The sequence below is a fragment of the Chelonoidis abingdonii genome, chromosome 5 (assembly GCF_003597395.2).
Source record: "Chelonoidis abingdonii isolate Lonesome George chromosome 5, CheloAbing_2.0, whole genome shotgun sequence".
Lineage (NCBI taxonomy): Eukaryota > Metazoa > Chordata > Testudines > Testudinidae > Chelonoidis > Chelonoidis abingdonii.
The window spans coordinates 97,611,015-97,683,103 of record NC_133773.1 but is presented as its reverse complement, the minus strand read 5'-3'; the positions used below and the strand labels follow the sequence as shown (position 1 = coordinate 97,683,103).

Below are 72,089 nucleotides of genomic sequence, written 5' to 3'. Positions count from 1 at the left end.
TGTTGCATACTTACTCTGATGCTTTTCTATATATGGTTTTGACCAATAGCATTGTGTTTACTTGGTGATGAAATGCTGACTTTAATTTACCTTTTTAGTAGGATCTTTTAGGATTAATACTCTTCTGCACAGCGGTTTTTCTGTTGCAATTAGATGGGAAATAATAAGGAGCCAAAAAGGGTTGGAGAACAAAAATAATGTGATCTGTATCACAAGTAATATTCAGTTTCTAAAGCGTGAATTAATTGTAGCTTGTTTGCTTTTAGATATTGGAAGTAACAGTTGCAGTTAATAGTAGTAATTCATTACTACTAAAATTTATTGTTGTTAGTAACAGTACAAGTACAAGCAATAATTCTGCATCAGCCAGCTGCTATAAAGCCATTAATTAGTACAGAGGAAACATAGCCCTAGTAAGAGATGTCAATATGTATAGTCAACATCATTAATAAATACAGTAAAAGTATTGAGTATGTCTCAGATTTTCTAAATTAACTTGAGACACTTTAATGGGGATTGATGTTCAAAAAGTGATGTTCAGCACCTTCTGCAAATCAGACCCCTTTGAAGTGTCTCCAGGTGTACCCCTGTCAAGGTTTTTTCCCCCACTTTGAACTTTAGCGTCCAAAAAGTGGGGACCTGCATGATCACTTTTAAGCTTAATTACCAGCTTAAATTTGGTACGCTGCCACCAGCCAGAGGTCTGTGTCTGGCACACTTCTGTTCCCCCAAAACCTTCCCTGGGGAACGCAAGACCCAAACCCCTTGGGTCTTAAAACAAGGAGAAATTAACCATCCCCCCTCCTTTCCCCCCCGACTCTCCCCTCCGTGGGTGCCCTGAGAGGCTAAACAGATCCAAACTCCTTGGATCTTAAAACAAAGAGGAATTAACCATCCCCCTTTCCTTTCCCCCACCAATCCCTGGTGACTTTAGACTCAATCCCTTGGATTCTAAACAAGGAAAAATCAATCAGGTTCTTAAAAAGAAAGCTTTAATTAAAGAAAGAAAAGGTAAAATTATCTCTGTAAAATCAGGATGGAAAATGCTTTACAGCTACTCAGATTCATATAGACTAGAAGGACTTCCCCGCTCCCAGCCTGAGATTCAAAGTTACAGCAACAGAGGTAAAATCCTTCCAGCAAAAGAAAACATTCACAAGTTGAAAGAAACAAACATAAGACTAATCCGCTTGCCTGGCTATACTTACAATTTTGAAACATGAAAGACGGATTCAGAAGATTTGGAGAGCCTGGTTGTACATCTGGTCCCTCTTTGTCCAAGAGCGAACAACAAACAAACAAACAACACACAAAGACTTCCCTCCACCAAGATTTGAAAGTATCTTGTCCTCCCATTGGTCCTCTGGTCAGATGTCAGCCAGGTTCACTGAGCTTCTTAACACTTTACAGGTAAAGAGACACATTAACCCTTAACCATCTGTTTATGATAACCCCAAATCACTAGTCAATTTGAAAGTCGTGGCCTATTAGTGTAGATCAGCCTTCCTCTGTAGAATTATTTGCGGTGAAACTTTCCATAATCTCACAGCAGAAGGTCTCCTCTATGAAAAGATATAGATGCATTGCAGAGATGACACAACATAAAACAGATCTGATCAATTCTTCTCACTACATCAATAAAACAGCAATTAGATTGCAAGCTCTTTAGAGCAGTATCTTTGTATAGTGCATAGCACAGAGGGTTGATTAGGGCTTTGGGCATTACGCCATACAAATAATAGGACACCAAGGAGTGTTACCTACTGGTGTTGAGTTTTCAAATTATGCTGCTCTTCCACCCTAAAACGAACAGGAGTACTTGTGGGACCTTAGAGACTAACACATTTATTTCAGCATGAGCTTTCGTGAGCTACAGCTCACTTCTTCAGATGCATAGAGTGGAACACACAGACAGGAGATATTTATACATACAGAGAACATGAAAAGGTAGAAGTATGCATACCAACAGGAAGAGTCCAATCAATTGAGATGAGCTGTCATCAGCAGGAGAAATCCTGTTGTAGGAGCTGTGTGTTCTCTGAAGGGAGTGCCAGAATCACCACAAGCAATACACATGTAGATTCACTGACTGACTGGTTCAGAACGTTCCACATCACGGTTATAAAAGCTTTGCTCCTCTGACCATTCTCAATTCTTCTTTGCCTCAGTGAAGTCTACTTAAAGTTTCTAAAGGAGTGTCATTGTGATGCTAACAACTTCATTTACTGCTAACTAGCCATTCTTTCTCCCTCAAGAAATTGCCTCTTCAGATCTCCACTCTCTGATTCTAGCAAGCAATAGCAATTCCCAGGAGGAGGTTTTAGGAGTACTCATTAAAAAAAGGCTGAAGGACTGTCCCCAACAAACATCAAATCTGACTCCAGAGTTGAGGGGAGTAATATTTTTTACATGTATGATCTGAACTCCAAGAGTGCATCTACTCTAGAAAAAAGTACTCTCTGTGTCAGAGCAACAGCCAGCAAAAGTTACACTGATGCTCGCCTAAGCCATTATGGAAAAGAGGATTCAGAGCAGATTCTTACAACAGATTCTTGAGAGAAGGCCAAGCCCTGCGAATATTAGCCCTTACATCATGGTTACCACTAGCATAGCTCAGCCATGGCTGAAAGTGCCTGTAATATGGATACTATTTTTGTAATATAGACTAGGCCTTTGTGGCATAGGCATAATACTGAGACAATCTTTACCCTGAAGCAATATGACTTTTATTATCTGCAAAAGCCACAAACAGTTGAGATGACAAACAGAAAGGCTTAGTCCTGTACATATGACAACTTATGGCTCTTTTCACATCCATCCTATACAACTTGACGTCTCTCGGCAAGTCATGCCTGTGGAAGAAGGCAGTTATAGACTGGTATATATGGCATGGCATCATCACCTTAGGAAAAAATATTAGAGGGTCTTGCAAAACTACTTGCTCAAAATGGCATATAGCACAAGTTGGGTCAGCCATAAGAACTTTTATCTCACTCACTACCTCTTCTTGCTGTGAGAAAGCAATCTTTAGCCAGAGATAATGGCTTGAACACTATCCGATGGCTTTAAGGAAGAGACCATCAGCTGGCAGTATACCAGATTTAAATCTCATGCATTTGTGTTTTAAATTGTTGGGAATACATACAACAGCCCTTTAAGAAATCAATTAATTGATGGGTGAAAAAACACCAAAGATCTTTGCAAAGTAAATTAAATAAAATAACTAACCAATTTCCTCTGAATACCGGTACGGTACTCCTGCTAAAGTCCCAGAAACATCTATCATGAGCTGCAAAGACTGCAATCTGGCAGCAGGGATTTCTTTGTGCCTTGCTCATATAGCCTCATTTCCCTAAATTTTTCCCACTATTTCCACTTTTGGTGCAGCTTCACTTGTAGTAGAATCAGTGGGAGCTCTAGTTTAGAGAAGTACTAACAGCATTTTAAATATTTCCTTGTTTGACCCTGCCTGGAACAAGTCAAGACAAGACAACACAGCGGTTAAACCTCTAGTGGCCATTGCAACGTTGTTCATGCTAATGTTCCCATTGCAACTAATGGGAAGAAGAATGGAGTCCTGACAGAGGGAAGGTGCTCATGTTGTTCCCTATCTACTACATTGACAGACTAGGTGTTAAAAATCTAGGTAAACAGACAGACAGATAGATGTGAGGGAACAGGTTGAGCCCACATTAGACCAGAGCGAAGGTCTTAAGTCCTGTTCTACTGTATTTCTGCAACATCTGTGGGGAAAGAGGAAACAAAGGCAAAGCATACAGGAGACTTTTCCCACACTGTAGACTGAAAACATCCAATATCTATCCTGTGCCTCTGCTCAGAGGGTGCCCTCTCAGGGGCACCGTCTGTCCTAGTGAAAATAATATTTATTAAGAAAAATATATGAGAGTTCTGCTAACTGATTTTATCCTTGTCAATATTTTCTATTCTAGAAAACATACAAATATCTTGTTTGTGTGGAGATCTTTAATACCTCATGACAGTGAAATCATAGGTCAAAATCAAGATCTTATCCCAAAGTTAGAGTAAATTACCTTAGTTGTGACATGTGGCATGATCTTTAATTCCTAACATGGAGAAGTTACATTTCAATAGTTCACATATTCCATTCAGGATGCCCAAATTATATTTGCTAAAAATAGATGCTGTTCTGCACAAGTATTAGATTGGTTCTTGCTATGCCACTTCTTTAGTAGAAAAAAAAAAGAAAAAGCAATTTTGATTTGTGTTCTGCTTTGCTAATATCCAAAAAATAATTTGTTAAATTTTATAGTCCCAATAATTCATGACTTGAAACAACACACACTAAACCATAAGGTTTTACACAGTAGCTGACAGTTACCACATCAGGACACAAAAGTGTCATCAGTTGTGTGGTAATACAAACATACAACTCTTGTGATAGATATATCACAACAGAATTGTATGTGTGTGTATATACACACACACACACACACACACAGAGTGTAAGATTTTGCAATAATTCTATTTTGTTCTATTGAACAAAATTAAATGCTGTAGAAATACTGCATTTTTAAATAATTTTTGTTAGCCCCCCTCAGGTTAAGTGCGTGCCTTCATGTGCATTGCATGAAAACACATATTGTGAAAGCTACCAAAGGCAGAAAAGAATTTGATATGGAGATTCTTTCGAAAGAAAGACAATAGATAGAAAACATAACTGTTTTTATAGTTCAAAATGAATTTTATGTAAAATATAATCCATGATAAAAAATGTGCCTATTTAAGCTGTTTTGTCCAGCCTGAAATAGTATCTTTCTGTGCCACCTTTTCGTGTCGTTCATATGATTACTGCAATCATTTCAACAAAATTGTCTAGATATTTAAAGTGGTAAAACTAAAATCAATCTAATTATCCACAGCAAATCTACCTTCCATCAATTTGCATTATAAAGGCAGAAGAATTGGCCATTATTTACCACTTCTGACTGCAGTTTCAAAGAGGCATACTTATGTACACACACCGTTTGTTAGAATTCTGAAAGCAATTGTTTCATCTTAGTGTGCATTTTGATAGTAGAAAATGGAGAGTGATTACTAATAAGAGATCCATCATAAAAATACCTCTGTAAACTACATAGGCATTATAACAACAGGGTTTATTTTTCTTGAGACACACTCACTGAAAAATTAGCCCCACAATATGTATAAATTTCTAAATGTGGAGCTTGACCTGAAAGGCATTGCGTGTCAATGACTGATATTAATGAAGTGGCAACTACACAGTAACCTTCAGAATCAAGTCTTTTGGGTGGAGAAAGATGTGAAGATGCTGGTTTTCTAATGCACACATAGCTTGATGTCAAGTATCAGAGGGGTAGCCGTGTTGGTCTGATGAGTGGGTATCCACCCACGGAAGCTTATGCTCCAATACATCTATAGTCTATAAGGTGCCACAGACACATAGCTTGATGTTGATTTGTAGAGCTCATGTTTTAAAAGTTGGGTAAACGGCAATATGTTTAAGTGGCTACCTCCAGAAAAACACTAATGTCATATGCATGCATGAGATAGTGAACCTCTGATGTGTATGTGTGTCAAAACCCTGATTTTTCTTTGACAAATTGCACGTTTTCCACAAAACTGTCCATTGTCAAAAATAAAAAGCCATTTTCCTTAAAAAACCCATTTCAATGGAATTTTTTTCACCAGATATAATTGAAATCCTACCATAAACTACAATATCCCAAAATCAGCCAAACAAAAATCTCTCTATTCCTTCATTCCCTAACCTTTGAAAGACTGCCTCTCTCCTCACATCATACTGCCCCATTTGGGACCAGAATACAGCACTCGAACTGAAGCCTTGATTCATCAGTCCACAACTACTGAAAGTACTCAAACACATTATTAACTTCTATGGAACTTAATCAAAGGCTTATATGCATTGCTGAAGAGGGATGGACTTATGCACATGCTGAAGGGCTTTGCTGAAGTCGGACATATAAATGAGAGAGACACTGTTGGCAGGGTATTCTCTGCAAGGCACAGCTGACTCTAGTACTTGCTTCTCCCCTTAGTTCACCAGTGCACGGAGTTGTTAGCCTTCCAAAAAAATGCTACAGACCTATCCTTTCTAACAAGCATTTGGGGGAAATGCTACCTGATGGGAACTTTTTAAATGGTTGTTTAGATCATTGGTGCGTGGAGGAAATAGCTTTTTAGCTATTTATGGTTGAATAAGCAGTTCATTATTTTTTGTTATTGGATAGCAATGGCCAACTTGATGCAGACATTACTGGGTGAGATTCTTTGGCCTATTGCAGGAGGTCAGACTGAATAGTCCCTTCTGTCCTTAAAATCTATGAATCCATGAACTTTAACTGTTGAAAGGATACTCAGAACACAGGATGGGGATCTATTACACAAACATCTTTCATAAATGGAGGCTCCAATTCAGGAAAGCATTTAAGCACATGCTGAAGTTTGACTGACTTTGACAGGATTCATACACATGCTTAAAGTTAAGCATGTGCTGAAGTGCCCTTCTTTCCTGACTCAGAGCCTGAAAGAGGGAGACTAAAGAAAGACGAAAATTTATATTATAATGTTTGGACATTATCAAAACAAAACATTTTGATAAAGTCATTTCAATGTTTCCAAACTGAAATATTTCAGAATTTCTGTTCACAAAATATTTTGAGATTTCGACTTTTTGTCCCTGTTTGAGATGAAAAGAAACAGGTGGATAGAAATTCTGTTTTCTAACTAGCTCCACCATATATAGCCTTCATGGTGGGTTTTAACTAGTGATCTCACAGACCTCAAGCTCTAATATGTGCTGCCAAGGAAAGAGGGTCTTTGTAGATGTCCACCACACATACCTCACAATCTTCTTCCTGCTGTCCCACTGTAACTATGCTGTGCTAGCTGGGCTACCATTAGGCCCCAGTTGAACAAAGTTTCACACATACTGGTGTGTTTTGCAGTATTGGAGCCTATATAAAAGTAAAAGAGGGTTATTAATAAAATAAATTCTTTTAGAGTCTATTCTTTTATAGGATGTACTGTTTGCTAAACTTTATTTACATCTCTAATTAAACATATGTTAATATGTGGTACAAAAACATGGAAAAATATTTATAATGAATTTAAGTTGGTATTCTATTATTAACAATGTGATTAAAATTGCAATTAATCATGACTTTTTTTAAATCTCACAATTAATTGCTATTTTAATAGTTTGACAGCCCTAATATACATATAATTAAATATAATAAATGTGATGTTTATGAATGGACTATCTAAGTTGGCTGAAATCCTATACAGTATTTAACTATAGAACAGGTACAGCATGGGATACCTCTCCCCCTCGCTGCCTACCAGTATACCTCTACCAGGAACTTCTGGGTCTGCTGGCTAGGGAAATCAATGCAAGAAAACTGATTTAACTGAACAAAAGCAATTAGTAATAACTACTGTTTATATGAGATTGCATTAGTGTTTGTTCCATTTAATGAGGATGCATTTAACTAAATAATGGTTAATAAGCAGTTAATTGGTATTTAACTAGGTATTAAATACACATGAAATACACAAATTACAAAATAAAGATCCAGGGGGTTATTTTCCTGGCTATTCAGCAGGCCTTGGTAATGGTGGCAAGTTTTCATAGGCATCAGTCCATCAACACAGTGGTGCTTCTTTTGGGACAGACACAATTCCACTAGGAACTGCACCAAGACAAACAAATTCATTTCAACTTGGTCCCCAAGCAGCTATTTGGGTGTTAAAAACCTTTGGGCTTAAACTGGCCTTTGATGGGAAATAATCTTTATCAGTTCGGTCAGCTTCCAAATCCACTCCAAAACTCAAGTTTTAAACTACGGATTACAATACAACAAAACTGTTCAGAAACATTTGTTTGACTTCTGAACCACTGTCTTCTTTGATTATGTGTTTGTACCTTTTACTGTTTACTAGAATTCACATTAACAAGATTTTTTTCACAAAAATATTTGGAGAATAGCTGTTCAAATGAATATCTATATTCATATACAAAAAGGGCATTTATACACCATCAGAAGTATTTGCTACTCTTTAAATATTGGGAATTTATCTTTCATCATTCATTCATTCATTCTGTGCTTAGGGGACTGGTCACACACTATGAATAATAAATAACAATCAAATAAAGGCCCTGATTCAGCAAGGTTATTAAGCATATGTCTAACTTTAAGCATGTGAGTAGTCTCATTAAAATCACATACTTAAATATATGCCTGTGCCTTGCTGAATCATGGGTCAAAGGAAACAATTTGCAAACTCTTCATAAACAGACATTTATTCTCAAATATAATTCACAAATGCTTGCAAATAAATACTTTCTCAAAAAATCAGTTTTTGTTTGTGAACTATTCATGAGAGAGGTAAAAATGGGTAAGCAAACAAATTGACCATGTCAACACATGCCTTAGTGCATTCAATATACTGTACAATATACTGTACTCTAAATACAGAGCACCTTCTTTACAAAAAAGACAAAAGGCCTCTAAGTGGTACTTAGATACCACAGTGATATCACTGGAAATACTATAGATAGAAAGACAGGCTGGTTAACAGCACTTTGCACAGTCATACACTTTTAAAGTAATGTTTTTGAAGAGTGACATTTGCTGTTAATTGCACAAGCAATTTCTTTTGTTCCAGCTTATCTTTGTTTTCCTTTCTGAAACATTGAGCATGATCCAGTACCCCTGGGAATCAGGGGAAAGATTCCAAATGACTTCAGTGGGCTTTGGATCAGGCCCATTAGTAAGTTTCTATTACAACCAAAAGAAAGTGAAAGTTTTCCCTGTTGTGCTATCTTGGTCAACACTGGTAGGGTTACTGGGACTGAACTGAGGCACCTCCAGACGTAGAAAACATGAGTCTCTGCAGCTAGAGTGCTGTGTCTTTTGCTCTTTACACATGTGACGTTACTGACATAATGTATGACTGCATAGATCATTGTTGCAACCACTGTTGCAGCAAATATTGTACAAAGGTTGTTGTGTAAGGTGTCTATGGAAAGGTTATGATTTGCTGATTATGATTATGCTATCTGTGTGGGTGTATCATTTTTGCAATTGAAGTTATAAATATTGGCTATGGACTTGTATATCAATGTGTTTTGATTTTAAGTAGCCCCAGTGAAGCATTTGGTCAGCTTCTTGAGAAAGGACTATTCTCAGTAAGTGCCCAATCAAGAAAGACTTAACTGACAGTGAACTTTCAGAGACACCAATCCACATCTGAGCTTTCCTGGGAACATTCAAACTAACATGTAAACAGTGGCCTTGGCCTGTAAAGAACTGAGTCATGCATGGACATGTGACTTGCTCATATGACTCCATCTTGCTACTGTGAATTCCACAGTAAGAACAAAGGGTGTACTTCCACCTGGAAGAGACTATAAAAAGGCAGTTGCATCTCCTCCATCTTGTCTTCAATCTTGCTTCTTACTTCTGGAGGAACTTTGCTACAAACTGAAGCTCTGAACAAAGAACTGAATGACCAATCCCAGCTGTGGATGCACTCCAGAGACTTAATTTGAACCTGCAGTTCATTCCATCACTGCTACAAGCCTGAACCAAGAACTTTGCCATTACTGTAAGTAATTGATTCCATTTAACCAATTCTAGCTGTCATCTATATTTTTTTCCTTTTATGAATAAACCTTTAGATTTTAGATTCTAAAGGATTGGCAACAGCATGATTTATGGGTAAGATCTGACTTGTATATTGACCTAGGTCTGGGGCTTGGTCCTTTGGGATCAGGAGAACCTTTTTTCCTTTACTGAGGTATTGGTTTTCATAACCATTCGTCCCCATAATGAGTGGCATTGGTGTTGATACTGGGAAACTGGAGTGTCTAAGGGAATTGCTTGTGTGACTTATGGTTAGCCAATGGGGTAAAACCAAAGTCCTCTCTGTTTGGCTGGTTTAGTTTGCCTTAACAGTAAAGGAACTCCAGCTTTGGGCTGTAACTGCCCTGCTTTAAGCAATTTGTCCTAAATTGGTAGTCTCAGTTAGGTCCCACCAAAGCCAGCATCATTACAACACAATAAAAGTAATAGGAAGGAACCACATGGGCATAGATGAGTCCAAATAACTATGCTATACACAACTATACACAACATTCAAGGCCTCGTTACATAAACACATTGCTGTTCTGGCAAGTTTCTTAACACAGAACACAGAGGAAGCTTAAAAGCTTACAAACTTTTTAGAGGAATGCTACTCAATTCCTAAACACAACATACTCTTCCCACTTTAATGTAAAAGGACATTTTAGAAGTTGCAAATACATTACTATCACTAAATATATGACCTGCTACAAGTTAAGTTTGAGAGGTGGATTATGAGTTTTCTGCATAATGTCATTTAGGCATCATAATAATATCTGGAGCAGTGTCTGTACTTTCTTGTGTAGCTGTATCAGCAACAACTTCCTGCTCTGTAGTGTTAAGGTCACTTGTGGCAGAACCAAAGATATGAGGCTCTCTGGTACCATCACAAGTCACTATCTGGTCTGTACTGTAGGCTCAGAATTTTGAACAGGCATCAGTGATGTAGAACATCCTGCTGATTTTATGCTCAAAAAATGCTTTATCTGTCTTCTCCATGACATGTGTGGTGCCACCTCTGCCTAATGAGACAGAGGACCAATCTGTGACACAATCACTTGAGGTTTCCATGAATTATCTTAGCAGGTATCTTGAAACTCTTAGAAGGTGTATTGAGTTCAGTTGTCACTTACAATCTGTTCAGGAACTCCTGTCCTTGAAAACAAGAGTCTTAATGCTTCTGCCATCTGCACTGAATTAGTTGAATTCATACAGAATATTTCTGTCCATTTAGAATAGGCATCTACTGCAATCAAAACCATATGTCCCATACATGGCCCAGAGTACTCCATGTGGATTCCTTGTGAGGGCATAGTTGGCCACTCCCAAGGAGGCAAAGGAGCCAGGTTATGCATTATGTTGTATTTGCTGATAATCTTGATGTTATTTTGCCACATTCTCTATTTGTGTATATATTTCTGGCCACCATACAAAGCTCATAGCAAGGACTTTCATTTTTACGGTTCCCAAGTGATTCAGATGTAATTCTTGGAGAACGCAAAATCTGAGCTTCAAAAGAATAACCATGCTGGTGCCACACATTGGATAACTTTGTTACATACATAACAGTCCTTTCTGAGCAAAGAAAGCTAGAAACAGTTGTTTGTGCCTCCACCCATTCACTGTGATGCCATCCACTTTAGCCAGCACTGGATCATTTTTAATTTCACGTTATACCATGGCATTTGTCATCAGAGAAGTTGGGGGCAGGAGTCAATTTGTATCACATAGGGTCTATCAATGGTCTGATTCCCTTCAGTATGTTACCTGCCACTTCTAACGGCAAGCAATCGACATTTCCATGTTGGTTGGTACTTTTGAACTCAATACTGTAATAGTGAGTACCCAATAATATTACCCAGCTCTGTCACCATGCTGCAGCCATTCCCAGAACTCCTTTTTTGGGGGAAAAATTGAAAATAGAGGTTGATGATCTGTAACCAGAGTAAAATGTTTCCTATACACACATTGGTGACACTTTTTTAACTCCCCAAACTCAATTCAAAGCTTGGTCTATCAATCGGAGCATAGTTAACATCTGCCAAGGTAAGAGATTTAGGAACAAAGGCAATCATCCTGCACTTCAGGATTACTATGCTGCATGGTGATAGGGGTTGGGGTGGAGTGCATAGGGTAAGGGTCATAGTTCTCTAGGCTGGTAGGTGAACGTACAGGTGTGGGGGCAGCTGGTGGTGGTAAGAACCAGGATGCTGGAGAAGGGGATTTTGAGCAAACAGTGGGGCACAAGGGAGAGAGCTTTGGGATGGGGGTGGGTTAGCACGGTATTGATCTGCCTGCATGGCTACCAGTGACGTGACTGCCTACAGTCCATTTGGCGCGCCAGGAGGCTTATCAGCTGCTTTGTGCTTTTCTTCTTAGCCAATTCCTTTTTCCTGCTTTCTGTTTCCCTCCACTGGTGCATTTTGTCTCTCCAGTCTTGCAGCCTCTTACTTTCTCTGGCATACTGATTCATACCTGCTTTCACTAAATCTTCTTTGCTTTTCCTTTGTCGCCTCCTCAAGTTATGTAGTCTCACATCTGTATGTGTTAGGGCCGGAGGATTCAAGACACTTAAAAAAACAGAGAAATAGAAACATTTATTACAGAGGCTGCATTGTTTATAAATCAACAGTGAAGGGAGTTTTAGAGTATTTGTAGATCATTTACAGCATAAGCAAACATGCAAAGAGGGCCAGCAGCGAAGACATGGTGGTAACGGGAATGAGTGATTGGATTAATGAATCCATGTTTCTTTTGCTGGAACTCACTGGGAGGGTAGCTACTGCTTGAGTCAGGGATCACTGGGTTTCTTGTGCATTGGGGAAAGCAGAGAGCAGCTGGGGGGAAAGTGCACTGAACACCACCCCACTAATTGCCCCAGCAGTTACGCCTGGAATCAATGTTTCTGCCGGTGCGGCGACTCCCCTGGGAAGGGGGTAGCTGCTGAGTCAGGGCTCACTGGGGTTTCTGTGCATTGGGAAAGCAAGAGCAGCTGGGGAATGCACTGACAGTATCCCTATATTTTCACAGGATTTTATCTTCCAGATATATCGTGCTCCGGGTCACTGGGAAGAGCGGGAGGGTCTTCTCCAGCAATGTGGATTCCGCCCTGGTCTATGCATAATTGCTGTGTGCAGCAATGGGTGCCCCACCCCTCATGGCACAGTGGCACGAGACGCGTTAGCCTGACTGGGAAAGGACACGGTAGCTCTCCCTATAAATTGCGCAAACACATGCCCACGCGCTGGCTGAAACTTTTGGCAGAGATTACAGAGGCGATTACCGGACATGATAGACCAAATAATGGGCTATCCACATCTAGGCATGCATGCAGGCCGGCAGCATAACTTCCCTCCTTCAAAACAATTTCCTCCTTAAAATAAAAGCTGCTTACCGGGAAACATCGCTCTAACTGCTTCTTCTTCACCAACAAGTTTCCCAGCTGCTGTGATGGTAGCTTCTCCTGGCTGAGAAGAGCTCCTGGCTGCATGCCTCCTGGACTCCGGGGATGGTTCCCACACTCCAGTACCCTCACTCTCGGGTTCTCCAACCTCTCCCCATCCTCCTCTGGTACTGAACTGTCATCGTGGTCCCTCGGATTTGCAGTGGGGTCACACCCAAGTATCGCATCCAGCTCGTTGTAAAAAACGGCAGGTCGTGGGGGGCAGCACCTGAGTGCCGGTTTCCCTAGGGCTTTGCATATGGAACTCCGCAGCTCCTTATTTAACTCTGCACTGCAGCACATCCAATTCATGGCCCCTTTGCAGCATGGACTTTGATATCTGCCCAAGGTATCATAATTTCTCGGCGGTGGAAGCAGCTGTGACTGCACAGCTCCTCACCCCAAAACACTGATGAGGTCCTGCAGCTCGCATTGCTTCATGCTGGGGCTCTGTTGGGCATGGAGGGCATGGTCAGTGATGATTGATTGATTGTGCACTCCACGCCTGGCTGAGCAAACAGGAAGGAGATTTTTAAAATTCCCGGGGCATTTAAAGGGCGGGTCACCTGAGCCCAGGGCAGTGGAGTGTGAAACGATGAGCAGAGTGGCCAAAAAGGTATGCTGGGATTCCTCCCAATACCCTGGAGGCCAATAACAGCGCTTTTGGTGTCCACACCTGATGAGCAGCGCTGCAGCCCAAGCAGACGAGGTGTACAGCCAGTGCTGCAGCCAGGGAGTTGCAGCGCCGGCTGGGCTTTCCAAATTTGTACACAGAGTGAGTTGCAGCGCTGTAACCCCATCACCAGTGCTGCAACTCTCCAATGTAGCCAAGCCCTGTATAAAGCTCCATTTTAAATCTTACTCCTTCTACTTGTAAAGTAACCAATAACAACATTTCATTTGTTTTCTAAATAAAAAACAGTTGTAGAATTGCTGCCACTTTCTCATGTTCCACATTCCATGTTGTCATCTACAAGCTGATGACTCTGAAATCTTCTAATAATGAGGTGGTGATTGTGCTGATCTGCATGTTTCTGTGTGGGACCATTTGTTGTTGTGTGTACAGGGTTTGTCCTTGAGCCAACAATCCTTTGTATTGAGAGACCATTTTCCACAAGGAGAGCAGACAGTCACTGAAGTCTTGTCCATGATTTACTTTAAAATGTTCATTAAAATGCAGTAAGTGCTAAGTCATTAAGCCTGACCCATTCAAACATTGTGTGGTCTTCTGCACACGCCCTGAAGTTTAACCTTTTTGTAGGAAGTCTCATCTCAGATATTTCAGTAAAGATATTGATATCACATTTTTACCATTTCTGCTACAATACTGTAGAGAACACTCTTACAAGTGCAGGGGGGTGAACAAGAAAGCCTGATGTGTGTTTTCCATTTCTTATTTCTATAATTCTCCATCTCTGTGAAATACAAGCTGAAAACTAATCGCTCTCTGAAAATGCATCAGGAAACTCATTTTAAAATTAGCTTTTGTCAGGTCATTTTCTCCATTAAGGAAAAAAATAAAACGAAACTGTAAAGGCCAACAGTTAAACTGGCTGCACAGTGCAGAACCTGCAATTCATTCTTCCCCTTTTTGGGCGAAGGTGATGAGAAGAAGCAGAAGTTGAGAGTCTACACCTACAAGGAGCCTGAGGCTCCTGAGAGGAATCCCAATGCAAACCTCTCAGATTTTGGGACATCTGTGTAGTAGGTCTGTCTTCCACATGTAGTCCTGTTCCCCTTCCTCACATTTCTAGAAGCATGACTGACACAGGCTCCCTAATTGCATCTCTACCGTGCTCCCCTTTCAAAAGAGGAAGAGACTATAAAAGGAGCATTCATGCCGCAATGAACAGCATTAATTTATGTTGCAAACACAAGGATTGTTGCTATGGGAACATGTCATCCCCTTTCTGGCTGGCCACTTCCTGCAACAACATAAATTAATATTATGTTGCTACTTTGGCAGGACTGCTTGTGGCTACATGGCAGGGGGTATCTCTGCACATAGTTGCTGTTCCTTGGGACAGTATTGCTGGGAATAGTGTATGTACTTGCCCCCTGTGCTATGCAGAAAAGGTGAGCATATCATCCATTATTTTTAAGTTTCACATTAAGAAAAGTCAAGCCTATAGAAATAATTCAAGGCTCATTCTCACTACGGTTGCAGATACAGTGAAAGAATTAGTTTTTCCTAAATAAAAATATAGGTATAGTCTATTTTAAAATGGGCTTTGAATGGTGACTTTCCACATGGCGCATAGGGGAGGTATGTGGAACCGCAGCTGTTGTGTCTCTAAGTCTTTGCACTGATCATTTACCCCCATGGCCTTTAATAGGAAATAAGGGTACACATAAGGATTCCCTTGACAGCAGGTGTATTGTGCCAACTCCTCCTTTGCTGGACATGGGGACTAGTAGATGTCCTGTAGTAGTGAGACTGCACCTATTCCTCACTGGTCCCCTTTGCTTAAATGGATCCAGAAACCCCTGCCTCTAAGACCCTTTACACACAGAAGAGTTCTGAACCCATTTATATAAAAGAATATTAGGCACGGGAAGGGGTACAGACCAAGAGGCTGAAATGGGGATAGGGAACAGCAACAGCAAAATAGTGAAACAATAGCACAATCCCTTTTTCCACCTTTGGAGAGGCCCAAAGCTTCCCCTTTCCCCCTTCCCCCAAGGACACTCTAATCCTACAAGTGGCACACAGAGAGGTGAGATGCACTAGCAGGTGAGGTAGCTGCTCCATCTAGGCCCCTGGCATATTGAGGTGCTGCTCCTTGGCCACCTGGCCTTCACCTTCCCTCAGGACACCCACGAGTCTGAGTCCAAAATGCTCACAAATCCCCATCTAACAATGTCCATCACAGTCCTCTCCCCAGGCTCAGGCATGCTCCTCCCCCCAGAGAGTCACACTGTTCTCCTTCCTTCCACAGAGCCACCCCCATCTGCACACACTACAGCCAAGATGACTCGACTCCTCCAACTTCTTGCCCATCTAGACTGTTGATCCTCCAGGAACGGGCTGCTCACACTTATGCTCCATCTGCTGGTTTATTACAACCAGCATCAAGCTGGTTGTAATAAACCTGCTTGTTGCAGAGAAGTAGCAAGGAGGTTTTTCAGATCCATCTTTAAGAAAGATTTGCAACTCCAAGCAGAGTTCTTTAGTAAGTAAAATTACAGCTGCAGCATTTAGCATGCATCTTGTATAAACTCTCAGTGATGAGAAAGTTTGGTATTGAATAGTGAATTCTGCCCAAGCCACAGGCTCTCAGTCTTTTCCCTAAACATTGCTAATAAATTGGTACTACAGTAAGAAACAAATAGACTTAGAAACTGACAGCTTCTCCTCACAGTGCTGACCTCATTTTTCAGATGCTAAGAATCACAAACTATCCACATATTCTTACTATTTTCATTAGGGACACAGATTGTTTTATGTCTCATTACTATTTATTGGCTTTTCAGGGACCTGCTTGGATTCTAATTCCAAATAAAACCATTTCCCCTAAGGTGCAGTGGTGATTTCTCACCTCAAGAAGGATAAAAAAGTGGAGGAGAATATGGTATCAGTTAATTTATTTACAAGTCCCTGCCTCTAGTGATTAATATCTATCTGAACCACAAGGAATCTGCTTTCAAGCTCTTTTCCCATTAAAAATGTGGCAACCTTTCTTTCAACACAAACTCTTCACAGACATTCACAGTAATTCTCCAGTCTACACAAAGTTTGAAAGCCAATTTTTCACTGTCCCTAAAATTCTATGGCTCTCTCTCATCACATTGAAATTGGCTTTGGGCCAAAAACTTTGGTCTTGCTGTTCCAACCTTAAGATTCAATAGTGTAGTTTACTCCCTTAGTTCAAATTTACTCATTTAACAGACCAAAATCAGGGCCCCATTTCCCTAGTTCATGCACAAGCAATTATGTTCAATAGTGTTCATGTATTTAGTAGGGAAGAATAATTTCTCCACTTCAGAAATCACTGAGTGAAATTCTATGGCCTGTGTCATGCAGAAGGTCAGACTAAAATGATCACAGTAGTCCTTTTTGTCATTAGAATCTATGTGCCAGATCCTCAGATTGATTGGCATAGCCCTATTAGAGTCACGGGAATACACCAGTTTACACAAGCTGAGGCTTCGGCCCTATGGATTTATGTATTGCACAGGTTTTATGGTGAGCAGTCAAGGCCTGACCCAAAAGACCTCTGAAGCGAGTGGAAGGATTTCTAGTGACTCTGTTGGGCTCTTGATCAGGACCTAAATGAGAGATCTACTCACTGAACAGAGAGCTTAAAATATATTACTGAAAAGAGTATCCTTATCCCCTTTTGACCCAATAGCCAAAGTTCAGGGTCCTGAGGGTTGTTTCCATTAGGAAGAGAAATTGATGATGGAGTCAGGTATTTTCTCTGATGCAATCTTGTTTATGTACAAAATATGCATACAGTTTGTTTCCCTGAACATAGCAGGGATCAGGGCCAGTTCCAGGCACCAGCTAAGGAAGCAGGTACTTGGGGCGGCCAATACAAAGGGGCGGCACTCCATCCACTATTGGGGCAGCACATCTGGGTCTTCAGCGGCAGGTCCCTCAGTCTGTCTCTTCCTCTTTGAGCTGCCGCTGAAGTGCTGCCGAAGAATGGAGCGGCACAATTGAGCTGCCGCCGAAGTGCTGCCGATTGGCTTCCCCCCACCCGCGCTGCTTGAGGTGGCAGAAAACCTGGACTGGAGCCGGCCCTGGTAGGGATTGATCAGCAGCAGACAGTTTCTTTGTTCATTGTTTCAAGCCTGCATTTCCAGCCAGCACTCTATGCCCTAAAAAACCAGAACCAAAACAAACACACACACTTTCTTGCAGGACCACATTACCACTACTCCTGTTACTGTCTGCTTGGCTTTCTCACCTCTTCAGCTCTGTCCAGCCACCTCTCTGCTCACTCCCCTCCTTCCCCCCACCCCCATATACCTTGTGCCCCAGCCCACAGAGTTCAAATTTGTGAGTGGACCTTTGTTTTGACTAGAGTCATGGTCTTGTGTTTGGGGTGGAGGCCTCTTAACTATTTCCATTACCTTATTACATTTGGGATAAATGTAAAAAGCCATTGGTGGATACATCTGACACATAAGAAGGTTTAACAATCCATAACAGTATATTAACACATATTTATGCTGTAGATGTGTTTAAAAATAAGTCTATGATAAAATGAGTTTGCATAGACAAAATATTTTGTTTTATCATTTTGGATAGACAGCAAGTGTTTGTGGTTGGGGAAGGGTGTTTTTTTGGCAGCCTTCCTATTGATTTCAGTTTCTTATTCATTACGTTCTGCATACTGAATGGGGTGACGGGTAATGTGGAAATAATACTATGCAATGATATTATTAGAGATAGTGGCCCACGTTCTGTGCTGTGTGCATAGAAGGGGTGTAGAAGACTGCATTACACATGCAATCTGGAGACTCTCAGTGTGCTAAACTACTTAGAGATTCTGCAGTGATCCGGATAAAATGAAATTAAGTATGTACCCAGGATTCCAGGCAGGCTGATACAGCCCATGAAGAAACTCACACCACCACCTCTTCACTGCTATTTTTAGGGAGCTAGCTAGATGAAAGCTAGCATGGGTATGCATACATGAACTGCAAGTCACATCTTCAGTTGCAGTAAAGACATAACCATAGCTTCACGCCCTCTTTCTGGTTGCCTTGTCCCTCACACTAATGGTTGCCATAGCAGTGTGACGTGTGTGCAAATAGTCAGAGGAGCTGTGCACTGATGTTGATTTTGTGGTAAAGATGGTCTGCTAGAGACCATAAATGTGTATTAATTACATTTCCATTGTGATGGCAGCATCCAGCCATCAGTAATATGTTAAGGAGAGTGATTTAAAGGATAAATGCATAGAATCGCTTTTAGTGTCGGTAATGGTAGTAGCACATATCAGACATCTGTAAAACTTTCACACTAGTTCTTAAGCTTTCTGATCTACATATGCATTTCTCACAGAAACCAACAAACATGACTGTGTTGATTAAGTAGGATAATATAAAGCACAACAACAACAACATTTAAAGAAGGACAAAATATGAAGAACTAGAGCTGAAAAATGTAAATGAAAACGTTTGTGTCAGAAAATGTCTCCAAAGATTTTTGGGGTTTTGTTGAAAAATTGAACAAATTAAACTCCCCCAATTTTTCATTTTTCAGGTTTTGGATGCAAAAGTTGAAAAATGGTGTCAAAAATGGCAATTCCTGCAGAAGGCCATTTTTTGACAAAAAAGTTCCAAAGAAAAATTCCAACCAGCTCTAGCCCAAAGTGAAAATAAGCTCCTTTTTTTAGTAAAGGGAAGCAGACTATAAATAATCAGTAACTGTCAGAATATGAACAGCGTATAGTGGATAAATACCTGTATCAAATTATTACTGACAATGGACGCTGAAAGATGTTCATTATTGAACTGCAGAGCAAAATTATTAGTAGAAATCTCTTCCTGGTTAAGCCTACAATTCATTGTTACTCAGAGATGTATGCTGATCAACAATAATCAAATGAAAATGACTGTTCCTAATGACAATGCAAACAGTACTAAATATAGTACTCACATTGCCTATATTACCATAATATTTAAGTGTCTTTAATGCATTTTCCTTTACAACACCTTTCTGATGAGACTTGAAATTAGACGAAGGTTTCTAACCATTAGAGGAGTGAAATTCTGGAACAGCCTTCCAAGGGGAGTAGTGGGGACAAAAGATATATCTGGCTTTAAGATTAAGCTTGATAAGTTTATGGAGGGGATGGTATGATGGGATAGCCTAATTTTTGGCAATTAATTTGGCAACTGGTCTTTGATTATCAGCAGGTAAGTATGCCCAGTGATGGGATGTTAGATGGAGTGGGATCTGAGTTACTACAGAGAATTCTTTCCTGGGTGCTGGCTGGTGAGTCTTGCCCACATGCTCAGGGTTTAACTGATCATCATATTTGGGTCGCGAAGGAATTTTTCTCCAGGGCAGATTGGCAGAGGCCCTGGAAGTTTTTCGCCTTCCTCTGCAGCGTGGGGGACTGGTCATTTGCTGGAGGATTCTCTGCAGTTTGAGATCTTCAAACCACAATTTGAGGACTTCAATAACTCAGACATAGATTAGGGGTTTATTATAGAAGTGGATGGGTGAGATTCTGTGGCCTGCATTGTGCAGGAGGTCAGTCTAGATGGTCATAATGGTCCCTTCTGACCTTAAAGTCTATGAGTCTATGAAGTACTATTATCTCTATTTTTATTGGGGAACAGAGGCACAGAGAGACGAAGCCACTTACCAAAGTTACAAAGGAAGTGTGTTGTCCTAGGAAGTTCCAGTTTCAGGCTAGCACAGTAACCACCATATTTGCACCTTCATAATGAAACTTCCTCCCTTAATCTATTAATAGTTCCTTAAAAGTGACAGTATCTTAATGTTTTGTGAAATATTGATAAATACCTGTATATAGAATTTTATGTGTGAGCTGATATCAGTGGTTTCATATCATTCATACCTACATGTAAACCATTGTGCATGCCCCCAGAACGTTGTCGGCCACACACTTTGACCTGTATATGCAGAGGTGATAAAGCATACGTGTAGCTTCCATTACATTTGTAGAATTGTTTTGTCAGAGAACCACTATCACAGGTATTGCCAGAAAACAATGAAGTCACAACCACAACCATTTCCTTTACCTTAACTAGTGACACAGCACCATATCCCAAAGATTATTGCCATGTATAGCATTTTTCAAGAGCAGAATTCATGCAAGATGCTTCCCCTGGTGCTTAACCCACAGTACATACAAGAAAATATTTGTAATTATTTCATTTACATGTCACTGTAATAGGTTGTGCTTTGCTGCAGTGTAAATAGGCTGTATAGCTGTCCTCTAGCTGTTTTGTTGTACGATCCTCAATGTCAAATGACTAACCTAACAGCTCAAGAAAAAGATAGCAGCCAGTGCTATATATGTAACATTTCCCCCCTCCCACGCACACACTTGTCCTTTAAAGGTGAGGAGCATGTTTGCAAGAATGCATTCCATTGACATATGAGCTAAAGTTCCAGAAGAAATCCTTGCTGTGATATCATCCAGCAGCATTCCGAGAGAGACATCAGTTTTAGTTATCTAGAGGTGGAGGACAGTCTTTAAATCTGCTCATCCATTGTCAGGAACTCAGTTAGCTCTGGGTGTGGTTGCCTAGCAACCCAATGAACTTGGCTGGGCCCAATAAGCCCTCACTAAGTGACCGTGTTCCCTAATTGGACAGAAGGGCCAACTGATCTCTATTTAAGCCTCGTAGCAACAGCAGCCACTGGCTGCTCAATGTGGTCCATGCCCCCAGCTGCTCCAGACCTGTGTCTTGTCCAGCCATTGCTCCACTCCAGCCCTAGTCCCTGCCTACTTTTGAACTCCTAACTCCTGGCATTGACCACTGGCTTGTCTCCTGTCTCCACAACTCCAGCTCTGCCCTTTGGTCAGAATCAGGAGCCAGAACAGTACCATTGGCTTGCCTCCTGACCGCACCCCTGTTCTGCCCTCTGATTCTGCTCTGACCATTAGACAAGATTCCTGCTCCAACCACTAAGTCACCTCACCATCTCCATGTGTGACAGTCGGAGCAGCCCAGTAGAAGGTAAGAAGGGACTCTGCCCCAGGACATGGAGATCCCCTCTGGAAAGACTCCAAGCAAGAGCTCAACCCCCCTTCTCAGACATTGGGGATCTACAGGAACTGCAGGCTTATGTTGCCATGCTTTGTGACCAGATTGCAGCCCTCCAGACCCAGGTACTTCTGTAGTGATTACTAAAAACAACCACAGTGTGAACCTGCTGGAGATGTGGTCATGATATGAGAAATAGTTCTTTCACTAATGAAACACACAGCCATGCTACAGCTGCTGTGTGCACATGCACCATGTTATATAACCACCAAGGATAGCTGGGATAGAGTCAACAGTAATGTAGGTGTTATATGCCTCAGAAAATACTTTTGCTGTTTTCTGCATTTAGCATAAGAAAAACTGATGCTGTGAGGGACATTCCTGTGCATTGTGTCTTTGCCTCTTCACTGTGTGATACTCTTGAGAGACAACTCTGAGACATAATCTATTCATGGGGGCATTTCTGGACAACTGCTTTTATAGGCTGATTTCCAACTTTACTCCAGCAGGAGCCGCTGAATAACTTAACCGGCATCCTGGAAAGCAACAGTGCTAATGCATAGCCAGCTTGTAAGTAAGTGACCATATTAAGTAAGGTGACCAGACAGCAAGTGTGAAAAATTGGGACAGGTGGGGGGGGGGCGGTAATAGGAACCTATATAAGAAAAAGACCCAAAAATTGGGACAGTACCTCTAAAATCGGGACATCCGGTCACCCTAACATTAAGGGACTCAGTGATGTTTAGTGCAGCAACTGTGAAGTAGTAGACAAAAAGTATATAACCCTCATTGCTGCTGTCATGAATTTGCTGTCTTTTAAGTTGAATTTATTTTTTTGAGACAGGTGGTCCTTGCATAGGGCAGGAAGCCTCATGGGTATTCCAATTTCAGTCATGGGACTACTTATGCTAGTGCCAACAATTATTCAGTACACTTACTATGGAATTTTAATGCAGGTGGACTGTATCGCTGTGTTGCTACTCTGCAATCCTTTGCAGATCTATATGCACCATTTGCACAAAGGTTGAAATGTAAACAAATTTATACTGTACTCATCCTTTATTATGGATTAGTGTTATTTAGTAATACCTTCCTCTGGCAAATTGACTCACTGCAGAAAATGCACTAGAGCATTTTAGAGCAGATCACATTATCATGCCTACTTCTGAAAACCAAAGTGCTATTCCTGATTTTCATAAGGAATAATTGCCTGTAGCATTTTCCATTCTGCAGTGTGTCAAAAGTGGACTCCCACCATTAGGTTAGCAATTCAGAAAAGCTAATGAACGTTAATGCATGGCTATCATATTACTCTATAATGAACACATTCAATCTAGTGCATCAGTTTATGACCCTGAATTTTCAGGATATTGTTTCCTGGGACCTTTTAAATTTAATGTGCCATTGTACATATTCTGTACAATGGGGTCCCGATTCTGTTTGGTGTCTTTAAGCACTATTGAAATACAAATAGTACTTGTATTCATATTTACAGCTGGGTGAAATTTTTCAACCAACATTTTTGGTTGAAAATTTTAAATTCAGCATCACAAACATATTGTGAATTCAAGTCAATTTTGCCAAATTATTTTGGTCAAAAATTCTGAAAAAAAAATCACATTTCTGTGACAGATATGGCAATTTCTTGCAATATCCTTCAAAAACCTTAATTAATTAAGTTTAATTATCTTCTGCATCCACTGTAATAAATAATGGTTTATGCATTATTGTGGGTCAGGATTCCATGTAATTTCTCTGTAGGGAAATGATGTGATGTGAATCCTGGGAAGTATTGTGAACTTCATAAAAGACTATAAGGAACAATGTGCCAGACAAGAATGGACTTTCAGGACAAACAGTGTCAAATCATTTGCCTGGAGAAACTCTAGGGAGATAAGAATATAAAATTTCCTACCTCTGGTTATGCACAAACCCTGTCTTTTGAAGCTACGTATTAGGGAGAGGACTGTTGTCTGCTGATTATCTGTTCCCAGAATCTGAAGATCAAAGGCCCCATCTGAATAAAGGAAAGACTGAACTACTCGTGGAGGTGCGAATTCTGAGCATAGATAAGGTTGCCAACTTTCTACTTGCACAAAACTGAACACCTTTGCCCCAACCCCTTCCTCACCCCTCCTGAGGCCCCACCCATTCTCTGAGGCCCCACCCCCACTCACTCCCTTTTCCCACCCACCCTCGCTCGCTCATTTTCACTGGGCTGGGGAAGGGGGTTGGAGTGGCGGAAGCAGAGAGTGCTCTGGCTGGGAGTGCGGACTCTGGAGTGGGGCCAGAAATGAGGAGTTCAGGGCATGGGAGGAGGCTCTGGGCTGAGGCAGTGGGTTGCGATGTGAGAGGGGGTGAGGGCTCCTGCTGAGGGTGTGGGCTCTAGGGTGAGGCATGAAATGAGGGGTTTGGGGTGCAGAAGGGGACTCCGAGCTGGAGGGCGGAGCCAAGGGGTTCAGCGTATGGAAGGGGCCTCTGTGCTGAGGCAGGAGGTTGGGGTATGGGATCTTGACTGGGGGGGTGGGTTCTGGGGTGGGACCAGAAGGGATGGTTTCAGAAATAGGAGGGGGCTCTTGCCTGGGGCAGAGGGTTGGAGTGTATGGGGAGGTGAGGGCTCTGGTGTGGGGACAGTAATGAAAGATTTGAGGTGCAGGAGGGGGCTCCCGGCTGGGGCTGAGGGGTTTGGACTTCGGGGGGGGGGGTTCCGAGCTGTGGTAGGGGCTCGGGAGGGGGTGTGAGAGCTCTGGTTTTAGGTGCAGACTCTGGGGTGGGGCTGGGGATGAGGGGTTTGAGGTGTAGGAGGGTGCTCTGGGCTGGGACCGAGGAGTTTGGAGGGCAGGAGGGGGATCTGGTCTCGGGCAGAGGGTGAGGGCTCTGGCTGGGGGTGTGGTCTCTGGGATGGGGCTAGGGATGAGGAGTTTGGGGTGCAGGAGGGGGATCTGGGATAGGACCAAGGGGTTTGGAGGATGGGAGGGGGGTCAGAGCTGGGAGAGGGGATTAGGGCATGGGAGGCAGTTAGGGGTGAAGGCACCAGGTGGCACTTACTTCTGGCACTTCCCAGAAGCAGCGGCATGTCCCTTCTCTGGCTCCTCTGCAGAGGCGCAGCCAGGCAGCTCTGCATTCTTGTCCTGTCCACAGGTGCCACCCCTGCAGCTCCCATTGACCACCGTTCCTGGCCAATGGGAGCTGTGGAGCTGGTGCTTGGGGCTGGCGCAGTGTGCGGAGCCCCCCGGCTGTCCCTACATATAGGAGCTTGAGGAGGGACATGCTGCTGCTTCCAGGAGCTGTGCGTAGCCAGGGCAGGCAGGTAACCCCACTGTGCCACCAACAGGACTTTTAAAAGCATGGTAAGTGCTGACAAGACCTGCTAGGGTCCCTTTTTGACCAGGTGTTCCCGTCAAAAACCTAAGCAGAGGCTGTTATGAACTTGCAGCTGTAGAGGAAAAATAGCCAGCACACATACCCCTTTGCAGTGTTTGAAGGGCTAATTCCTACCAGACCCTTTGTTGGCATTGGAGGCTGATCTCTGGTAAGGTCATTACTGTGCATGCAGGTTCTTTTAATATTTAATATGTTCTCTCTAATGCGTTCACTTTAAGAATAAATGTTCATGTTTATAAGTTACCACACAACCCTTTATAACTGCTGGCTATTACAGATGTTCAAAACCTTCAAAGATAGGGCAAAGCACAGACACTAGTCTCTTTAGGCTGTTTGGCTTGCTGGGATATCACAGTGTTGGCATGGAATTATGCAGCCTGGAAAAAACCCATCAGGAGGGAGAGATTTCACAATGGAAAGAGGTAAATAATAGCGTTCCCTAAGGATGTGTACTGGAACCAGTGCTGTTCAACATATTCATGAATGATCTGGAAAATGAGGTAAACAGTGAGGTGGCAAAGTTTGCAGACTATTCAGAATTACTTGAGATACTTAACTCTATGCAGTTAGCATTGGATTTAAAAAGGATCTCATAAAACCGGATGACTAGGCAATAAAATGGCAGATGAAATTTAATGTTGATAAATGCAAATGAACTATTGGTACCAAATAATGGGGTCTAAATTAGCTTTAACCACTCAAGAAAGATCTTGGAGTCATCGTGGATAGTTCTCTGAAAACACCTGATCAATATGCAGCTAACAGAATGTTAAGACCCATAAAACAGAAAATATCATAATGCCACTATATAACTCCATGGTACTCCCTCATCTCAAATACTGCATGCAATTCTGGTCACACCATGTCAAAAAAGATACTAGAATTGGAAAAGGTGCAGAGAAAAGCAACAAAAATGATTAGGGGTATGGAACAGTTTTCATATGATGAAAGGTTAAAAACACCTGTGACAGTTCAGCTTAGAAAAAGATGGGAAATATGGTAGAGGTCTATAGAATCATGAATGGTGTAGAGAAAGTAAATAGGGAGGTGTTATTTACCCTCTCACATAACACAAGAACCAGAGGTCACCCAATGAAATTAGTAGACATCAGGTTTAAAACAAACATAAGGAAGTACTTCTTCATAGAACATACACATACAGTTTAACCTGTGGAAATTGTTGCCAGGGGATGTTATGAACGCCAAAAGTATAGCTGCATTTAAAAAAAAAGAATTAAATAAGTTCATGGAGGATAAGTCAGTGGCTATTAAGCAAGATGGTCAGCAGTGCAACCCACTGTTCTGGGTGTCATTAAACCTCTAGCTACCAGATGCTGGGACTGACCTACAAGAGATGGGTCACTTGATGATGATTGCCCTGTTCTGTTCATTCTCTCTGAAGCATCTGATACTGACCATTGTCAGAAGATAGGATACTGGGCTAGATGGATCTGTTATGTTACACCCCATATTCTTCATAGAAATATGATTATGATATGCATATGGCATAACTAAGATATACTCAGGGGTGAAAGTAAGCAAGGCCACTTACTGGTATGGGCCGGGGGGGTGGGGCTCAGCCTCAGGTAGAAGGGGTGGGACTGGTGGTCAGGATCCCCCAACCAGCCCTTTCAGGCCACCTGGCCCACGCCGCCCAGGACTCCCGTGTTGATTTAAAGGACCTGGGGCTCCGGATGCTGCTGCTGCACTAGCACCAGCGGCGTCTGAAGCACCGTGCCCTTTTAAATCGCCTGCCCCGGGGCAACTGCTCCCTTTGCCGCCCCCCACCCATCAGGGGCTGCAGGAGAGGGGGACCAATGGGGCAGGGACATTAAAGCGCTGCAGGGCCCTTTGCCATGGCAGCTCTTTAACATTCCTGCACCCCCCACCGACCTACGGGGGGGCACAGGAACGTTAAAGCACTGCCGCAGCAAAGGACCATCCTTAAAGCACTGCTGCAGCAGTGCTTTAATGTCCCTGCCCCTTCTGCCTCCCCTATTGTCAGCCCTGCTGGTACAGACCTTACCAGCAGGGCCACCGATGGGGGGAAGGACCAGAGATGTTAAAGCAGCATTTTAAGGATGGTCCTTTGCTGCGGCAGTGCTTTGAAGATCCTTAAAGCGCCACCACAGCAAAGGACCATCCCTACAGCGCTGCCACGGCAGTGCTTTAACGTCTCTCTCCATTCCCTCCTCCCCCTCCCCCCCAGCAGTGGCCCTGCCAGTACGGACCCTACCGGCAGGGCTGCTGACAGGGAAGGCAAAAGGGGCAGGGACATTAAAGCACTGCTAGGGGCCAGTGCAGGTTCTTACCAGCTCACTTTTACCCCTAGATATACTTTATGCAATATGGATCATGTAGGATATCATTGGAAAGGTTATGATTTACTGGATGTGATTATCCAGTTTGTATGCATGTATCATTTCTATATCTAAAGTTAGGAATATTGACTATATAACAATTACAACTGTGCATGTACTTGGGGGAATGCCTACCATACACTAGGCAATCCTCCTGAATGACCCATTTAAGAAGGACAATAGAACTTTGAAAAGACATCCTGGAACGCAGCTGTGACACTTCAAGGTCAGGTGATAATGTGACCTGATGCAAAATACCCCTTGGACACTGCTAGTACTTTTCCACTGGAGGAGAATGGGGGCCAAACAAAGGATTCCTGCCTTAGCTAAATCCTTTTAAGGCTGGAGAGGGGGTTGATCTTGACTCTCCTCCATTGCCTACCCAAAAAGGACTGCTGAAAGAACCCAAAGGGACAAAGGAACTAACATGAAGGGAAAGGCAAGGGTGAGTCCAGACTAAGAAAGGGGTCCAGTCTATAGTAAGAAATAACTAGAATTCTGAGCCACAGAAACTCTGCATCTGGCCTAATTCAACATTTAGGGTGAGAAATTACATTTTGCAACCTGTTTCTTTAGTGAATCAAGCTTAGTTTGTGTGTTTTGTTTTATTTGCTTAGTAATCAGTTTTGCTCTGTTTAGTATCACGTATAATCACTTAAAATCTGCCTTTTGTAGTTGATGAATTTGTTTTTGTTTATTATTAAACCCAGTTGTGCAATTTCTAACTGAGGGGAGGGCAAGAAGTTGTGCATATTTCTCTTCACATTGAAGAAGATGGTGAATTTTTATGAGCTTGCGCTGTGCAGATTCTGCTATACAGCACAAGACAATATACCTTTGGGCTTATCTCCCAAAAGGGGCATGCATATGAATGCTGGGTGAGTCCTTTCACACACAGCTGACTTCAGTCTGTGTCTGCAGCTTGGTGTGGCCCCACCTGTATGGGTGTGCTGCAAGAGGCTGGAGAGCCTAATTCAGCAAACCAGGGAGAGGGAATCCATGCTTGTGGAGCAGGAGAGGTTCAGTGAAACCCCAGTAAATCGGGTGACATCCGGGTCGGGGGGGGGTCCAACCCTTCACAGGACCCAGTATGGCCAAGGGAGGTAACAGTTGGGAGCTGGAAGCCTAGAAGCAAGTGTCCTTAGAGGACCACTGAGAGGGAATACAAATGCAATTGCCCTGAACTGTGACACATATAGGGCAGCATGTATGGGATCTATGACAGTGTGAATTGCTGTAAATGCCAGCAACAGTGAAAACAAATACTACTGAAGGAAAAAGCAGGAACAAGAATGTCTCAGTCTTTTGAGGAAGAGAATAGCAAAAAGACAGGAGAAAATGAATTCTGAACTGCTGAACAGTAGTCAGTTAGTTGAGCTATGCAAAGAAAGGGCACTCGACACTGAGGAATGGACAAGGCTGCTGCTAGTTGACTTGTTGTAGTCTGATACCAGAAGAGAAATGATAGTCCAGGTCATGCAGAGGAAATCTTGGACCCAACTCCCTGTAGGCATGGGAACTAGGAGGGCGGGGGGTGCTGCAGCAGCCCCAGCCTTCCAGCTGCCAGCCTCGTAACCACAGTCCTGGCTGCCAGCCCCGCACCTGGGGTCCTGGCTGATGCCCTATGCCAAGGGCTCTGTTGCCACTCCCAGCCTCAGCACTGAGGAAGGGGGGCATGGACAGGGGTAAAAGGGATGGCTTTCAGCATCCTCACTATTAAAAATGTTCCAGTGCCACAGGCAGCAACCATGTTCCATTGCAATCAAATGGACCACTGCAATAGGAATTGTGGGCTGATCGACAGAGCAGGAGAAACTGCAGCTGGATAGGGACAGAGTGTGTCTGGAAACCAGGCTGCTTGCAGACTGCGACATGCAATGTAGCATGAGGGAGGAGGAGAACCAACACCAGCACAAGGATAAAAAGGAAGACAAAGAGTGTCAACATCAGTATAAGATATATAAACTGTGTTAGCGGAACCATAGTCAGATTATTTTAGGAATGGGGTCTGACATGAATGTGTTTCCATATGCTTTTGAAATCTGGTTCCAGTATCGTCTGGGACAAAGGCATTGGACATTTCCACTCTTGTAGACAGAGAGGATTATAAAGATTATGATTGCTGTAAAACAAGCTTTGTTGGAAAGTTTTAACTGACCCCTTAAAGATATAGGAGTAGGTTTGGGGGCATTTAGAAAAAACGGACATGACCTATGCTTAGCTGTCAACTCAAATTAAGGGTTAACTAAGAAAATAGGTTGCCACAGCAACAAGGCTTATAGAATTCTTCTAAATCCATTCATTCATAAACTCTGCCACCCCAACCTAAAATCATGATTAATAGACAAAAGTCCTAGAGATGTGAACTCTAGCTGGGAAATGGGCAGGACCTTATGTGGATAGGTGGCCTGGGTTTTACAGAAAAACTAGTAGGGGTGGAACGAGATCAGAGGACAAGGTCTGGGCCAAAACCAAAACCCATGCCTGGGGAATGGATACCAATTCTAAGAAGTCCTGGGGCAGGCATTCCTTATGTATCCAGCAGGGTCACTTTCCTTGGGATTGCTCATTCTACCCACTGAGGCCCAGTGCAATGCAAGAAGGGCGAGCTGCACCCCAACCTCACAGAACTAATGGAGAAACTGAATGTCCACATGGAGGGATCACACAGCAAGTCTGCTGATGGCATATAGTGTCCATGCTGAGCCATTCACATTCCAAATCACCACCCAGATGTTATTCTGTACCTACCCTACTGGGTGCAGATCCATTCAAACACAAATGGGAGCGGAAGGTGGTAGTTAATGGGGAGATATTCATTAGGTGGAGAGATTCTGGGACTGCTAAGACCATGTTGTGAAGCTCCCTCAAGTCTCTCAGGGTGTGAAATGCGGGTTAAAGTTCCTGGAGTCCAGGGCCAGCTTTAGGAAGTGCGGGGCCCAATTCAAACAGTTTTGGCGGGGCCCCGCAGGGATAGCTTAAAAAAAAATGTAAAAAAACCACGTGGGGTTTGTACTCACCGGAGAGTGCTCCGAGTCTTCGGCAGCATTTTGGGGGCAGGTCCTTAACTCACTCCAGGTCTTTGGCAGCACTGAAGAACCCGCCGCCAAAGTGCCGCCAAAGACCTGGAGCGAGCGAAGGACCCGCCACCCAAATGCCACTGAAGACCCGCAGCGCCGCCAGGTGAGTAAAAATTAAAAAGCTGCCTCTAGCCAGGGAAGGGATTCTCACTCGGCGCGGGGCCCTCTTAGGCGCGGGGCCCAATTTGGAGGAATTGGTGGAATAGGCCTAAAGCCAGCCCTGCTGGAGTCAAAGCCTTTGCTCTGCCTACAGCAGATTTCTATAGAGGTGTATTGTCAGATATTCCATATTCTTTGCTTTTGGGGCATGATACTATGGCTTTAAAAGCAGAAAAGGTGAATTCCCCTCTCCCCTAATTAGCTCCAGAGCTGCAAGGGACTGTGTTACATGCAAATGTAGTAGCTGACAGAAAGAGGGGGTGGATGGGTGTGTGTCCACTCCTCACAGTATCCAAGAGGAATCAAATTATCTCCCTATTTACCTGCGGAGAGGAAACAGGAGACAGCCTCCTGCCCAAGGGCAGGGAGGACATCTACTGACTTGAAGGGAAATTCTGAATACTAAAACCAAGACCAGGGAACCAGAGGTAGTACAAAGCCTGGCAATGGCAGTGTCTCCAGCAAAAAGTAGGGACACAGAGGCAACTGTGGTGCACTGCCAAATCTATGACACCCAACCAGGGTGTACGACAGCTGCTGGGAGTTGATAAAGGTAATCACAACTGAGAAGGATTGGGAATTTCTTCCCACAGGCCAGATCTACACTACGAGATTAAATCGATTTTAGATACGCAATTTCAGCTACAAGAATAGCGTAGCTGAAATCGAATATCTAAAATCGATTTACTCACCCATCTTCACCGTGCGGGATCAATCCGCGCGGCTTGCTGTGTCGAATCCGGAAGTCAGGTCGTCTAGCTGGAGTTCCGGAATTGATCTAAGCACGCTCTGGGATCGAGATATCGCGTCCAGACCAGACGCGATATTTCGATCCCCGAGCAATCGATTTTAACGCGCCGATCTGGCGCGTAGTCTAGACGTGGCCTAGACTGACTGCCTGATAATCTGTGAAAATGGACAGGACCCTGAGCCTGGTGAAGAGGAATTCTGCTCACACTGGCTCAGGGAATGGGGAACAAAAAGCCAACTGAGTGGAGTTGCAGGGAATCAATACTCCTTCACCCCACCTCCACCCCCAAAGAAGGTGAGATTAGGAGTCCCTAGACCCTGATTCCAAGGAGATGGGGCAGAGAACAGAATTTGGCTATCAGGGAGGTTTGAAGAATCTTCTTTGCCTGATCCCTCTGCTGTTAATAGCCATACATGGCTGAAAGCCACTTTGCAGGGAGGCAACCCTACCTTATTTCTCACAAACAAATGCTGCTTGTAATACATTCAGGGAGGCAGGGAACCTCACCTCATCATTGGGGCAGCTGGCCCCTTGAGAGACAGAGACACCACACACACATTCCCCAGAAACTGAATGGGAGGTAAGAGTAGGAGGTCCAGGTCTCAAGTTTGCACCCAAAGGTTTTAGGGTAGCAAGAGGCATATGAGACCTCTGCCCTATAGGTTCTGAACAGAGGAATTATATGGGATGGTTGTCAAGGGGCACTGTACAGATTTGAAGGATGAATATTGGCTTTCTAGCAAAATGTTCACTATATGTGCAGTTTAAATGTGAAATTATGAAAGGCAGTGGCAGAAACACCCTCCAGGGAATAGGTCTGCCCAAGGAGTAAGTCAACGGGTTCCCCTTGGGTGATGGTCAAGCACCTGGTTACACGCACTTCTTCAGAGGGGGAAGACATCAGATATGAAAATTTCTTGCAATATTCTTAAAATCTTATTTTTGGAGTCTATTGTATTAAATGAACGTGTATGGATTATTGTGGGGTGGGACTGTACATAACCTCTCTAGCAGGGAGATGTGAAGTGAAACCTGGGAAGTATTATGAACTTCAAAGGACTGTATTGAACATTGGGCCAGACAAGAATGGACTTTAGGGGAAGCATCAAGTGGTTTTTTCTGGGGAATGGCTAGAGGGAGGTGAATGCAAATTTCCCCACCTCCAGTTCTGGAAAAAAACAGCCTTTTATAGCTACACACTGAGAGAACCACTCTGCTGTTCTTGGATTCTCAAGAGCAAGGGCCCAAGCTGTGTAAGGGAAAGGCTAATCTGTTCACGGATATGCTAGTTCTGAGGTAAGCCTATTACAAACTGGTAACCACAGAAAAAGCCCTTGATGAGGTTTGAAGGACTGACTGTGACCAGAGCCCTTGTTGGAGTTGGGAAGTGATCTCTGGTAAGCTACGCACATAGGTTTTTACTGTCTTTAATATGTTTTCTCTGTAATGGTTTCATCTTATGAATATATGTGCTTGCTTGCAAGGAGTTGTGTGGTAACTTAACTGCCGGCAGTTACAGCTTCATAGCCTTCAAAAAGAAAGCAAAGCATAGACAGTGGTCAGTAATGGCGGCCTGGCTTGCTGGGGACAGCAGTATAAGAATGGAACTGTGCAGCCTGGAAGAAATCGCCGTCAGTAAGGAGACAGACGTAGGTCTCGATCCATGAGAGAAGACCCATAAGGAGCCAGGAGTCTCAAAAGGGTGCCAACTTGGTGGACCTCAGAGGGGGAAAATATGCCCTGAATTGTAACATTTTCATTTTGACATTTTCAAAACAAAACATTATTTTATTTGAAACAACTTAACTTTGAAGTTCCTTTTAATTTTTTTTTTAAAATAAAAAAATATTCAAAATAAAAACAATGTTTAGTTTCAGTTTTAACAAAAACATTTAATTCAACTGAAGTTTTTTGATTTGCCAGAACTTGCATATTTTTCCAAAAGTTTGACACCAAAATTTTTCCAGAAATCCCAGGGAACTGGAAAATCCATTATTCACCCAGCTGTCCTCAGAACACCCTTTAGAGGCTCTGTAGAGCACTTCTGCTGGTTCCCTCTGCATTCCTAAGTGCACTATCTGACTAGAGGTATGTCTACACTATCCATTGGATCGGTGGGCAGCGATCAATCCAGCGGGGGTCGATTTATCGCATCCACTCTCGACACAATAAATCGACCCTCAAATGCTCTACTGTCAACTCCTGTACTCCACCACGAGAGGTGCAGGCGGAGTCAACGGGGGAGTGGCAGCAGTCGACTCACTGCAGTGAAGACACTGTGTGAGTAGGTCTAAGTACATTGACTTCAGCTATGTTATTCACGTAGCTGAAGTTGCGTAACTTAGATCGATCCCTCCACCAGGCCTAGAAGAACAGCCTGTCTCTGCCAGTCTCAGGATCAGCTGCAAACTAAGAAATGCCAGTGCTTAACAGTTGCATGGGTTTTCATTTGGTAACCATTTCTTTATTTCTCTGAATGCTCGCTTTTCTACAAATTAGCAGAGGTGTATTAAAAAGCACAAAAGGGCATTAAGTTCCCACCTCCCAGCAACTTTCACTAGTATTTAGGCACTTAGCTGCCCTTTGTGCCTTTCAAAATCTCCCTTTGGTTGCTACAAAAAGAACTCAATTTACTTTCACCCTTATTATTGTGTTTTAAAAATGTGTGTGTTTTGTTTTTCTGTGTTCATTTCTTGCTCAATACCATTATATTTGAATTACGGCAAAATAAGCGTGATTGTTTTCTTTAATTACAGATAAAATCTTTCCATTGCAGTGTGTGTTGTTTAAGATGTTTATTACTGCAACTGTGTAGAGATCACTATGAATTGCATTGTTCTTTTGGTTCAGTGATGCAGCACCAAGGTTACTGGGTTTCTTTAAGCTAATGATGAGACCATAACTCTAGAAAATGTGCATGGAAATCACAGGGTCACAGTGAGCATATTGTCATTGTCACAGATGTTATTCTTCCAAAATCACTTAGGGGCATCCAATATAGATAAACCACAACCATGCAGGTAGAAGACTGTTTAAACAGTTAAATCAAGATTTGTAAATAAAAAAATCACCAACAGGACAACTGTCCAAATGCTGTTACCAGACAGTATTCAGCCCCTCAGGCTGGATGTTACTATACCAGTGCCTGACAGGGGAACCCTGGCCTACCTGCTACACCAGGCATCATCTCAGGGACCCTACAGCCAACAGTCCAGGTCCTCAGTCCCCATCCCTGTTGCTGTTTCCCTGGGCTCCTTCTTTCCATCCCTCGCTAGCTTCTCATTTCTGGCTCTGGGTTTACCATTGGAGACTATGTTGCTCTCTGTGGCTACTTCACCTTTCCTAGTGTCTTGCCAGACTCCTTACTGCAGGGCAGGATCCCACTGCTTACACTCCCCTGGGCTTGCTCCTGACAACCTCCCTCCTTCCAGGGACTCACCATAGACTCCTTCCTCTTTAGCCCCCTTCTACTATCAGTTTCTTGGCTTTGCAGTGCTGGCCCAGCTCTTCCCCAGATAGGCAGCACTCTCAGTTAATTCTAGCCCTTCTCTTAGGTAATGCTGGGTAACTAATTGGCCTCTCAGGCCCTCATTACCCCTATCAGGGCTGGCCAGAGGGGTGCACACTCCATCACAGCTAAGCGAAGTATTTAACATATATTTAACACAGCATAGTAACTCCTCACTTACAGTCATCCTGGGTAACACTGTTTCATTGCTACGTTGCTGATCGATTAGAGAACATGATTGTTTAAAGTTGCGCAATGCTTCCTTATAAGGTTGTTTGGCACCCACCTGCTTTGTCCACTGCTTGCAGGAAGACTAGCCCATTGCAGCTAGCTGGTGGGGGCTTGGAACCAGGGTGGACCAGCAGCCCCCCTATCAGCTTCCTGCTCCCCTAAGTTCCCTGTGCAGCAGCTGCCCAGCAGGCTATCAATTACCTGCAGTTCAGCTGTCCCTCCCCCTGCCATGTGCTGCTCCTGCCCCCTGCCTTGGAGCTGCTCCCGGGAGCCTCCTGCTAGCTGAGCAAGAGGATGGGGAAAGGGGTGCTAATGTTAAGGTGTCCCCCTCCCCCTTGCTCCCCACTTACCCCATCTCCATAGAGTAGAGGGGGGACACAGGAGGGAGCTTTCTGGCAGCAGCAGCTGTCTCAACTTGCTAATCTACTTAAAAAGGCAATGTAAGTAGAGTGGTTCAGCGTACTTTCAGGCAAGTGTCCTAATCACTTGGCTATGGAGTGCTCTGATATGGAGTTCCACCAATCTCTCCTGTTGAGGTTGTTCCATTGTAATAAAATAATCAAATAATTAAATCATAATTGGACCAGACAACTGAGAATCACTTTATAGTCCTCTGGTTAGGGAGCTCATCTGAAAGGTAGTAGATTCCTGTTCTAATCTCTTCTGATCATCAGGCAGAGGGGAGGCTTGAAATTGGATCTCCCACATACTGGGTAAGTTCCCCAACTGCTGAGATAAAGATGGTAATTAAATCCTTGTCCTCCTCCTCCAGCTGTTTTACATGGAATTAGATGACCTTTAAGCACACCTAATGGATTGGTCCTCGGGTCCTAGCACATGACTTAGGTGGCAGAATGCCTATCTTCTCCCAGTGTGTGGGTTGCCAGTAAAGACAGTTGCATCCCTGTAGCCTGGACATAGGCACCTATATCTAGCGACAGGGGTGGAACTTAGGACACACCCCTCTCCTCCGCATCGCTCATTGGCTAGCGTGCTGCTTAAAATGACCTTCTCTCCCTATTCACTATATATAGAGCCAAGGCATCTTACTCAGACTTTGTGGTTTGCAGTGTTGTTCCTGTGGTTTTGCTAAGTACCTAAACATTAGGCACTGTAACACCTAAGCCCCTGGCTACTGCAGAGCTCTTGCCTCATTTATAGAGAGTGCACTTATTGTGTATTTTAAAGTCCTGGAAATATGAGGTGAGTAGTATGGAGCAATCAGTGATCAACACTTGCACAGTAACCAAAAGTTGCACTTATCCAGATTTTTTTAATATGCAAAAAAGATCTGACATGCTCACTGCAACACTCTTCTGTTGGTATTGGCAGTTATTAAAAAGTGCTATTGTCTTTAATCTACTGCAGATGTGCCAGCTATGTTTTTCAAACCTTCCTAATTTGGCAAAGTCAAATGGGTTTTTATTACAAAATGAAAGGCATCTCTCTCCTTAAGGGTTATTATCTTCCATCTCATTTCAACCCTTTGTCCCCAACTGGTTCAAAGATAGAAGTACTAAAATGTTTGCAAAATCTGTTTTTCAGTGAGAAGAGTGTGCTTTCTTACTCTTGGTATGCTCCAAAAGAGCTAAACAGTTCTTCATCAAACTTGGAAAAAGTAAAATCATGTGACACCAAGGACCTTTTTTTCCACTACCAGTCTGGTAGTATTTTACACTCCCTTTGCTCTCATCACTTTACGCAGGTGTAATTGACCACACAAGGTTCAAGACAGTGGAGAAGCAGGCCCAAAACCTGGGCAATTTCAGCACAATAGATAAAGTTTCAGAAAATTGTAAGCAACTGACAAAGGGGTCTTAGAATGAAAATGCTTAGGCAACCTTAGCTAAAGCTGTTGCTCCAACTGTTATTTTTATCTATCTATTTATACATTACACACACACCAATAAATAAACAGGTCAATAAGAGAGAAGAGCATGTTCTATCGGAGAAGCATTTAAAACACAGAAGCTTAGGACTTCAATTTAAGAGCTAATTACAGAGGCACAATAAAACCTATATATTATTTAAAAACTAATTATGCTGTATGAGTTTGCAGAAGTTCAGGGAGAGTATGCAGGCAAATTAACATTAACTATACAGTAAAATATTATGGGCCAGATTTTGTGCTGGTGTAAGCTGACAGATTCTTTGAAGTCAATAGTGTTTCCCAATTTACAAAATCAGAGAATTTGACTCCATATACAGAGACACTAGAAAACAATTCAGGTCAATATCAGCAGAGCTCACTCTCTCTACTATCAGCAAGTTGTCTGATTTTCATTAGCTTCTTGTTAATAAAACCATAGCCACTGAGATCAAACTTCTTCTCTCAGGGGCTCTCCTTAGTCACCCTCTCAGAGATGTTCTCTGGATTCTGTTTACACTCCATTCTATTTTAGAGAAATCTCTGATTCCTTTAGGGGAAAAGTAAAGCAACATGCACTTTTTGGAGCAGGAGGCCACCCCAAAGCATTCTTGGGTAGCATCAGCTGTAACAAACCTTTCAGTTTCTGGCCATAGCATCATTCACTTAATAGTCTGGTTTGAAGCTTCACATTACCTGACAATTTCGCAGTCTAGTTTACCATACCTTCCACAGAATCTTCTGGAACCTTTCCTCCATATCCCTATAACGTGACTACCAATTTGCCTCTTGTCCACAGTATGTGCCCTGTGGGAATCATTGTTTGAAATGAGAGAATAGAGGCTAAATAACCATAGTTTTTGTGCATTCAGTTTGTAAATATTCAAGGTTGAATTTTCAGATTCATAGTGAGGATAGCTTAGAAATCAGGAGATAGACCATAAAAATGATTTTTACTTCTTTGTAAAAGCTAATGATTTTTATGCTCATCTAATGATTGGCTGAGTTCTGACTCATGATTATTGAACTATTGGAGTGGCAACACTCAAAAAAACAATTCAAAAATTGTGTGTGTTTATGAGGAGAGGAGAAAACATGAATTAAAAATCACACAGTGATCAATTGGTATTTTATAATTCTCTCTTTAGCAAGTTGAAACTAATGGCCTACCACACTTTTTAACCTTTTTATGCAGGATGTAGGAAAATGAAATAGCATGGTACAAATAGTTCAGAGGGGGAAAAGTATAGTGCTATTGGTTTGGTTTTGGGAGAAGCATGTCTAAAACAAAGCAATGTGATGGTAATATTCTGTCATCACACATGCATGTTTTGTAGTGATTTTATTTGAGGCCTGATCATTTTCAACCTATTGTCTCTTTACATTTCCATTCCATTGCTGTTATATATGGGAGAGTAGCACAGTGATGTTATTACTAACTAAAGGCTCTATAGAACACACCTGGGTAAAACTGACGAGAGAACCAAAAAAGGGCAGAGAGACTAGAGGAATGCTGGCACCTTGGAATGCTTCTTTCAGGTGGAAAAAATCTGGAATATTATGAGTAAATTAGGGGGGTGATCACCAATTCATGTATTTCCAGTCCCAGCCTGCTTCAATCTGTAAGAACCACCAAATCCATGGACTAGTGGTAAAGAATCTTTTGCAGGTTCAGAGAGAAGTGGGGGATTCTAGAGAGTCACTACCCCTACAACACACATGCACTGGCTTCTGGTCACACTGGTAAAGAGGAATATAGACCTAAATCTGCAAAACCATGAAGCACAGTGAGATGCATAAGAATGACACACTGCGTTATAGACACACTAACTCCTCTGACAACACACTCTACTTCATGTGCTTAGCCAACAGTGATAAACACAAGTACAGCAAATGCCAAGTTATTCTTTCCTCGGGTTCCCATTGTCACCTTCTGCATGTTTTTCTCTTGGGATTAAGCTCTTTGAGGTATGTTTTGCCTTCATTTTGGAAAGCACATGTGGAGCTTAACAAGAAGAATCAAATAACAATAGTTGCATCACTTCATATCACACATTTTCTCTTCACATTTGCATTTGTTCTGGCAATGGCCCTTTGATGGCAAAGTTGCAAGGTGTCCATTATTTCCTTAAGTTATACTTGTTTTCTATTAACATAAAAAACATAATATGGAAGGCTTGATTGACGGCTGCCCCGTACCTTCTGTAGTCATGTACTCTAATGCGTGGGTATAAAATGCTGCCAGATGAGAATGGAAACATTTTACACCTGTTTTGCATTGGTGGAAATGGCTATACAATGTGCAGGACAACTGTGAATCAGGCTCTAATGTTTTTAAATTGAAAACATCTAAAACTCACAAAACTCTTAATTATTTCTTTGAATTGTCTTTTTGTTGCTGTGTTATGGGAAGTAAGTGAAGCTCTGTATGTATCTTTCCCTCTTGGTGAAGGTGGATGAATACAGCAAATATTTTTCCATAAATAATCAGTGGAATTTTTACAAGAATTTGGTCAGTTCATGCTTGTGCCCCTTTTGCGTTTGTTTCCTGACAACACTAGTGTGATCAAGTTGTGCTGAAGTTCAGCAAAACCAAATTTCAAAGTTGCCCTCACAAGCATTCACAGCAATCAGCTATTAAATTTGCAAAGGCAAGTATTTGCACCATAAGTGCTTGTGGGGCTCCTTCAATAAGGAAGTAGAAGCACATAGCATGTGGCTCATCTGAGCACACACAACTAATCTGGGCCCCAATCCTGCAAAGACTTACAAAGGTTATTAGTTTTACGCACTCTGAATAGTTTCACTGAGTCAGTGGGACTACTCACACAGCACAGAATTAAACATGTACATAAAACTCTTTGCAGGATCAGGACCCTAGTCAGTTCAGATAGTGAATACTGAATACCTACACACAACTATTCACTATCAATCCACAGAGGTAAAATATTTAGCAGAAAATTCACTGAATAGTTTTGAATAATGAAAACACTGGAGAAAAATCAATGAATATTCCTCAAAGAGAAAAATGCGTAAAAACATTGATTACAATTTAGTTTATTATGTTTATTATTCAGTTCTGCCTTTACAGTGTTGTTTCTCGAGCCTTTTTATGACTACATTCTTCAGTTTCTTTCACTAACACAGGATACTGCCTCTTAAAACGTTAAGCATACCCAGACATCTTTATTCCTGTCTGATGACTTGATACTCCCAATAGTACTTTTTGAAATATTTTATGCATTCTGTGCTCCAGCACTGTTACAAAAATGTTGGGTTGCTGTATTACTAACAGCAGTGAATAGATTTTTTTTCTGTATACAAAATGGGTGAGATTTGTACTTTGCTTGCACAAATGCAGTTCTGCCTTTCAGGAGACACATTTAGTAGTTACCTTTGCTTAGTGCAGTGTTTTTTCTGCAGTGACAGCAGGCAGTGGTTTAGTGGCAATTTTAGACTCTAGCATTACTGTACATTATGTACAGTACAACAAAACTTTGCAGAGACACATTTCTTAAAAAAAACCCCAAAAAACAGGATGACATTCCTAGTTTGCTTACTTTGTATTGTAATAACTTTGCTCTTGCTGTCCATCTTTGGCAATTCTTCAACATTATAAACAAAGGCCATTCAACCTCTTTAAAAAAAAAAAGGAAAGACTTTTTTTATATTCATGTAAAATGCCAAATTGAACATTACTTACATTAAAACAATTACTTGAAACTTTTCACTTGAGTTACTATGCCTATAAAATACTTCATTGTTATTGCATTTCACTTACCCCTTCCACAATATATATTATCCCCATCAAAACACTGCAAGTACACAATATCATTTTTTAAAATTACATTTTATTTTGCATATTTCCTCCCTAAGATGCCTTATTTTTACTAATATCTGAGCAAAATGTTTTTAAGGTTTGAGATTTTTAGAATGTCATTATTAAAGTTATCGTCCTGATTTTATTTCTTTATCCATGATCCATTAAGAAAATAAAAGGTAAATCACAATCTATTTTTGTTAATGGAATTTCATGTGAATCTAGGAGGATTAAAGTAAAAACACCCACAAACATAGAATATTATCAGGCTGCCACAAAGTACATTCAGAAAACAGTCAGAAGTGCAAAAAGACCATAAAGTAGAGCACAGGGATAAGCCACGAGAAGCTGCTGGCCTTCCATGGCTAATGCAGAGAGAAAAATTTTGGAAGCTGACAGACTGCACCATCCAATAATAATCAGAGCTAACGAGGTTCCAAGTATCCCCCTATGAAGCAAAAATAAAACAAAGAGAATCCACTGGTTAATATGTGCAGAATGAAGTCTTATCACAGTCTCGTTCATGTCTAAGATCTTGTTGTTAATAAGGCAGTAGTCACTGGTACAAACAAGGAATGACTTACGTAATAAAAGTCAAGGTTGAGCAGTGAATTAAAACAATAAAACATCAAGCAAAATTGATTGCTCCATTTCAGATGGAAACAACAGCTCCATCAATGGTATTACTTGGAAGACTAGCAAGCTTCCAACTACTTTGTCCAGGGCTATAAGCAAAACTGGGCTCTGAGCTTTTAAATTACAAAGTGAACAGAAATTCAGCTAAAATCAACATGCACAATATGTTATGATTTAAATGAGGCTATGCACATTTGCTCTTTTACCAAGACAGCCTGATGGTCTCTAGAGGCCATGTGTGGTAGGGAATACGAGCTTGAGAAAAGACAAAGTCTTGTATCACTCACTTGTGATCACTCACACTGGCTCTTACATCATTCCTTCTCTGCCCCATTGGCATAGAGCACACACTAGAGGTGTGTCAGGAGAATCATAGAATATCAGGGTTGGAAGGGACTTCAGGAGGTCATCTAGTCCAACCCCCTGCTCAAAGCAGGACCAATCCCAACTAAATCATGCCAGCCAGGGCTTTGTCAAGCCTGACCTTAGAAACCTCTAAGGAAGGAGATTCCACCACCTCCCTAGGTAACCCATTCCAGTGCTTCACCACCCTCTTGGTGAAAATGTTTTTCCTAATATCCAACCTAAACCTCCCCCACTGCAACTTGAGACCATTACTCCTTGTTCTGTCATCTGCTACCACTGAGAACAGTCTAGCTCCATCCTCTTTGAAACCCCCTTTCAGGTAGTTGAAAGCAGCAATCAAATCCCCCCTCATTCTTCTCTTCTGCAGACTAAACAACCCCAGTTCCCTTAGCCTCTCCTCATAAGTCATGTGCTCCAACACTCTAATCATTTTTGTTGCCCTCCGCTGGACTCTTTCCAATTTTTCCACATCCTTCTTGTAGTGTGGGGCAAGCAAACAGGACACAGTACCCCAGATGAGGCCTCACCAATCTCGAATAGAGGGGAATGATCACATCCCTTGATCTGCTGGCAGTGCTTCTACTTTTACAGCCCAAAATGCCATTAGCCTTCTAGGCAACAAGGGTACACTCTTAACTCATATCCAGCTTCTCATCCACTGTAACCCCTAGGTCCTTTTCTGCAGAACTGCTGCCTAGCCAGTCAGTCCCCAGCCTGTAGCAGCGTATGGGATTCTTCCATCCTAAGTGTAGGACTGTGCACTTGTCCTTGTTGAATCTCATCATATTTCTTTTGGCCTAATCCTCTAATTTGTCTAGGTCCCTCTGTATCCTAACCCTACCCGCCAGCATATCTACCACTCCTCCCAGTTTAGTGTCATCTGCAAACTTGCTCAGGGTGCGATCCTGCCATCCTCCAGACCATTAATGAAGATATTGAACAAAATCAGAAAGGATGTAGCAGGTGCATGCTGTGCAGTGGCAATTCCCATCTAGCATAATAGCACTTTGGGGGCATTGAGAAATTGGTGCAATTTAGAGCAGAACTGTGGCTGTTCTACTTTGGACTGGGAGCCAAACTGGCCACCCCGGCTGGCTCCAGGATTGATAGTGATGGAAAATGGCATGAAGTCACCTTTGCCCCAGTCAGCCAAGAGCTGCTTAGGTGCACTTAAAGATTCAGCTCTTAGTCTAACAGCACATTCCTGCTGAAATAAATGGTTTAGCACTAGTATGGCCCTGGTGCCAGTGGTGTCTATGAAGGCCAAATCCTCAGGCACCTTCCAGGAGCACAAAAGTCTCAAAATGCAAGGAAAATTGAAGGACTGGACAACAGAGCCTATTCAGGCAGGCTACATTTGTGTGCCATGGAGCCAAGCTCTAAGGTACAATTTGCACAGGAACATGGAAAGGGATTTGTGGAACATGGAAGGTTTTCAACTTCGGATCTGCACACAGCATGGACCTATTGACCAGAGCACAAAGATGGGGAATAATTGCTGACCACGTCTTGACACAACCTGTAGATGTGCCCAGTTGCTGCAAACTGAGCCCGAGGATTCCATTCTTCAGCCCCATACTCACTTGCCTTAGCACACAGCCCCAGTAAATGGGATATTCCCTCTGTTCAAGGATTTTGTCTAAAGAAGGGCTTCCAAGGGGGAGGGGAGAGATCAGCAAACTGCTTATTTAAATCTATTCTTATCAGACACTATTACCCCTAGAAAATGTACTCAGCTTGTGATTAGGCACAGTGCCATCTTAGATTGACATGAATAGCCCTGTGAAAAACTGAATTTTGTTTCACACATTTTTGCTTGAAAGTGTTGGCTATTTCTTTTGTGCCACTTTGCACCCTCCTTGTCCCAAATTTTAATTCATTCAAAGTTAAAATGAAATTGTTAATTTTGCATAAAAAAATATGAAAAAAGAATTTTCATGTTTATGAGCCTAACAGCTATCTTTGCTAAGAGAATGAGCTTGGTTTCAGTTACTGAATTCTCTCTTTGTATCTTATCTGGCCATTAGCTTAGGTAAATTTTCTGTGAAAAGAGACTAAACTAAAGCTGTTCATGAAATTTAAAATTAGAAATTGACAAAATGCTTCATTAAAATTTCAAACTTTGACCAAAGAACTCTGATTTTGATCAGCTCTATTTAAAAAACAAATAAACGTTTCCTTGAAAACTGCCAGTTGCCTTTAATAGCTTGCAGTTAGATGACCTCAGTATTTGTAGCATTTAAGGCATTTCCTGTTGTAAGTAAGAACACACAAGGGAACATTGCAGATACTGATGTAATCTTATCTATTTCTGATAAAACTGTCAAGTTTTAAGAGCTACCACTGTAAATATTTTTGGATTTCTAAAGACATGCTGTAAACCTACTAAAAGTCTATTACAAATGTATTGTATGTGCTTGGGGATTTTCTGAAGCAGATACCAGCACCCTGGTTGAAAGCTGAAACCTGGATTTGAACTACTACTGCTGTGGTTTTACAAAACAAAAAATCAGAGGCGGCCTCAGTTTTGAGCACAACTTTATTTTAAATAAAGATACTGTCGTTCCAAACTAGAACTATTTATCCAAATTCACCAGATTTTGTGGCTCATATAAAGTGGGACAGATCTCTGAGCTATTCTAGAACTAAAATTACACTCAAACTTTCTCTCTCACACACACACTTTGTCCATTTCCATCTGAAAATACTAACATTCTTTTTAGTTCCTTCACGTACTGATATTTTCCTTCCAATTTTTGGCAATATAAAGTGTCCTCTAGTCTTAGCATTAAATTTTTTGTATAATATTAGACTTAATTACAGTAATCCTTATGGGTTTTGCCATAATACTCTGATACTTACTGTAGTGAGAAGACGACTGCACAACTGGACAGGACCACCATGGGTAGCAGGCAGTAGCTCAGTACACTGGCAACACAGTCATATGAGACACCTGCTATGCTCATCAGGTTCAGTAAAGCATGTATTCCTAGGCACCCAACAGCACTGATGCCATATACATAGCCAAAGTGAACTTTTCCTGCCTGAAATATGAGTAAGTACAAAACAGCATACATGTACCATGAATCATGAAACACTGAGAGGAAACAAAATGAAAGCATGAGGTGTGATCCTCTTTCTGCTTATACAAGTTTTACACTGACTTCATTTATGCCATTTTATGTGTGATCAGAATCAAGGCCAGTATTTGGGGATTTTTTCTCCCCTCAAATAAAAATATCCCAAGATGAATGTTTCATTAATAATTTATATTTTAATTTGCATTGAATGAATAGAAATACAGGACCCAATTCTACATTTCTTTGTAGTAATCAAGCTCCAAGGAAGGACAGGAACTGGTTAGGGAGACTCAGGAAGGTGTTTGGAGTCGTAAGATAAAAATAACTAAATTAAACTTTAGGTTAAATATCAGGAAAATCTTGGGACTAGGAGATGTGAGGCTGTGGGTCTCCCAAGAAAAGTGGTCGAAGCTTCATCACTTGAGACATTTCATGCTAGATTGGTTAGTGGGGATGACCTACTATTTTTTTGTAATATGTATCATTGTTTTCTTAAAAATTACCAAGGCCACAATCTGTTTAGTAGATAGTAACACTTGTGATTTCCTTTGTGTATTAGGGACATCATGTACCCTTTCATTACAGCAGTTTGAATATTTCACAACGAAACACCAAACCTGGCAAGACTTGGAGTCTCTTTCCACTACAAACCCAAAACTCTGACCAGGCTCGATAAAAGTTTGTGAACCTTTGGGGAAAATATGTTGAATTTCAGGGTGAATTTATCCCTTCCTTTCCTTGGCTACCATGCAGGAGTCACAGTTTGCTTCTGAACCCAAACCTAGCATGTATAGCACAAAGTATTATGACTCCGCTGCTCCATGGTATATGTTCCCTGCCACATTAATCTTTCTAGTAACTATCAGCAAATCTTTTTTTTGCTACACTTAGCTGGAGAATCACTCACTCTTTTTCAGAATTTCTTTTTAGTCAATGTAATGCGTGTGAAAGGTACCTGGCCTGACAGCTCTGGAGACTTTTATCTTCTAATTTATCCAGAAAGCAACTACAATATAGGCAGCAGCCACAGCACAAATTTACTGACGCCGTTCCAACTCTAATTTAGATTAATCACTTCTAGATGTGAGAGAGTAGTTCAGTACCCATTCCCCATGAAATGTTCGGCCTCTCAAGCTGCTAACAAGTGGACTGAATGCTGGCTGTTGGGGTAGTATTGAGATTTTGACAACTGTTTTTTTAGGAAATAATTAGAGTTCTAGCCTGAAGTCATCAACTTTGCACCTCTGGCACAATGGAACTTCTTACCATAAGGGTAAAGCTTGTCTATGCAGGACGCAGAACTTTCTCAGAGGCCAGCTCAAGATTGTAGAACTAACTCCTCAAGGAACTAAGGGCCATCACGAACCATACCACCTTCCACTTCAAATGAAAGGCACATTTCTTTGACCTTGTTTTCTTTAACACAAACATACAGCAACATGAGTATACATTTTTAGATAGCTATAGATAGTAAAAAAATCACAAACAAGACATTCTATTGTACACACAATTCTCCCTCTGGAGAGAGGATGAGAGAACAAACAAACATATGAGTGATATTGGTCATTTTGCTTAACACATTACTGGCATGTGCTCAGATAATATGGTGATGAGCATGGTATAGGTACCTATATGGATTAGAATAGAAATTGCACTGACCTCATCACCATCATTTCCAATAGGCCAATCAACAGTCTTTAGATTAGATAGCAACAAGCTGCAGGCACCACTGATCTGTGCCAGATTTGAAACAGTGACCAAGAAGTGAAAAGCTCTATATCTCACTACAGTTGGAGGTGACAGACAGCAGAATCAGACCCAGGGGCCTTGAGTATCCACTGCTCTGCACCCTGCATACTCACATTTGTGAAGAGTGGGTATAAAATGCCACCAAATCAAACTTCTACATGCACTTACATAAGTGGTAGCATTTTCTACGCACCTTACACAGGTCTGAGAATACAGGATGAAAGGCAGTGGAGAATCCAGGCCCAATATTTTAATTTTATTTTTATTTTGTTCCTTCTGCAAGACTGAGTGTAGTAAATTTAACACATTCCAGTTCAAATTCTGCCAAACTAGTAGGCCCTGATTCTGATCTCATGTACACCGGGAGTATCCCCATTGAACTCAGGGGAGCTACACTTGTGCAAAAATGGTTTGAGAAGAAAATCAGGGCCATCATCTTCAGTTATATCCTCTTTTTTCCCTTCCTTTCTACTGCACCAGACATAAATTCTCTGTAAATCAAACAGTGCTCGAAGTGGAATTTTCATTTAGCTGCTAACCTCCCTTCTTTTGTCTCTCTCACAGTAATTTGTTAATCTTAGATTAAGCTTCCAAGTAGGGCTGTGTCAATTAAATACTCTGAAACAAACAATATAAAATATTAGTTGATTATTGTTGTTGCATCTGTCTGCAGTACAGCGTCTATCAGTTGATCCGTAGAAACTATTGCCCCAAACAATTGAAAAAGTTAAACCTATTAAAAAACCTGCAGTGACTCCAGAGGTAGTTGTTAGTAATCTGATGTAGCAACTAGAGTTTTAAAAATATGCATATATTTTAGGTTAATATTAAAGAGCTGTAATAGGAGGTTTGAGAAGAGGGAAGGTGCCCTAACCAATATCAGCATGGTATCTATTAGAATGGAGAAAGACACAGTATTCTACACTGGAGCCAGAGGTGTAATTTCCAGCTGGTGCAGATGTATCTGCGCTAATTCTGATCAAGCTATCGCACTAAAAATAGCAGTGTAGCCAGGATGGTGAGTTGGGCTAGTTCTTGGATAGGCTCGTACTTTGGACAGCTAGCTGCCTATGATACTGTAGCTACACTTCTACTTTTAGCACAGTAGCTCGATGTGAGCTAGTATGGGTATGTCTAATTGAACTGGAAATAACAATAGTCATTATTTATATTGAAGTTTGCATGTTCAAGGCACTGCACAAATATTCCTAGGATCTGTAAGATTCTTCTGATTCAGCAGTTTATCATAGAGGAAACAGAGAATTAGAGCCCTCACCCCGAATTAGAGTGCTCCATTGCTAGGGAAGCACTCCATTCCTCAAAATTGCCATGTGTTTCCACTCCCTTTCAGAGAAACAGTTGCCAACAACCAATGCAATGTTTTAGTAGCAATAGGGAGCCCCATTGTCTCTGATCAATAGTTGAATTAGGAGTCTTTGGTAGCTTCTGGTTCAGCTTTCCTGCTATCAAAAAGCTGTTAGTTGGTAGAGAGGGGTGAGGCAGGAGATGGAGACGGGGGGAAGATAAGAAAGAAGAGAAGATGTTTAAATACTGCCCATTTTTTATGCTTGCAAGGAAATCTGGAAAAAAAGTACTACCAACATTAATTGACAAGTAGCTGCACAAGGAGATATTTTAAAAAATTATTTCCTTCCCCACAATAATATTGACAGAGGTCCATTTTTCAATAGCAACAAAATGGAGGGTGTGTGTCATGCTGGAACATCTTCCTATTCTCATTCCAATTTCAATATTGCCAACCCCCACAGATCAAAAATCGTGAGTCAGAGTCTCAAAAATCATGAGACTGGACCAAAAAAGCATGCAATTTAAAAATAATAATCATAATCAAATCACATTTTTTCATCTGTCTTTTGACTTTAACTCTCCTCTATTCCTCTGCGAATGTGTGTGTGATAATTGCAGGTTGAAAAGCCAACGCTTAATGCACAGAAAATTGCATGCCTCTCTGGCTGCTCAGATATAGACTTCACTTACCCTTTCCTCACCCCTAAGATAAGGGAATTGCCAGCCATTTCCTGTTGATGCCTCCTGCTGCCCCATGACTTCTCTACCTGGGACCAAGCAGCACCACTTCTCTGACATCATCCTTCCCTTCCCACCTGCTGCCTAAGAACTCTTTCTCTGCTATAAGCCCACATAGGAAAGCAGGACTTGGTGGCAGGACAGGTCTGTATCCTTAGCTCCAAGCCTTTTACACACAACTTTGCCCAGCTCTGAAAATCATGGGATCAGAGGAGCTTCCCACATCATACCTCCTAAATCCTGTGACTTACGAACAATTTACAAGAATGGGCAATGCTGCCTTCCCCTGGCTGCTCAGAGGGACTCCTCATACCCACCACTGCCCCGAGGCTGGGGCAGCTACCATTTTATCCCCTCAATCTCCCACTCCATCACTGTCCTCTGCACCTCCCCCAGCCTCCCTCTTCCACACCTAATCCCCTGCTTTACCCTATTCCCTTGCAACTCCTAAGCCTCCTTCCTGTTTTCCCCAGTGCTCTGCTCCCTCTCACTCTCCCCATCCAACTTTCACAGTGTCTCTGCTGCTTCTCACAGTCCCTGTGTCTTGTTTAGCCCCTTGAACCACAAAGTGGCAGCCATTTTGCTTGTGGGGATAGCTTCAATCTCACTGGAAACAGGGGGAGGTGGCAGCCAAAATTGTTAGGAGAAGTCTGACTTCCACATGCAGATAGACTGTAGGGAAATGGTGGCCATCTTGCTTTTTTCAGCCCTTTGACAATAATAGGAGATGGTGCCATTTTGAATAAGGGGGAAATTGTGACTTGGCACCTTTCATCATGTTTTCATGAGACAGGTAAAAACACCCCAATATGGCTAGAGTCACATTAAAATGGCTAGAGTTGGCAGTACTGTAATGTAGGTCTTGACCCTGCAAACTGCTCCATGCGGTGAACTTCTTGTGAGTGGAGCCTCTTGAAACATACATTGTATAAAATCTCTCTATATATAGGCACATATGCCCAGAAAATATGCCCTGCTTTTATACTTTTATTGAAATCATTTTACTGTGTTACATCAAGGTGTAATTTTATATTTAAATACTGCATGTATAAGCTGTACAGCAAAGAGATGTTCTTATATCCACTCTCAATAGACACTGAAGCAAACATTTCATTTTGTACCTGCTCAGCATCTTCCAAAACTGCACACAGTTGTTATTTTATAGTTATGAACTTTACAATCTCATGACTTCTGCCTTATTATACCAGTAGCAGTGTAGCTCCAAGGGCCAGACAGAAAACCATAGGCCCAGTCAGGTCTGTCTCATTCATAATGCTGCCGTCCGCTGGTTTTATTGGGTTTAGAACTGTTAATGTTTTCTGCCATATGTGATCAAAATTAATCCCCAGTTCTGCAAAAGGAAAGTTCCATAATTATCCATGATTTTTAGAAGCTTTTATATACAAATCTACTAGATACCACAAGTCCAAAGTAACAAGATGAGCTGTTTTCTTCCCCCGCAAGGAAATAAGAATTCAGTAGAATGTATTCTGATTCCAGCTGCTCATACAATGTCTTTAGGACTGAATTCTGACTTCAAGCTGGGATGATTAATTTATTAAATTGAATCTTACGTGATGGACCAAAAATACTGACAACACTGTTCACGTGTTTGGTTTTCCTATTTTTACAATATATATGTTTCTAAAATCTTATTAACTGAGACCTCAAATAATATGCTGATCAGCAGTAAATGCAGAATTCAAGGCTTTTTAGAACATCGAGGACATCAGAGACACATGCTTTAATTGTGAAAATCTGACAAGAGAAGTGTCTTAATGCTGTACTGCTAGAGGCATTTAAAAACATGACACTTCGCTTCGAGGAAAAGCAAAAATAACATACGTAGGATTTTATGGGCTTTTTGCACTTGCAAAATTATTCCTATGGATCACTCAATGCTGGATGAAATCCTTCCCCATGGAAGTCAATGGGAGCTTTGTCATTGACGTCAGTGGGGCCAGGATTTCATCCTTAATCTCTGCATAAATATTCAAACTCTCAGGAGTAACTTTTTTCCTGTGATGCTCCAGTATGGGTTAGGGCAATATTGGAATTGGATAGCCAGCATTTGTGGGACCAACACCCAATTCAAAAAGCAGATGTCCATGTTTTGCACTCTGCCAGGCCATTTTTTTGAGAACATTGAGGCCAGATATTTTGCATGCATTGTCTATACTCTAATTATGTTACTGTAAATATACATTTTAACTGGAAATGGGCCTGACCCACATGCCAGATCTGAACACCTCTGGAACATTGTGGATCAAAACAGCCTTGTTGTAGGGTGAACTGCATGTGGTGCTTGCAGGTTTGGAACTTCTACATTCTATTTACAATAGGCACAACAATCTGGCTCTTATGGAAGTCAATGGTAAAAATCCCATTGACCTCAATGGTGCAGTATCCAGCTGAATTTGCCTAGAATTTACTTTGCTTCATTATGTTGAATCAGTGACAAATAAGTCCAATTTTACCCTTATCTATTTGTTATTCATAAAGCAGCAATATTTCTGTAAATAGAAAGAAATCTTCACCTGTTTGTTAGCTACAAGTATTAAGGCTTGAACATACCTTGCTTATAATAAACAGTACCTTTTTTACACTCTAATGGTCAACTAGCTGAAGGTATGCAGGATGCACAAACTTTCTCCAGTTTTCCACTGAAAGAAGCTGCCTTAAGTCTTTTTAACTAGTAAATTTATTACTAGGTATGCAAACTTTATTATAATACATGTTTATTAATTATAGGTACCCTCACATGATGTCTTATTGTGCGATATAAATACAGAGGGGGAAAATTGCTATGAAGCCTTAATACAAAATTTATTGTTATGCTGTCACCTAGTGGTAGTAAAGTATATGATCTATGTGCCATAAAAATGAATTAATACTTCTATTTTCTATGCAAATTGTGGCACTGCCCTTCCAATCATAAACATGTGAATATATTAGAAATACAAAATAACAAATCAACAGTAATTTTTTCTGATTTGACAGTCTAGGATTGATTGTTATTTCTTAAAATGCACAAGTAAGGATTTTGATTGTGTGTTGTCAACTAGCCAAGAGTTACAGTTCTTATACAACTGTACCAAGTGAATTTTTACAAAGTCTGGTTTTGAGACAAGGTATGTCAAAGCAAATGTAAATGAGGTGAGGTTTGGTTGGTTGTATTTATTTTGAAGAGGCTAGGGGATTTAATTTTACTTCCAGTTTAGGACAATATCTAATACCTGTTAATATGTGACTTGGATCTGGGCCCTGGTACAAATTCTGCCTGCATGTATGCAATGCAGGAACTTGGACACACGCTCCTATTTTCTCTTCTCTAAACCTGATCCTGATACCTAAAGGGTATTTGGAGTGTGCAAGAACTGCAGGATCCAGCTCCTGGCAGATGTCCATCCTGCAGGATTCAGAGATCTTGGCTGAAATGATGGAGAGGTACAGGCCAATATCAAGTCTAACTACTGGGGACGGTGGCTCTACTGGATATTAATGTTTCTCTAGTGACTTTCATGAGTTAGCAAAAAGAACCATATATGCAGCTGGTAACCACAAAGTTAATATTTTAATTCTTTACCTTCTAGCAAAGGAGGTTCTTCGTCAAAACTGTCAGCATAACTAGAGTGAGATAAAAACTCTGGATTGTACGTTGGCTGCAAAATCTGGCCTATGTAACTTTGAGAAGATGAAAGCATTTGTAGAGGAACAAAAGCACCAGGTTGAGGCGACTCCTGTCCCTGGCACCTACAACAATAAGTACAGTTAGACATCTGGGTAAGTAGTCAGTCAAACAGGCAACTTGTGACAATCAGCCTCACAATAATCCAAAACTGTCCACTGCTGTATTTCCTTTGTGATCAGACTACCAGCTCCCTCCCTACCCAAATACCCTGCACTCCTTCCTCTTTCATTGTGTCTTTCACCCAGCACACTGAATAAGGAAGGGGTCCCCAGGATAAAATTATCTTCAATTTCATGATTACAAATGATCATAATACAGGAACACACTAGGTCATTTAAGGTTGCAGGACTACCCTGAGGTTTTTCTTTTCTTTTCTTTTTTTTAATTTGCAGCCTCAATGACACCCTCAAGTTATTTATCTATTTTTAATGGAATATATTATATATATATATATATATAAAAAAAAAATTAAAAAAAAATTCCCCTCTCACCCCTATGGGTGGTATGTGTCTTCCTCAACCTCGGGTCCTCTACCAGAGGCCTGGGAGTTTGAGGGTTCTGCGCAGTATCTTAGCTGTAGGCTGTTCCTAGACACTGCACTCTTCTGGGACAAGAGAGCTCTGGATGTATGTTTCCTGGGATCTGTTGGAGCCACTCACCCAGTTAGGAGTTTCACAGCCCCGAGTGCTCCTACCACCACTGGGACCACTTTGGCCTTCACTTTCCACATCCTCTCTTTAGTTCCTCTTTCAGGCCCCTGTCTTCTCCAGGCTTCTCATGATCCATTCTCCTGATGTTGCTGTCACTGGCACTGCTATATCTATCACACCGCTGTCTTCTGGTCCTTGTCTATTACCACGATGTCTGGTTGATTGGCCAGTACCTGCCTGTCCGTCTGGATCTGGAAGTCCCACAGAATCTTAGCCCTGCTATTCTCCAACACCTTCTGTGGAATCTCCCATCTGGTCTTGGGAGGTCTAGCCCATACGCTGTGCAGATGTTCCTGTTACACAATGCCAGCCACTTGGTTGTGCCGTTCAGTGTATGCTGTTCCTGCCTGCATCTTACATCCCTGCCACTATGTGTTGGACTGTCTCTGAGGCCTCTCTGCACAGTCTGCACCTTGGGTCCTCTCTAGTGTGGTAGACCCCTGCTTCAATGGATCTGGTGCTCAGTGCCTGTTCCTGTGCTGCTATTGATCAGTGCCTCAGTGCTGTCTTTTAGTCCAGCCTTCCAGCCACTGGTAGGATTCCCAATGTCAGCACCTCAGCTATCTGTCGATGGGTACATCCCATGCAGGGTCTTGTCTTGCCATGGCACTTCTTCTGCTTGGTCTTCATTCCTCCCATGTCTCTGCTGGCCTCAGGCATTCTCTCAGCAGCTCAATCTTTGGGGGCCATCATTACTGATGTACTCCTGGATGTTCCGGGTTTCATCCAGGACAGTGGCTTTGACGCTCACCAAGCCCCGCCCGCCTCTCTTTCCGGCTGGCTATACAGTTCTCTGGGTGTTGGACTTGGGTGGAAACCTCCGTGCATTGTGAGGAGCTTCCGGGTCTTCACATCGGCAGCCTCCATGTCCTCCTTTGGCCAGCTCACTATACCGGCAGGGTATCTGATGACCTGGCAGGGCGTATCTGTTGATGGCATGGATCTTGTTCTTCCCACTGAGCTGGCTCTTCAGGACCTGTCTTTATCCTTTGGTGATACTTTTGGATGTTGCTGTCTTCCTTGCCTCCTCATCGTGGTTTCCATGTGACTGTGGGACGCCAATTGGTACTTGTAGGCTGGTCTGTATGTCTGCTATGTGGCCGGCGCTGGCGTAGTTCCACCCCATCAGTCTTGACTACCTTCCCTCTCTTCACTACCCATCCGGCCACTTCCCAGTCCGAATGACATCCCGATATCCTCACTGTAGATCCGCGTCACGTGGAATTAGCGAGTCCGATGTCGTCGTTCATTCTTAGCATAAGAGCTTGATGTCATCCATGTAGAGGAGGTGGCTGATGGTAGTTCCACTCCTGAACCTGTACCCGTATCCAGTCCTTGTGATTATCTGGCTGAGGGGTTAAGCCTATGCAGAACAGCAGCCGGGGACAGTGCATCACCTTGGTATAAAAAATGCCCACTTGATGGCCACTATGTGCAAGCTGCCTATGAGTTGACTTCCTCAACCTCGTGTTGTCTCTCCATAGGCCCCATGGAGTTTGAGGAAGGTCCTTTAGCAGTCCTCTTGACTTTGTATAGCACTGCCAGACTTTCTGGACAGATCCAGCGTCTGATGCATTGAGTCCTGGGATCTTAGTGAGTCAGCCCCAGGTCCTACTACCACTGGAGTCTTGGGGCCTTCACTTTATCTACATCCTTCTAGTTCCTCTTTCAGCCCTGGTACTTTCTCCAGTTCTCATATTCCTTCTTCCTGATGTTGCTGTCACTTGGCCACTGCTATATCTATCACCACCGCTGTCTTCTGCTCTTGTCTATTACCACGATGTCTGGTTGATTGGCCAGTACCTGCCTGTCCGTCTGGATCTGGAAGTCCCACAGAATCTTAGCCCTGCTATCTCCACAACCTTCTGCGGAATCTCCCATCTGGTCTTGGGAGGGTCTAGCCCATACGCTGTGCAGATGTTCCTGTACACAATGCCAGCCACTTGGTTGTGCCGTTCAGTGTATGCTGTTCCTGCCTGCATCTTACATCCTGCCACTATGTGTTGGACTGTCTCTGAGGCCTCTCTGCACAGTCTGCACCTTGGGTCCTCTCTAGTGTGGTAGACCCCTGCTTCAATGGATCTGGTGCTCAGTGCCTGTTCCTGTGCTGCTATGATCAGTGCCTCAGTGCTGTCTTTTAGTCCAGCCCTTTCCAGCCACTGGGTAGGATTTCCCAATGTCAGCCACCTCAGCTATCTGTCCCATGGTACATCCCATGAAGGGTCTTGTCTTGCCATGGCACTTCTTTTCTGCTTGGTCTTCCTCCCATGTCTGCTGCTGCCTCAGGCATTCTCTCAGCAGCTCATCTTTGGGGGCCATCTTACTGATGTACTCCTGGATGTTCCGGGTTTCATCCAGGATAGTGGCCTTGACGCTCACCAAGCCCCGCCCGCCTTCCCCGGTCCGGCTGGTATACAGTCTCTGGGTTGGGACTTGGGGTGGAAACCTTCCGTGCATTGTGAGGAGCTTCCGGGTTTCACATCGGCAGCCTCCATGTCCTCCTTTGGCCAGCTCACTACTAACCGCAGGGTATCTGATGACCGGCAGGGCGTATATCCGTTGATGGCGTGGCAACAGCAGGGGGTCCCTTGGGCAAAAAGACCCCCTAATCTTCGTTCTTCCCAACTGAGCTGGCTCTTTCAGGACCTGTTCTTATCCTTTGGCTGATACTTGGATGTTGCTGTCTCTCCAGATTGCCTCCTCATCGTGGTTTCCATGTGACTGTGGGATGCCAAGGTACTTGTAGCTGGTCTGTATGTCTGCTATGTGGCCCGCTGGTAGTTCCACCCCATCAGTCTTGACTACCTGGATGGACTCTTCACTACCATCCGGCCACACTTATGCTCCAGTCCGAAGCTGACCATCCCGAATATCCAACATCACTGTAGATCCGCTGTCAGGTTGATTAGAGTCTGATGTCTCGTTCATTCTTAGCATACAGACTCTTGATGTCATCCATGTAGAGGAGGTGGCTGATGGTGTTCCCCACTCCTGAACCTGTACCCGTATGCCAGTCCTTGTGATTATCTGGCTGAGGGGGTTAAGCCTATGCATGAACAGCAGCGGGGACAGTGCATCACCTTGGTATATGCCGCACTTGATGGCCACTTGTGCAAGATGCCTTGAGTTGACTTCTAGTGTTGTCTTCCATAGTCCATTGAGTTCTTGAGGAAGCCCTTAGTGTCCTGTTGGACTTTGTATAGCGCCAGACATTCATCCACCGTTGAGTCACCCAACCAGGCTGTTCCAGATAGGGAGTCCTTGGGCACAATAGACCCCTAACGCTTCAGCTGCCTACCTCAAATCAAGCGTACACGAACTAGGAGAGTCATGCCGGCTCGGACGTCGCCCGGATTAACAAGGTCCGCGCCAGATGTTGGAGATAAGTGGCTACTGGACGATCAAACCATTGTACCCACCCTGGAAAAATGAGGTTGGAGGATAAGATCAAGGCGACTCCGGAGAGAAGTTAGTCAGCTGTGGAACTACAGAAGGGTGTAGAGATTAAGGATAAGACTCGGCTACTGGAAAAATAACAAGGGCCTGACTCCATCTGAAGCCCTAGAGACTGCTAAACAAAGGCTCACAGCACTGGCTACCAGACTAAGGAGATACACTAGAGAAGCAGAGGCCAAAAAAGTAAATGCCCCTGTTTCCAAAGAACCATCCAAGGTGTACTCCCAACTGCAGTGCAACAACACACATAACAGCAGAGCCACCAGCAGCAGAAACTGAACAGTACTGGAAGAACATATGGGAGAAAGAGAAGACTCATAACACCAGTGCAAAAGTGGCTGCAGGACCTGAGAACAGAGCACAGCAATCTCCCAGAAACAGAAACCAGTCACCATCACAGTAGAAGACATCCAGCAGCGGGTCAAGAACATGAAGAGCTGGACAGCACCTGGACCAGACATGATCCACACCTACTGGCTAAAGAAACTAGCAGTGCATGAACGCCTAGCAGCACAGATGAACCAGCTGCTAGCAGCAGGCTCCCACCCAAACTGGCTAACACAAGGAAGGACAGTGCTGATCATGAAAGACCCTGCAAGGGACAGAACCGCCAACTACCGGCCAATAACCTGCCTCCCCACACATGGAAAAGTCCTATCAGGCATCATAGCTGCCAAGCTACAGGACCACATGGGCCAGTACATGAGCACAGCTCAGAAGGGCATTGGGAAACAACACCAGAGGCTCAAAACACCAGTTGCTCATAGATAGAGCAGTCGCCCAAGACTCAAGGTCTAGACAGACCAATCTGAGCACAGCCTGGATTGACTACAGGAAAGCCTACGACTCAATGCCGCACACGTGGATCTGTGAATGTCTGGCGCTATACAAAGTCAACAGGACACTAAGGACCTTCCTCAAGAACTCAATGGGACTATGGAAGACAACACTGGAAGTCAACTCAAGGCAGCTTGCACAAGTGGCCATCAAGTGCGGCATATACCAAGGTGATGCACTGTCCCCGCTGCTGTTCTGCATAGGCTTAAACCCCCTCAGCCAGATAATCACAAGGACTGGATACGGGTACAGGTTCAGGAGTGGAACTACCATCAGCCACCTCCTCTACATGGATGACATCAAGCTGTATGCTAAGAATGAACGAGACATCGACTCGCTAATCCACCTGACGCGGATCTACAGTGAGGATATCGGGATGTCATTCGGACTGGAGAAGTGTGGCCGGATGGTAGTGAAGAGAGGGAAGGTAGTCAAGACTGATGGGGTGGAACTACCAGCGGGCCACATAGCAGACATACAGACCAGCTACAAGTACCTTGGCATCCCACAGTCACATGGAAACCACGATGAGGAGGCAAGGAAGACAGCAACATCCAAGTATCACCAAAGGATAAGACAGGTCCTGAAGAGCCAGCTCAGTGGGAAGAACAAGATCCACGCCATCAACAGATACGCCCTGCCGGTCATCAGATACCCTGCCGGTATAGTGAGCTGGCCAAAGGAGGACATGGAGGCTGCCGATGTGAAAACCCGGAAGCTCCTCACAATGCACGGAGGTTTCCACCCCAAGTCCAACACCCAGAGACTGTATACCAGCCGGAAAGAAGGCGGGCGGGGCTTGGTGAGCGTCAAAGCCACTGTCCTGGATGAAACCCGGAACATCCAGGAGTACATCAGTAAGATGGCCCCAAAGATGAGCTGCTGAGAGAATGCCTGAGGCAGCAGCAGACATGGGAGGAAGACCAAGCAGAAGAAGTGCCATGGCAAGACAAGACCCTGCATGGGATGTACCATCGACAGATAGCTGAGGTGGCTGACATTGGGAAATCCTACCAGTGGCTGGAAAGGGCTGGACTAAAAGACAGCACTGAGGCACTGATCATAGCAGCACAGGAACAGGCACTGAGCACCAGATCCATTGAAGCAGGGTCTACCACACTAGAGAGGACCCAAGGTGCAGACTGTGCAGAGAGAGCCTCAGAGACAGTCCAACACATAGTGGCAGGATGTAAGATGCAGGCAGGAACAGCATACACTGAACGGCACAACCAAGTGGCTGGCATTGTGTACAGGAACATCTGCACAGCGTATGGGCTAGACCCTCCCAAGACCAGATGGGAGATTCCACAGAAGGTTGTGGAGAATAGCAGGGCTAAGATTCTGTGGGACTTCCAGATCCAGACGGACAGGCAGGTACTGGCCAATCAACCAGACATCGTGGTAATAGACAAGGACCAGAAGACAGCGGTGGTGATAGATATAGCAGTGCCAAGTGACAGCAACATCAGGAAGAAGGAATATGAGAAGCTGGAGAAGTACCAGGGCCTGAAAGAGGAACTAGAGAGGATGTGGAAAGTGAAGGCCAAAGTGGTCCCAGTGGTGGTAGGAGCACTCGGGGCTGTGACTCCTAAGCTGGGTGAGTGGCTCCAACAGATCCCAGGAACAACATCAGAGCTCTCTGTCCAGAAGAGTACAGTGCTAGGAACAGTTAAGATACTATGCAGAACCCTCAAACTCCCAGGCCTCTTGTAGAGGACCCGAGGTTGAGGAAGACACATACCACCCATAGGGGTGAGAGGGGAATTTTTTTATATATATATATTATATCTGAATGTATGTTTTTCTTAAACACCTGTAAAAAGTTCTAAAAATGTGTGATTAAAAATCTGTCTTAATATCATGAGGCCCAATTATTTCCTAACTATTATTATATAGTGTATTTGTATTCCTGTAATGCCTAGAGGCCCCAGCCATGACTAAGCCCTCATTGGACTTAGCACTGCACGTGTATATAGTAAAACAGCCCCAGAGACTTTATACTCTAGATAGTGAAAACAGATAAAAGGTGGGGAAAATCCATGTTGCTGATGTGGCATGAGGTACAGAAAGAATAAAGTGATGAGCTCAAGGTCACCCAGAGTTGGAAGCTGATCACAAATCCACTGATCCCCAGTCTTAACCCACAAACCATTCTTATTCCCTGTGATTTTCAACATGGAGGGGGCCTGATCCTTGGATCACTTGTGCAGACTGAGAGAATTAATTGTTTCCCTGGAATCATTCAATTTAGCTGCAATAGTGTTGGGGACATGCAGCTGGGAAAATGATTGGCTGAAGACAGCAGGGAAAGGGATTGTGGGGTGTGTTTCCCATAGGCAGTGGTGGCTAGGGGATTCCAAAGCAGCTGTGCTGTCAGGGAGCCCAAAGGGAATCGGGGAGAGTGGTTAACCTGGCTTTTAGTAGATCACCTTGCCTCTACAAACTCTCTGATTAAGGGGGGGCATGGGCACAAATCTCATCGGCTATGACAACATAGCCTCTGTCTTCACAAACAAAGTCAGCACCCAGACTGCTACACTGGGACTGACCAGCCCTCTGTGGAGAAAGAAGTGGTTTGGAACTATTTAGAAAAACTAGATGAGCAGAAATCCATGGGGCCGGATGCGCTGCATCCGAGGGTGCTAAAGGAGTTGATGCATGTGATTGCAGAGCCATTTGCCATTATCATTAAAAAATCATGGTGATTGGGGGAGGTTCCAAATTACTGGAAAAAGGCTAATATAGTGCCCATCTTTAAAAAAGGGAAGGAGGAGGATTGGGGAACTACAGGCCAGTCAGTCTCACCTCAGTCCCTGGAAAAATCATGGAGCAAGTCCTCAAGGAATCAATTCTGAAGTACTTAGAGGAGAGGAAAGTGATCAGGAATAGTCAGCATGGATTCACCAAGGGCAAGTCATGCCTGACTAACCTAATTGCCTTTTAGGAGGAGATAACTGGGTCTGTGGATGAGGGGAAAGCAGTGGACATGTTATTCCTTGACCTTATCAAAGCTTTTGATCCGGTCTCCCACAGTATTCTTGCTGGCAAGTTAAAGAAGTATGGGTTGGATGAATGGACTATAATGTGGACAGAAAGCTGGATAGATCATTGGGCTTAACAGATAGTGAGCAATAGCTCCATGTTTAGTTGGCAGCCGGAATCAAGCGGAGTGCCCCAAGGGTCAGTCTTGGGGCCAGTTTTGTTCAATATCTTCATTAATGATCTGGAGGATGGTGTGGACTGCACCCTCAGAAGATTTGCAGATGACACTAAACTGGGAGAATGATAGATATTGCTGAGGGTAGGATAATACAGAGGGACCTAGACAAATTAGGATTGGCCAAAAAAACCTGATGAAGTTCAACAACACAATGCAGAGTCCTGCACTGAGGAGGAAGAATCCATGCAGTGCTACATGACTAGGGACGACTGCTAGGCAGCAGTTCTGCAGAAAAGACCTAGGGGTTACAGTGGACGAGTAAGCTGGATATTAGTCAGTGTACCCTTGTTGCCAAGAAGGCTGACGGCATTCTGGGATGTATAAGCAGGCATTCAGATGAGGACGTTGATCATTCTTCTCTATTTGACATTGTGAGCTAATCTGGATACTGTTGTCCAGTTTTGGGTCCCACACTATAAGATGATGTGGAAAAATTGGAAAGAGTCCAGCAGAGGCCAACAAAATATTAGCAGGCTGAAATACATGATTTATTGAGAGAGAGGTAAGGTTTGTTTTAGTCTGCAGAAGAAAGAAGAGGAGGGGATTTGATAGCTGCTTTCAACTACCTGATAGGGGGTCCAAAGAGATGGATCTAGATTGTTCTCAATGGTAGCAAATGACTGAACAAGAGAATGTCTCAAGTTGCAGTGGGGGATGTTAGGTTGGATATTAGAAAACTTTTCACTAGAGGGTGGTGAAGCACTGGAATGCGTACCTAGGGAGAGTGAAATCTCCTTCCTTAGAGGTTTTAAGGTCAGCTTGGACAAAGCCCTGGCGTGTATGATTCATTGGGGATTGGTCCTGCTTTGACAGGGGGTTGGACAAAATAACCTCGAGTCTCTTCCAAACCTGTAATTCTATTCTATGAACATATTTTGGAAAACTTGATGATAGAAGAAGAGTCTGGAGGCTCATCAGAGGCTTCTCTGTGTTTCTATTGCTATTGCATCATTTGGCTGTCAATAAAACCTAAATTGCCATGAACATTTTGACATCATTTTGGAATTAGACTTGACTTTGTTCTGAATGAAAACCCCTTTTCAAAAAAAAATTAATAATTTCTCTTTCAGGGTGTCGTAGCTTTCCTACTCCAACTTGAACTATGCGTTCATAACCTAAGAAGTTAGCATGAACCCCTCTAAGCTTTATACCAGCTCAAGTTGACTCGCTGCCACCAGCCAAAATTCCAGGTTTGGCTCCTCTGGTCTCCCCAAACCCTTCCCTGGAACCCCGACTCAGAAGCCCTGAGTCTTACCCAAAGGAAATAACCCACTTCCCTTCCCTCTCTCTCCCACCCGACTTTCTCTCTGGGCTAACCTGAGAGACTGATGCAATCTCTTTACATCACACCACCAAGAAGCATGTCTTCCTCTATTCCACAAAGAGACAAACCCAAATACAAGGAAACAAAGATTCTCTCTCTCTTCCCCTTCCACCAATTCCCTGGTGTGCAGAAGCTTTACCCTCCATAGATCTAACACAAAGAGAATTCCCTCCCTTGTTCCTTTGCTACCCAGAGAGAAAAACTCAACAAGTCTTAAAAGAGAGCTTTTATATAAAAAAGAAAGAAAAACACATGACATATGATCTCTGCATTAAGTTGACAATACACGGGCTACTACTTACAAGAAAAATATGAATAACCAGCCTTATTCAAAAAGAGATACAATTCTAAACATTCCAGCAAACACACACATGTAAATACAAAAAAACCAATAACAGCCTATTTGTTTTCTACCTTTGTAACTTAAAACTTTGAAACTGAAGATTAGACACTTACAGATGGAAAAGATCCCCTCTCATAGCTGAGAGCCAGACAAAGACACAGACCCAAAAAATTCTCTCCCCTGAGCTTTGAAAAAATCCAGTTTCCTGATTGATCCTCTGGTCAGGTGTTTGGTTCTCTTTGTTAACCCTTTACAGGTGAAAGAAACATTAACCCTTAGCTATCTATTTATGACAATGGGGTACTTACTTTTGGCTTCCATAAAAAATTTTATGGGCCCCTGAATCACTATAACCTTGATCTTGAATATCAGTGGCATAGTTAGACTGGTAAAAGTCTGATTCAGATTGCTCAAAGTTTGACATTCTGGGGAAAAAAAGATTGATAATATTGATGAAATAATGTTCATTAAAGTAAATCTTTTTTTTTTAAAGTACTAAATAGAAATAACTCTAGTGCCTAAAACTTAGAGATGTAGTTTCTCTGGGTGAACTAACATTAATTTGAAGTGACAGAAATAAATTGAATTTGAGCTCACTTTTGGTATCACCGCAGAAATAATTTCTTACCTGCCAGCTCTCATGTCTACTAGTGTGTATTACTTTCAAAACTTAAGGAGATGAAAAAAATTACTAATTCTGAAGAAATCTCATATGACTGCCTGCCTGGCAGTAATATCAAAAGTAACTCAGTAATTAGTCATCTTCATAAGCAACATCTCAGTCAACATTGGTTTAGAAAGATTCATTTTCCTATTTTAAAACAAAAATGATGGCCATGTCTGAGACTCAATGAGATGAGCTATTACTTTTTTTAAAAAAAACAAGTGGTTTGGGAATTGAAGACAATAACTCATTGACTTTAAGGCCAGAAGGGATCATCACGATAATCTAGTCTGACCTCTTGCATATCTCAGGCCATAGAACCTGACCCCCATACACATTCCTGTAGCGGGCCCAGAACCTGTGGCTGAATTAGTGAAGTCCTCAAATCTTATTTTAAAGACTTCAAGTTACAGAGAATCTGCCATTTACTCTAGTTCAAACTAGCAAGTGACCCACACCCCTTGCTGCTGAGGAAGGCAAACCCCCCCAGTGTCTTTTACAATCTGATCTGGGGGAGAATTCCTTCCTGATCCCAAATATGGTGATCATTTAGACCCTGAGCATGTGGGTAAGACAGCTGGGAAAGAATTCTCTGTAGTAACTCAGAGTCCTCCCCATCTACTATCACATCTCCAGTGGCTGGAGATGTGATATTTGCTAATAGTTCATGGATGGGCCATATGCCAATATAGGCAATCTCATCATACCACCCCTTCCATAAACTTATCAAGCTCAGTCTTAAAAGAAATTAGTTTTTTACCCCTACTGCTCCCTTTGGAAGGTCTTTGTCTAATTTCTAGCCTTAACTTATATATAACTATACAAACTGAACATCAATAACTATTTTCTAAGTATCGCTTGTTTTAATATACTGCATAAGTATCATAAAATAATGGTCTGCTTAAAATTGGGAAATGGAAATGTTACAGAACTTGGTTATATGATTTCTATATATCAATATTCCAATTGGAGTATTGAAATTGGAGGACATGTATTTTAAGTGGTGATCTAAAAAGGGATGAAATATTGTATAATTTGAGTAATAAACTAGATATACAAAACCAATTCTCATTTACACTGGTTTTACATTAATTCCCCTACCAGCCCCTGCAGTTGTGGCACAGGCCAAGCAGAGGACAGCAGACTCCCTGGGACAGTTTGTTTGAGAAAGATTTTTTACATCACCCAGGAAGGGGAATACCTAGGGTGACCCACCCAAAGGGCTGAGTCATGGGCTGAAGTTCTTGGAGTGAGAGGGGCAGCAGGATGAGAGGACGATGAGAGAGACACAGGCGGAGGAGGATGTGGCAGCTGGAAGAGCTAATCCTAAGGATCATCAGGAGGAGGCACAACTAGCAGTGAGCTGACCCTATGATAGGGGCCATGTTTTATTTGTTCTGTAAAGTGTCATGCATGTTTATGGCATTATAGAAATAAATAAAATATTCTACACACTGTATACATCTTGCATTAGTAAGTCAGTTGCACTCTCAAATTTGACTGAGGTGCCTCTCCCACTCAAATTACAAGTAACTATGGTCCAATATACTGGTTCCAAACCTGTACTCTTACTCACATTTGTAATCCTATTTTCTTTAATGGGCCCACCACAAGATTAAAGACTGAGTCTCTTTTGTACAATTAATACAAATATGCTGATATCCCATGACTGGCAAAGATGTTGACCCTTGTGCAGCCTCCCAAAATCGTGCAGTTCCTGCTCAGAAGAACTGCTTTAGTTCGTGTGCATGCAGGGACTTAGGCAATGCAGAGCCAGTGAGTGAGCAGAGTTTGCCCCAAATATGTAAATGAATGTACTCATTTGGCAAGCAGTGTAGAAAAAGCCAGAATTTAAAAGGTTAAACTCTTAAAAATATTTATAGAAGTTAAGCAGCCTGACTCATAACCATGACCATGTCTGATTTGTTTGACTTCTTACTGGATTTTAATATTTGATTTAGGATTTGTATTATTTTCTGCATTCCTCACCTTGCCCTGCTTTCTGCTGTCATCCCACATTCCTGATTCAAAATATGCTTTTCACCTAGATTACTGTACAATTGGTGCCTAGCCTTTCCATGTATCAAGAACATCCTGCTCACAGAAAAGCTCTTTGCCTAAACAACTTATTAAAGTTAAAAATATCAGTAATTCCTTGGGGTGCACATGAACTGTGTATTCAAAAGTTGCATATTATATCACATAATCAGACTAATCTGCTAGAACCTGATCCCTTCACTTATCAGAAATGTTTAAAGTAACAATCACATCATATATCCATGTTTTCTTAACAATAAACAAATCATAGGTTTCCCTAATTTAGGAAAAACTGATTTATGTTTGCAAAATTGAGAAACATTTTTTATTAGAAATCTGACACTAGTTCTGAGTTATGCACAATAAAAATTAGGAACTCGAGTATAATAAAATCTTAAAACACAATCTAAATCTTTTAAAATTTAATTTCTAGCACATCTTATGCAGAGATGCTTTTCATATTGCTCTAATGTGTGAAATAACTTTACAAGCCATTATTTTTCAAAGTATACTAAAATCCATGTATTACAGAAGGTGTAAACTCAATTTCTTAAACAATTTGGAAATAAATATGGGTAACATACCTCTCAATATATAAGTAAAAAATCCTCCTGTATACTGAACTTACATGTTGGAAAAACAACTATGATATCCTGTTGCATTAACAGAGATGAACTTGTGCTATTTATAATGTTCTAAATTTGTCCTTTGAACAGATGCAAATGATTGAAAAGAACCTGTCAGTATCATGGACAACATTTAATACCACATGCAAGAGTTGACTAACAATACTAAGCAATCATTGGGGAAAAAAAAAGTTCTAGGATTTTAAAACCCAATTTTAACTTAGATTGTAAAATCTTTGGGGGTAAAGTCTGTTTTTTTACTACATGATTATATAAAACGCAGTAAAATGAAGTCTTCAGCTAAGCCTCTAGGTGCTACTATAATAGTAATAATATATACCATGCATATAACTTTCATTAATGCTGCATAAATGAATATACATATGGATGTGTGTTCTATAATCTGGGTTGCTACAAAACTTCTAGTATGGTAAGGATTCACAAATAGGGTACTTAAGCAATCCCCAAAGATAACTCTCAATTGGCATGCATTTTAGCACCAGATATTTAGTCAATCATAACAATCTCTGCCTTTCTTGAACCATTTACCTGATCGTGTCTTGATGAGCACTCGGGCTGATTAAGGAACAGGGCATTAAAATGGGATGTATTACTGGGTCATTAATCTATGCCTCAGGTGCATTTTAAACTATTCAAGGTTAAAGGCCATATTACTTCAATTTCACAAGAGGTGTATTAATGGTCCATTAATACATGCCCTACAGTGCTTTAAAACAAGCATAATATAGGTGCCATTTCATTTAAAAAAAAATACTGACATATTACACTTTCACTGCATATATGTCTCCCAAAAATAGTTGAGAGAAGAAGGATAGGAGAAAGTAGGAGAAAAATATAATAGTTTCAGCTAATTAAAAGGGTTTTCAAAAGTAATTTAAACTGTAATATTTATTAGGGCTGCTATTCAAGGCTTGTCTACATTGCCCCACAGTTCTAATCATGGGAATGTGGACAGCAGTGCACACCAAAGTCCAGTGCTGTAACTTCATTGTGTGGATACTGCACGCGTGATCTAAAAGGTTCCTAGTCTGCATTTTGTAATCTCTTCAAACAGGATTACTGTGAGTGAACTCAGAACCTTTTAGTTTGTGCCTCCACCATCCACGTGGAGGAGTTACAGCACACTGCTATTCAAATCTTTGTTTAAATAAGAGTTTGTGTTTTTGAACTGTTTCTTTCTCCTTTTCTTAATGGTATGCCCAAACTTTTTTACCTGTGTACCTTAAAATGATGTTGAGACTTGTATTACAGAAATCCCAAATTTTACGCTATTTTATGGAATCCCACAATAACTAAAGCTTGCCAAAGTTCTACAATTATATGGTTAAAGTTAATCTCACAATGACAGTATTTTGTCAAACTACTATGAAGAAATCTTCCAAGCTCTGGGAAGCCAAATGGAATTTCACACTGGACATCATCAATAGAAACTTCATTATTACGTGACTAAATAGGCACACAAGCACTGTACTAATTCATGGGAATAGTGCTTGCTTGGTTAACACTGTCAGTCTGAGGTTGAAGAAGATGACAAATTCCAGAATGGCATCAGCAGATTAGAGCAAGGCTCTTATGCACTTACACCAAATCTCCTGATGTTGACACTCTAGAAGTCAGTTTATTCTGAAAAGTTAAAAAAATAATTTGTGTCAGTCATAGGGTGACCAGACAGCAAATGTGAAAAATTGGGATGGGGGTGGGGAGTAATAGGAGCCTACATAAGAAAAAACCCCAAAATCGGGACTGTCCCTATAAAATCAGGACATCTGGTTACCCTAGTCAATCAAAATGGGACATTCCCCTCTCCCTACCTCCTCACTTCCCCCCAACCCTCCAGCTAGGAGTAACGATTAATTTTACTATAGTGCTGAGAGACTGCCACATTGAGAAGTAACTTACAACCTAATACTGAGAAGTGCTGAGCACCCATAACTCCCATTAAAATCCATTGGAGAGGCAGATGCTCAGCACCACTCAGGACCTCTAACTGTGAGAACTGGGCCTCAGCCATGGATGATTAAAGGGAGTGGTAAATAACGAAGGGGACAATATGTATTTTAATACAATCACCTCTGAAATCAAACCTTTAGGAACAAAGAATGCAGGCCATATTTACAGAATGAGAAACTCTATGCCGGGAAACAGTGACTCTGAAAAAAAATTTGGGATCATGCTGGATGATCAGCTGAACATGAGCTCCCAGTGAGACACTGCAGGTAAAAAGGCTAAAGCAATCCTTGGATATATAAACAATATCAGTTAGGAATAGGGAGGTTATACATGTTATTTGGCACCAGTGTGCTCACCAATAGAATACTGTATCCAGTTCTGGTGCCCGTTCTTCGAGAAGGCTGTTGAAAAATTGGAGAGGGTTCAGCGTAGAGCAATGAGAATGATTAAAAGATTATAACCATGCCTTACAGTGATAAACTAAATAGATTGAGCTCCTTGAGTCTATCAGAGAGAAGGTTAAGAGGTGACTTGGTCACATATATAAATAGGCAATGGAAATTTGGTAATAGAGTCTAGCGTAGAAAGGTATGACACGATCTTGACTAGAAATAAAGTGCAAATTTTTAACAGTGAAGGTTATTAATCATGGGAACAATTTGCCAAGGCTTATGGTGGATTCTCCATCACTAGACATTATAAATCAAGATATGCTCTACAACCACAGCTACTGGATATAAAGCAGGAATTAAATCAGGGAAATCCTATGGCCTGTGTTATGCAGGAGGTCAGCTTAGATGATCCCAATGGCCCCTTCTGGCTTTAAAATCTAAGAAAAGGAAATTAGAATACTCAAAGAGTGGTTAGAAGACGTGGAGAACCATTCTTGAAAGAATAATCTTAGACTAAGAAGGGATCAGAGAGAAGTATTAAACAGAAGATGGAAGAGAGTCTGAGGTAAAATGAACACAATATGTTATCTTGTTTAAAATGGCTCCAAGGCAATGACTGTGAGTGATGGAACTACTGTACCCAACAGTTAGACAAATATTAGCTGAATCACCACCGACTTGCCACAACAAAGGAGGCCATGATACAACTGGATGTATTTTTAAACAGAAGTAATTACCTGTGCAGGCCTCATCACATAATACCTATCTAATCTAGAGACTTCTTCTATTCACAAGTATGGAGAATGTTAATAACTTGGGAACAGACTGTCATATATAAGGATGAATATTTTATTGTCTGTTCCAAGGGAAGGTGACAACTGGAGCCACTAGAAATGATAATCACGTTTTGTGGGGGGAAAAATGAGATTTTTTTCTAAGAGAAAATCAAAATGGTATTGGTTTTCAAAATCAAAATTTGTTTGTGTTTTCTACCTTTTCTCTTCCCCCCCCCCACACTTTCCTCAGTGACAAAATTAAAAAGAGAAAGGGGAGAAAACAAAGTATTTCAGTTTTCAAAAACAGACATTTTAAATTTTGATATTTTTCAGTGGGCAAAAGGCAAAACAGGGAAATTTTCAAAATGAAAAATGTTTGATTAAAAAAATCTGTTTCTGAAAAATTGTAATTAAACATTTCTATTCACTCTAGTGAGGTCAAGAAAGCGATGACCAAAATGGACTGTTTGGGTTATAAAGATGCTATCTTATACTATATTCATAGACTCTAGAACTGGAAGAGACCTCGAGGGGTCATCGAGTCCAGTCCCCTGCCCTCATGGCAGGACCAAATACTGTCTAGACCATCCCTGACAGACATTTATCTAACTTACTCTTAAATATCTCCAGAGATGGAGATTCCACAACCTCCCTAGGCAATTTATTCCAGTGTTTAACTACCATACACCGTGACAGATAGAACTTTCTAGTCCGTAAATCTCCCTTGCTGCATTTAAGCCATTGCTTCGTTGTTCTATCATTAGAGGCTAAGGTGAACAAGTTTTCTCCCCCTCTTGATGACACCTTTTAGATACATGAAAACTGCTATCATGTCCCCTCTCAGTCTTCTCTTTTCCAAATAATAAACCAATTCTTCAGCCTCCCCATAGTCATGTTCAGACTTTAATCATTCTGTTGCTCTTCTCTGACCCTCTCCAATTTCTCCCACATTGTCTTGAAATGCGGTGCCAGAACTGGACACACACTCCAGTGAAGGCCTAACCAGTGCAGAGTAGAGCGGAAGAAATGACTTCTCATGTCTTGTTACAACACACCTGTTAATGCATCCAGAATCACGTTTGCTTTTTTTTTCCCAACAGTATCACACGTTGACTCATATTAGCTTGTGTCCATATAACCGCAGATCCCTTTCTGCCATACCCTCCTAGACAGTCTCTTCCCATTCTGTATGTGTGAAACTGATTGTTCCTTCCTAAGTGGAGCACTTTGCATTGTCTTTATTGAACTTCATCTGGTTACCCTCATACCATTTCTCCAATTGTCTAGACATTTGAATTTGACCCTGTCCTCCAGAGCAGTTCCAATCCCTCCAGTTTGGTATCATCCGCAAACTTAATAGCGTACTTACTATGCACATTAAGTCGTGATGATATTGATGTGAACAAGGTTGGTCCCAAACAGACCCTGCGGAACCCCACTGTCACTACCTTCCAGCAGGATTGGGACCATTAAATAACTACTCTCTGAGTATGGTTTATCCACCAGTTATGGCACCCACCTTATAGTAAGCCCCATCTAAATTGTATTTGCCATAGTTTATCGATAAAGGAATTCATGCGAGACCGTATCAAATCCTTACTAAAGGTCGAGGTTATATACCACATCCACCGCTTCTCCCTAATCCACAAGGCTCGGTTATCCTTGCAAGAAAGCTTATCAGATTGGTTGACACGATTTTGTTCTTTACAAACCATGCTGGCTATTCCCTATCACCTTACACTCCAGGTGTTTGCACGATGATTCCTTAAATTACTTGCTCCATTACTGCCCGGCACAGAAGTTAAACTAACTGGTCTGTTTGTCCTGGGTTGTTTTTTCCTTTTTATAGATGGGCACTATATTTACCCTTTTCAGTCTTCTGGAATCTCCCCTCTCCCATGACTTTCACAAAGATAATAGCTAGAGGCTCAGATAACCTCCTCTATACTCCTTGAGTATTCTAGGATGCATTTCATCAGGCCTGGTGACTTGCAGGCATCTAACTTTTCTAAGTGAATTTTTAACTGTTTTTTTTTTATTTTATCTTCTAAACCTACCCCTTCCCATAAGCATTCACTATGTTAAACATTCCTTCAGACTTCTCAGTGAAGACCGAAACAAGAAGTCATTAAGCTTCTCTGCATTTTCAAGTTTCCTGTTACTGTTTCTCCTCCTCACTGAGCAGTGGGCCTACCCTGTCCTTGGCTTCCTCTTGTTCTAATGTATTGATAAAAAAGGTCTTGTTCCCTTTATTCCCATAACTAGTTTGAGTCATTTTGTGCCTTTGCTTTCTAATCTTGCCCCTGCATTCCTGTGTTTGCCTATATTCATCCCTTGTAATCTGACCTAGTTTCCATTTTTTATATGACTCCTTTTTATTTTGTAAGGTCATGCAAGATCTCGTGGTTAAGCCAAAGTGGTTTTTGCCAACATTTTCTATTTTCCTACCCAACGGAATAGCTTGCTTTTGGGCCCTTAATAGTGTCCTTTGAAAACTGCCAACTCTCCTCAGGTGTTTTCCCCTCAGTCTTGATTCCCATGACCTTACCTGACAGCTCTCTGAGCTTACCAAAATCCGCCTTCCTGAAATCCATTGTCTCTATTTTACTGTACTCCCTTCTACCCTTCCTTAGAATGGCAAACTCTGTGATTCATGATCACTTTCACCCAAGCTGCCTTCTACTTCAAATCTCAACGAGTTTCTCTATATTTGTTAAAATCAAGTCTAGAACAGCTTCCCCCCATAGCTTTTTCAACCCTGAAATAAAATGTTGTCTGCAATGCAGTCCAGGAACTATTGGATAGTCCTGTGCCCCGCGGTGTTATTTTCCCAACATATATCTGGATAGTTGAAGTCCCCCATTAACAACCAAATCTTAGGCTCTGGATGATTTTGTTAGTTGTTTAAAAAAAGCCTCATCTACTCTTCCACCTGGTTAGGTGGCCTGTAGTAGATCTCCTAGCATAACATCACCCTTGTGTTTTTACCCTTTTAGCCTAACCAGAGACTCTCAACACTTCCGTCTCCTATGTCCATCTCCACCTCAGTCCAAGTGTGTACATTTTTAATATATAAGGCAACACCTCCTCCTTTTTCCCCTGTCTACCCTTCCTGAGCAACCTATACCCATCCACACCAACGTTCAATCATGTGTATTATCTCAACCAAGTTTCAGTGATGCCAACAATGTCATAGTTGTATTTATTTATAGAGCT

The 72,089-nt window shown here is 42.2% G+C and overlaps 1 protein-coding gene across 1 annotated transcript; it reads right to left on the bottom strand.

The window, feature by feature from the left end:
* Positions 1 to 40,170: 40,170 nt before the first annotated feature.
* YIPF7 (Yip1 domain family member 7) lies at positions 40,171 to 65,778 on the bottom strand. Its single transcript, XM_032789905.1, has 6 exons — positions 65,693 to 65,778; positions 62,716 to 62,832; positions 52,413 to 52,579; positions 50,032 to 50,177; positions 44,814 to 44,995; positions 40,171 to 41,397 (listed from the first exon to the last, which is right to left on the bottom strand). Exons 2-6 carry the CDS (start codon positions 62,829 to 62,831, stop codon positions 41,235 to 41,237), a joined length of 774 nt encoding a protein of 257 aa, XP_032645796.1. The 5' UTR covers position 62,832; positions 65,693 to 65,778; the 3' UTR covers positions 40,171 to 41,234.
* Between the last annotated feature and the right edge of the window lie 6,311 nt (positions 65,779 to 72,089).

Coding starts and splice junctions, on each gene's coding strand:
- YIPF7 (XM_032789905.1), bottom strand. CDS start 62,831: ATGTCAAACTTTGAGCAATCTGAATCAGACTTTTACCAGTCTAACTAT. Junction 52,580..62,715: donor ATTTTTTATGGAAGCCAAAA/GTAAGTACCCCA, acceptor TTATTGTTGTAG/GTGCCAGGGACAGGAGTCGC. Junction 50,178..52,412: donor AGAACCTCCTTTGCTAGAAG/GTAAAGAATTAA, acceptor TTCCTTTTGCAG/AACTGGGGATTAATTTTGAT.